Source organism: Toxotes jaculatrix, chromosome 2 (assembly GCF_017976425.1).
Source record: "Toxotes jaculatrix isolate fToxJac2 chromosome 2, fToxJac2.pri, whole genome shotgun sequence".
NCBI classification, from domain to species: Eukaryota; Metazoa; Chordata; class Actinopteri; family Toxotidae; genus Toxotes; species Toxotes jaculatrix.
In genome coordinates, this window is record NC_054395.1 from 3,210,730 (window position 1) to 3,282,818 (window position 72,089).

Genomic DNA, 72,089 nt, shown 5'->3' on the forward strand with positions numbered 1-72,089 from the left:
CTGTCTACAGGAAGGCCATGAGTAGACTTTACTTCCTGAGGAGACTCAGGTCCTTCAGTGTTTGCAGCAGGATGCTCCACATGTTCTACCAGTCTGTTATGGCGAGCACCATCTTCTTTGCTGTGGTGTGCTGGGGTGCTGGCATTAAAGCAAAGGATGCCTGGATACCTGGAGGAGGCGGTGAGGGACAGAATGCTGTCAAAGCTGAGGACAATCATGGACAGTCCCTCCCACCCGCTCCATAAAACTGTTAACAATCTGTATTAGAATTGTAGTAGGTGAATGCTTTTAGATGGAAAAGGTGCATTTTATGGTTCTCAGCTGATCACTAACATAAAGGCTGCTCCTGTGTGAGGACTGTCAGTCAGTTTGGAATCAAAAGCAGGTTTTAAACTTGTTCTGAATGGTGATAGTGGGACAGACCTTGAGTTTACATTTGAATCACAGTTTGTGATTTTGAATGTAAACAGAAAAAAAAGGACAAGAGGAGGAAGAAGTCAAGAAACTGATCTTCAAGATCAAAGCCAACATTTCATCAGTGACATCATCAGTGGCACCATCAGTGACATCATCGTCCTGCACTATAAATCAGACTGCAGCTCTTCAGACATACATTTCAGAAACTGATCTTCAAGATCAAAGCCAACATTTCATCAGTGACATCATCATGTAGACACTGGTGTGGGGAGAATCACCTGCAGCTGAATGTGGCCAAGATAAAGGAGATGGTGGTGGACGTCAGTAGGAGTCAGTCCCCGCCCTCACCTGTCTGTATTAGTGGGAAAGAGGTAGAAATAGTGACTACTTATAAGTTTGTGGGTGTTCATTTGGACAACAAACTGGAGTGGTCCACAAACACTGATGCTGTCTACAGGAAGGCCATGAGTAGACTTTACTACCTGAGGAGACTCAGGTCCTTCAGTGTTTGCAACAGGATGCTCCACATGTTCTACCAGTCTGTTATGGCGAGCACCATCTTCTTTGCTGTGGTGTGCTGGGGTGCTGGCATTAAAGCAAAGGATGCCTGGATACCTGGAGGAGGCGGTGAGGGACAGAATGCTGTCAAAGCTGAGGACAATCATGGACAGTCCCTCCCACCCGCTCCATAAAACTGTTAACAATCTGTATTAGAATTGTAATAGGTGAATGCTTTTAGATGGAAAAGGTGCATTTTGTGGTTCTCAGCTGATCACTAACATAAAGGCTGCTCCTGTGTGAGGACTGTCAGTCAGTTTGGAATCAAAAGCAGGTTTTAAACTTGTTTTCAATGGTGATAGTGGGGCAGACCTTGAGTTTACATTTGAATCACAGTTTGTGATTCTGAATGTAAACAGAAAAAAAAGGACAAGAGGAGGAAGAAGTCAAGAAACTGATCTTCAAGATCAAAGCCAACATTTCATCAGTGTCACTGATGATTTCATCAGTGACATCATCAGTGGCATCATCGTCCTGCAGTATAAATCAGACTGCAGCTCTTCAGACAGATATTTCAGAAACTGATCTTCAAGATCAAAGCCAACATTTCATCAGTGACATCATCAGTGGCATCGTCAGTGACATCATCAGTGACATCATCAGTGACATCATCGTCCTGCACTATAAATCAGACTGCAGCTCTTCAGACAGATATTTCAGAAACTGATCTTCAAGATCAAAGCCAACATTTCATCAGTGACATCATCAGTGGCATCATCAGTGACATCATCAGTGACATCATCAGTGACATCATCGTCCTGCACTATAAATCAGACTGCAGCTCTTCAGACAGATATTTCAGAAACTGATCTTCAAGATCAAAGCCAACATTTCATCAGTGACATCATCAGTGACATCATCAGTGACATCATCGTCCTGCACTATAAATCAGACTGCAGCTCTTCAGACAGATATTTCAGAAACTGATCTTTAAGATCAAAGCCAACATTTCATCAGTGACATCATCAGTGACATCATCGTCCTGCACTATAAATCAGACTGCAGCTCTTCAGACAGACATTTCAAACCTTTGAGCAAGCGACTGAGACAAAAGAGAAAGCTTCAACATGGAAAAGAACTCGCCACCTTTAAGGTTTGAGAAAACCAAAGAAGTACAAGAAGTGGAAGGAGCCAGTATCCACCAGCAGCAGCTAAGTCGCCTTCCACCCCCGCCCCCTCACCCACTGAAATTAAATAGATATTTTTCACAGCAGACATTTGAAAATTTGGCATGGCAAGAAAAGCGCACGTGTTCACTAGATGTTCATATGTGCTTTTTTTCTGCTGTGAAAAATGTTTGTTTAATGACATGATAGATAACCCAGCCGGTCGAGGCAGATGGCCGCCTACCCAGAGCCCGGTTCTGCTCAAGGTTTCTTCCTGTTACAGGGAGTTTTTCCTTGCCACTGTCGCCAAGTGCTTGCTCTGGGGGGGAATGTTGGGTCTGACTTGGTTTATAAAAAAAAAAAGGAGAATCAAGTCAGGTCATGTCATGGGTGAGGGGGGGATTTAAAATATAGATAAGATATATAAAAAAACTTAAATTAATTAAAAAAACCTTGTTTCTCTTAAAGAAAAGTACAGTTTTTCTTCCTTTATATCATCAGTTGAAATTTATACGATTTCCTGTGACGTTTTAACATCTTGGTTAATATCAAAGAAAACCAAACAAATTCGAAAAAAGCAGTAAAAAAAAATTATTTTGGGAAAGAGGTAGAAATAGTGACTACTTATAAGTTTGTGGGTGTTCATTTGGACAACAAACTGGAGTGGTCCACAAACACTGATGCTGTCTACAGGAAGGCCATGAGTAGACTTTACTTCCTGAGGAGACTCAGGTCCTTCAGTGTTTGCAGCAGGATGCTCCACATGTTCTACCAGTCTGTTATGGCGAGCACCATCTTCTTTGCTGTGGTGTGCTGGGGTGCTGGCATTAAAGCAAAGGATGCCTGGATACCTGGAGGAGGCGGTGAGGGACAGAATGCTGTCAAAGCTGAGGACAATCATGGACAGTCCCTCCCACCCGCTCCATAAAACTGTTAACAATCTGTATTAGAATTGTAGTAGGTGAATGCTTTTAGATGGAAAAGGTGCATTTTATGGTTCTCAGCTGATCACTAACATAAAGGCTGCTCCTGTGTGAGGACTGTCAGTCAGTTTGGAATCAAAAGCAGGTTTTAAACTTGTTCTGAATGGTGATAGTGGGACAGACCTTGAGTTTACATTTGAATCACAGTTTGTGATTTTGAATGTAAACAGAAAAAAAAGGACAAGAGGAGGAAGAAGTCAAGAAACTGATCTTCAAGATCAAAGCCAACATTTCATCAGTGACATCATCAGTGGCACCATCAGTGACATCATCGTCCTGCACTATAAATCAGACTGCAGCTCTTCAGACATACATTTCAGAAACTGATCTTCAAGATCAAAGCCAACATTTCATCAGTGACATCATCATGTAGACACTGGTGTGGGGAGAATCACCTGCAGCTGAATGTGGCCAAGATAAAGGAGATGGTGGTGGACGTCAGTAGGAGTCAGTCCCCGCCCTCACCTGTCTGTATTAGTGGGAAAGAGGTAGAAATAGTGACTACTTATAAGTTTGTGGGTGTTCATTTGGACAACAAACTGGAGTGGTCCACAAACACTGATGCTGTCTACAGGAAGGCCATGAGTAGACTTTACTTCCTGAGGAGACTCAGGTCCTTCAGTGTTTGCAACAGGATGCTCCACATGTTCTACCAGTCTGTTATGGCGAGCACCATCTTCTTTGCTGTGGTGTGCTGGGGTGCTGGCATTAAAGCAAAGGATGCCTGGATACCTGGAGGAGGCGGTGAGGGACAGAATGCTGTCAAAGCTGAGGACAATCATGGACAGTCCCTCCCACCCGCTCCATAAAACTGTTAACAATCTGTATTAGAATTGTAGTAGGTGAATGCTTTTAGATGGAAAAGGTGCATTTTATGGTTCTCAGCTGATCACTAACATAAAGGCTGCTCCTGTGTGAGGACTGTCAGTCAGTTTGGAATCAAAAGCAGGTTTTAAACTTGTTCTGAATGGTGATAGTGGGACAGACCTTGAGTTTACATTTGAATCACAGTTTGTGATTTTGAATGTAAACACAGAAAAAAAGGACAAGAGGAGGAAGAAGTCAAGAAACTGATCTTCAAGATCAAAGCCAACATTTCATCAGTGACATCATCAGTGGCACCATCAGTGACATCATCGTCCTGCACTATAAATCAGACTGCAGCTCTTCAGACATACATTTCAGAAACTGATCTTCAAGATCAAAGCCAACATTTCATCAGTGACATCATCAGTGGCACCATCAGTGACATCATCGTCCTGCACTATAAATCAGACTGCAGCTCTTCAGACATACATTTCAGAAACTGATCTTCAAGATCAAAGCCAACATTTCATCAGTGACATCATCATGTAGACGCTGGTGTGGGGAGAATCACCTGCAGCTGAATGTGGCCAAGATAAAGGAGATGGTGGTGGACGTCAGTAGGAGTCAGTCCCCGCCCTCACCTGTCTGTATTAGTGGGAAAGAGGTAGAAATAGTGACTACTTATAAGTTTGTGGGTGTTCATTTGGACAACAAACTGGAGTGGTCCACAAACACTGATGCTGTCTACAGGAAGGCCATGAGTAGACTTTACTTCCTGAGGAGACTCAGGTCCTTCAGTGTTTGCAACAGGATGCTCCACATGTTCTACCAGTCTGTTATGGCGAGCACCATCTTCTTTGCTGTGGTGTGCTGGGGTGCTGGCATTAAAGCAAAGGATGCCTGGATACCTGGAGGAGGCGGTGAGGGACAGAATGCTGTCAAAGCTGAGGACAATCATGGACAGTCCCTCCCACCCGCTCCATAAAACTGTTAACAATCTGTATTAGAATTGTAATAGGTGAATGCTTTTAGATGGAAAAGGTGCATTTTGTGGTTCTCAGCTGATCACTAACATAAAGGCTGCTCCTGTGTGAGGACTGTCAGTCAGTTTGGAATCAAAAGCAGGTTTTAAACTTGTTTTCAATGGTGATAGTGGGGCAGACCTTGAGTTTACATTTGAATCACAGTTTGTGATTCTGAATGTAAACAGAAAAAAAAGGACAAGAGGAGGAAGAAGTCAAGAAACTGATCTTCAAGATCAAAGCCAACATTTCATCAGTGTCGCTGATGATTTCATCAGTGACATCATCAGTGGAATCATCGTCCTGCAGTATAAATCAGACTGCAGCTCTTCAGACAGATATTTCAGAAACTGATCTTCAAGATCAAAGCCAACATTTCATCAGTGACATCATCAGTGGCATCATCAGTGACATCATCAGTGACATCATCGTCCTGCACTATAAATCAGACTGCAGCTCTTCAGACAGATATTTCAGAAACTGATCTTCAAGATCAAAGCCAACATTTCATCAGTGACATCATCAGTGGCATCATCAGTGACATCATCAGTGACATCATCAGTGACATCATCGTCCTGCACTATAAATCAGACTGCAGCTCTTCAGACAGATATTTCAGAAACTGATCTTCAAGATCAAAGCCAACATTTCATCAGTGACATCATCAGTGGCATCATCATCCTGCACTATAAATCAGACTGCAGCTCTTCAGACAGACATTTCAAACCTTTGAGCAAGCGACTGAGACAAAAGAGAAAGCTTCAACATGGAAAAGAACTCGCCACCTTTAAGGTTTGAGAAAACCAAAGAAGTACAAGAAGTGGAAGGAGCCAGTATCCACCAGCAGCAGCTAAGTCGCCTTCCACCCCCACCCCCTCACCCACTGAAATTAAATAGATATTTTTCACAGCAGACATTTGAAAATTTGGCATGGCAAGAAAAGCGCACGTGTTCACTAGATGTTCATATGTGCTTTTTTTCTGCTGTGAAAAATGTTTGTTTAATGACATGATAAATAACACAGCCGGTCGAGGCAGATGGCCGCCTACCCAGAGCGCGGTTCTGCTCAAGGTTTCTTCCTGTTACAGAGAGTTTTTCCTTGCCACTGTCGCCAAGTGCTTGCTCTGGGGGGGAATGTTGGGTCTGACTTGGTTTATATAAAAAAAAAAGGAGAATCAAGTCAGGTCATGTCATGGGTGAGGGGGGGATTTAAAATATAGATAAGATATATAAAAAAACTTAAATTAATTAAAAAAACCTTGTTTCTCTTAAAAAAAAAGTACAGTTTTTCTTCCTTTATATCATCAGTTGAAATTTATACGATTTCCTGTGACATTTTAACATCTTGGTTAATATCAAAGAAAACCAAACAAATTCGAAAAAAGCAGTAGAAAAAAATTATTTTGGGAAAGAGGTAGAAATAGTGACTACTTATAAGTTTGTGGGTGTTCATTTGGACAACAAACTGGAGTGGTCCACAAACACTGATGCTGTCTACAGGAAGGCCATGAGTAGACTTTACTTCCTGAGGAGACTCAGGTCCTTCAGTGTTTGCAGCAGGATGCTCCACATGTTCTACCAGTCTGTTATGGCGAGCACCATCTTCTTTGCTGTGGTGTGCTGGGGTGCTGGCATTAAAGCAAAGGATGCCTGGATACCTGGAGGAGGCGGTGAGGGACAGAATGCTGTCAAAGCTGAGGACAATCATGGACAGTCCCTCCCACCCGCTCCATAAAACTGTTAACAATCTGTATTAGAATTGTAGTAGGTGAATGCTTTTAGATGGAAAAGGTGCATTTTATGGTTCTCAGCTGATCACTAACATAAAGGCTGCTCCTGTGTGAGGACTGTCAGTCAGTTTGGAATCAAAAGCAGGTTTTAAACTTGTTCTGAATGGTGATAGTGGGACAGACCTTGAGTTTACATTTGAATCACAGTTTGTGATTTTGAATGTAAACACAGAAAAAAAAGGACAGGAGGAGGAAGAAGTCAAGAAACTGATCTTCAAGATCAAAGCCAACATTTCATCAGTGACATCATCAGTGGCACCATCAGTGACATCATCGTCCTGCACTATAAATCAGACTGCAGCTCTTCAGACATACATTTCAGAAACTGATCTTCAAGATCAAAGCCAACATTTCATCAGTGACATCATCATGTAGACGCTGGTGTGGGGAGAATCACCTGCAGCTGAATGTGGCCAAGATAAAGGAGATGGTGGTGGACGTCAGTAGGAGTCAGTCCCCGCCCTCACCTGTCTGTATTAGTGGGAAAGAGGTAGAAATAGTGACTACTTATAAGTTTGTGGGTGTTCATTTGGACAACAAACTGGAGTGGTCCACAAACACTGATGCTGTCTACAGGAAGGCCATGAGTAGACTTTATTTCCTGAGGAGACTCAGGTCCTTCAGTGTTTGCAACAGGATGCTCCACATGTTCTACCAGTCTGTTATGGCGAGCACCATCTTCTTTGCTGTGGTGTGCTGGCATTAAAGCAAAGGATGCCTGGATACCTGGAGGAGGCGGTGAGGGACAGAATGCTGTCAAAGCTGAGGACAACCATGGACAGTCCCTCCCACCCGCTCCATAAAACTGTTAACAATCTGTATTAGAATTGTAATAGGTGAATGCTTTTAGATGGAAAAGGTGCATTTTGTGGTTCTCAGCTGATCACTAACATAAAGGCTGCTCCTGTGTGAGGACTGTCAGTCAGTTTGGAATCAAAAGCAGGTTTTAAACTTGTTTTGAATGGTGATAGTGGGGCAGACCTTGAGTTTACATTTGAATCACAGTTTGTGATTCTGAATGTAAACAGAAAAAAAGGACAAGAGGAGGAAGAAGTCAAGAAACTGATCTTCAAGATCAAAGCCAACATTTCATCAGTGTCACTGATGATTTCATCAGTGACATCATCAGTGGCATCATCGTCCTGCAGTATAAATCAGACTGCAGCTCTTCAGACAGATATTTCAGAAACTGATCTTCAAGATCAAAGCCAACATTTCATCAGTGACATCATCAGTGGCATCATCAGTGACATCATCAGTGACATCATCAGTGACATCATCGTCCTGCACTATAAATCAGACTGCAGTTCTTCAGACAGATATTTCAGAAACTGATCTTCAAGATCAAAGCCAACATTTCATCAGTGACATCATCAGTGGCATCATCAGTGACATCATCAGTGACATCATCAGTGACATCATCGTCCTGCACTATAAATCAGACTGCAGCTCTTCAGACAGATATTTCAGAAACTGATCTTCAAGATCAAAGCCAACATTTCATCAGTGACATCATCAGTGACATCATCGTCCTGCACTATAAATCAGACTGCAGCTCTTCAGACAGATATTTCAGAAACTGATCTTCAAGATCAAAGTCAACATTTCATCAGTGACATCATCAGTGGCATCATCAGTGACATCATCAGTGACATCATCAGTGACATCATCGTCCTGCACTATAAATCAGACTGCAGCTCTTCAGACAGATATTTCAGAAACTGATCTTCAAGATCAAAGCCAACATTTCATCAGTGACATCATCAGTGACATCATCAGTGACATCATCGTCCTGCACTATAAATCAGACTGCAGCTCTTCAGACAGACATTTCAAACCTTTGTGCAAGTGACTGAGACAAAAGAGAAAGCTTCAACATGGAAAAGAACTCGCCACCTTTAAGGTTTGAGAAAACCAAAGAAGTACAAGAAGTGGAAGGAGCCAGTATCCACCAGCAGCAGCTAAGTCGCCTTCCACCCCCGCCCCCTCACCCACTGAAATTAAATAGATATTTTTCACAGCAGACATTTGAAAATTTGGCATGGCAAGAAAAGCGCACGTGTTCACTAGATGTTCATATGTGCTTTTTTTCTGCTGTGAAAAATGTTTGTTTAATGACATGATAGATAACCCAGCCGGTCGAGGCAGATGGCCGCCTACCCAGAGCCCGGTTCTGCTCAAGGTTTCTTCCTGTTACAGGGAGTTTTTCCTTGCCACTGTCGCCAAGTGCTTGCTCTGGGGGGGAATGTTGGGTCTGACTTGGTTTATAAAAAAAAAAAGGAGAATCAAGTCAGGTCATGTCATGGGTGAGGGGGGGATTAAAATATAGATAAGATATATAAAAAAAATTAAATTAATTAAAAAAACCTTGTTTCTCTTAAAGAAAAGTACAGTTTTTCTTCCTTTATATCATCAGTTGAAATTTATACGATTTCCTGTGACGTTTTAACATCTTGGTTAATATCAAAGAAAACCAAACAAATTCTAAACAAACAGTAGAAAAAAATTATTTTGGGAAAGAGGTAGAAATAGTGACTACTTATAAGTTTGTGGGTGTTCATTTGGACAACAAACTGGAGTGGTCCACAAACACTGATGCTGTCTACAGCATCAGTGTTTGTGGACCACAAACACTGATGCTGTCTACAGGAAGGCCATGAGTAGACTTTACTTCCTGAGGAGACTCAGGTCCTTCAGTGTTTGCAGCAGGATGCTCCACATGTTCTACCAGTCTGTTATGGCGAGCACCATCTTCTTTGCTGTGGTGTGCTGGGGTGCTGGCATTAAAGCAAAGGATGCCTGGATACCTGGAGGAGGCGGTGAGGGACAGAATGCTGTCAAAGCTGAGGACAATCATGGACAGTCCCTCCCACCCGCTCCATAAAACTGTTAACAATCTGTATTAGAATTGTAGTAGGTGAATGCTTTTAGATGGAAAAGGTGCATTTTATGGTTCTCAGCTGATCACTAACATAAAGGCTGCTCCTGTGTGAGGACTGTCAGTCAGTTTGGAATCAAAAGCAGGTTTTAAACTTGTTCTGAATGGTGATAGTGGGACAGACCTTGAGTTTACATTTGAATCACAGTTTGTGATTTTGAATGTAAACACAGAAAAAAAGGACAAGAGGAGGAAGAAGTCAAGAAACTGATCTTCAAGATCAAAGCCAACATTTCATCAGTGACATCATCAGTGGCACCATCAGTGACATCATCGTCCTGCACTATAAATCAGACTGCAGCTCTTCAGACATACATTTCAGAAACTGATCTTCAAGATCAAAGCCAACATTTCATCAGTGACATCATCATGTAGACGCTGGTGTGGGGAGAATCACCTGCAGCTGAATGTGGCCAAGATAAAGGAGATGGTGGTGGACGTCAGTAGGAGTCAGTCCCCGCCCTCACCTGTCTGTATTAGTGGGAAAGAGGTAGAAATAGTGACTACTTTTAAGTTTGTGGGTGTTCATTTGGACAACAAACTGGAGTGGTCCACAAACACTGATGCTGTCTACAGGAAGGCCATGAGTAGACTTTACTTCCTGAGGAGACTCAGGTCCTTCAGTGTTTGCAACAGGATGCTCCACATGTTCTACCAGTCTGTTATGGCGAGCACCATCTTCTTTGCTGTGGTGTGCTGGGGTGCTGGCATTAAAGCAAAGGATGCCTGGATACCTGGAGGAGGCGGTGAGGGACAGAATGCTGTCAAAGCTGAGGACAATCATGGACAGTCCCTCCCACCCGCTCCATAAAACTGTTAACAATCTGTATTAGAATTGTAATAGGTGAATGCTTTTAGATGGAAAAGGTGCATTTTGTGGTTCTCAGCTGATCACTAACATAAAGGCTGCTCCTGTGTGAGGACTGTCAGTCAGTTTGGAATCAAAAGCAGGTTTTAAACTTGTTCTGAATGGTGATAGAGGGACAGACCTTGAGTTTACATTTGAATCACAGTTTGTGATTTTGAATGTAAACACAGAAAAAAAAGGACAAGAGGAGGAAGAAGTCAAGAAACTGATCTTCAAGATCAAAGCCAACATTTCATCAGTGACATCATCAGTGGCACCATCAGTGACATCATCGTCCTGCACTATAAATCAGACTGCAGCTCTTCAGACATACATTTCAGAAAGGTGAATGCTTTTAGATGGAAAAGGTGCATTTTGTGGTTCTCAGCTGATCACTAACATAAAGGCTGCTCCTGTGTGAGGACTGTCAGTCAGTTTGGAATCAAAAGCAGGTTTTAAACTTGTTCTGAATGGTGATAGAGGGACAGACCTTGAGTTTACATTTGAATCACAGTTTGTGATTTTGAATGTAAACACAGAAAAAAAAGGACAAGAGGAGGAAGAAGTCAAGAAACTGATCTTCAAGATCAAAGCCAACATTTCATCAGTGACATCATCAGTGGCACCATCAGTGACATCATCGTCCTGCACTATAAATCAGACTGCAGCTCTTCAGACATACATTTCAGAAACTGATCTTCAAGATCAAAGCCAACATTTCATCAGTGACATCATCATGTAGACGCTGGTGTGGGGAGAATCACCTGCAGCTGAATGTGGCCAAGATAAAGGAGATGGTGGTGGACGTCAGTAGGAGTCAGTCCCCGCCCTCACCTGTCTGTATTAGTGGGAAAGAGGTAGAAATAGTGACTACTTATAAGTTTGTGGGTGTTCATTTGGACAACAAACTGGAGTGGTCCACAAACACTGATGCTGTCTACAGGAAGGCCATGAGTAGACTTTACTTCCTGAGGAGACTCAGGTCCTTCAGTGTTTGCAACAGGATGCTCCACATGTTCTACCAGTCTGTTATGGCGAGCACCATCTTCTTTGCTGTGGTGTGCTGGGGTGCTGGCATTAAAGCAAAGGATGCCTGGATACCTGGAGGAGGCGGTGAGGGACAGAATGCTGTCAAAGCTGAGGACAATCATGGACAGTCCCTCCCACCCGCTCCATAAAACTGTTAACAATCTGTATTAGAATTGTAATAGGTGAATGCTTTTAGATGGAAAAGGTGCATTTTGTGGTTCTCAGCTGATCACTAACATAAAGGCTGCTCCTGTGTGAGGACTGTCAGTCAGTTTGGAATCAAAAGCAGGTTTTAAACTTGTTTTCAATGGTGATAGTGGGGCAGACCTTGAGTTTACATTTGAATCACAGTTTGTGATTCTGAATGTAAACAGAAAAAAAAGGACAAGAGGAGGAAGAAGTCAAGAAACTGATCTTCAAGATCAAAGCCAACATTTCATCAGTGTCACTGATGATTTCATCAGTGACATCATCAGTGGCATCATCATCCTGCAGTATAAATCAGACTGCAGCTCTTCAGACAGATATTTCAGAAACTGATCTTCAAGATCAAAGCCAGCATTTCATCAGTGACATCATCAGTGGCATCATCAGTGACATCATCAGTGACATCATCAGTGACATCATCGTCCTGCACTATAAATCAGACTGCAGCTCCTCAGACAGATATTTCAGAAACTGATCTTCAAGATCAAAGCCAACATTTCATCAGTGACATCATCAGTGGCATCATCGTCCTGCACTATAAATCAGACTGCAGCTCTTCAGACAGACATTTCAAACCTTTGAGCAAGCGACTGAGACAAAAGAGAAAGCTTCAACATGGAAAAGAACTCGCCACCTTTAAGGTTTGAGAAAACCAAAGAAGTACAAGAAGTGGAAGGAGCCAGTATCCACCAGCAGCAGCTAAGTCGCCTTCCACCCCCGCCCCCTCACCCACTGAAATTAAATAGATATTTTTCACAGCAGACATTTGAAAATTTGGCATGGCAAGAAAAGCGCACGTGTTCACTAGATGTTCATATGTGCTTTTTTTCTGCTGTGAAAAATGTTTGTTTAATGACATGATAGATAACCCAGCCGGTCGAGGCAGATGGCCGCCTACCCAGAGCCCGGTTCTGCTCAAGGTTTCTTCCTGTTACAGGGAGTTTTTCCTTGCCACTGTCGCCAAGTGCTTGCTCTGGGGGGGAATGTTGGGTCTGACTTGGTTTATAAAAAAAAAAAGGAGAATCAAGTCAGGTCATGTCATGGGTGAGGGGGGGATTTAAAATATAGATAAGATATATTAAAAAAATTAAATTAATTAAAAAAACCTTGTTTCTCTTAAAGAAAAGTACAGTTTTTCTTCCTTTATATCATCAGTTGAAATTTATACGATTTCCTGTGACGTTTTAACATCTTGGTTAATATCAAAGAAAACCAAACAAATTCGAAAAAAGCAGTAAAAAAAAATTATTTTGGGAAAGAGGTAGAAATAGTGACTACTTATAAGTTTGTGGGTGTTCATTTGGACAACAAACTGGAGTAGTCCACAAACACTGATGCTGTCTACAGGAAGGCCATGAGTAGACTTTACTTCCTGAGGAGACTCAGGTCCTTCAGTGTTTGCAGCAGGATGCTCCACATGTTCTACCAGTCTGTTATGGCGAGCACCATCTTCTTTGCTGTGGTGTGCTGGGGTGCTGGCATTAAAGCAAAGGATGCCTGGATACCTGGAGGAGGCGGTGAGGGACAGAATGCTGTCAAAGCTGAGGACAATCATGGACAGTCCCTCCCACCCGCTCCATAAAACTGTTAACAATCTGTATTAGAATTGTAGTAGGTGAATGCTTTTAGATGGAAAAGGTGCATTTTATGGTTCTCAGTTGATCACTAACATAAAGGCTGCTCCTGTGTGAGGACTGTCAGTCTGTTTGGAATCAAAAGCAGGTTTTAAACTTGTTCTGAATGGTGATAGTGGGACAGACCTTGAGTTTACATTTGAATCACAGTTTGTGATTTTGAATGTAAACACAGAAAAAAAGGACAAGAGGAGGAAGAAGTCAAGAAACTGATCTTCAAGATCAAAGCCAACATTTCATCAGTGACATCATCAGTGACATCATCATCCTGCAGTATAAATCAGACTGCAGCACTTCAGACAGATATTTCAGAAACTGATCTTCAAGATCAAAGCCAACATTTCATCAGTGGCATCATCAGTGACATCATCAGTGACATCATCAGTGACATCATCGTCCTGCACTATAAATCAGACTGCAGCTCTTCAGACAGATATTTCAGAAACTGATCTTCAAGATCAAAGCCAACATTTCATCAGTGACATCATCAGTGACATCATCAGTGACATCATCAGTGACATCATCAGTGACATCATCGTCCTGCACTATAAATCAGACTGCAGCTCTTCAGACAGATATTTCAGAAACTGATCTTCAAGATCAAAGCCAACATTTCATCAGTGACATCATCAGTGGCATCATCAGTGACATCATCAGTGACATCATCGTCCTGCACTATAAATCAGACTGCAGCTCTTCAGACAGATATTTCAGAAACTGATCTTCAAGATCAAAGCCAACATTTCATCAGTGACATCATCAGTGGCATCATCAGTGACATCATCAGTGACATCATCAGTGACATCATCGTCCTGCACTATAAATCAGACTGCAGCTCTTCAGACAGATATTTCAGAAACTGATCTTCAAGATCAAAGCCAACATTTCATCAGTGACATCATCAGTGGCATCATCAGTGACATCATCAGTGACATCATCGTCCTGCACTATAAATCAGACTGCAGCTCTTCAGACAGATATTTCAGAAACTGATCTTCAAGATCAAAGCCAACATTTCATCAGTGACATCATCAGTGGCATCATCATCCTGCACTATAAATCAGACTGCAGCTCTTCAGACAGACATTTCAAACCTTTGAGCAAGCGACTGAGACAAAAGAGAAAGCTTCAACATGGAAAAGAACTCGCCACCTTTAAGGTTTGAGAAAACCAAAGAAGTACAAGAAGTGGAAGGAGCCAGTATCCACCAGCAGCAGCTAAGTCGCCTTCCACCCCCACCCCCTCACCCACTGAAATTAAATAGATATTTTTCACAGCAGACATTTGAAAATTTGGCATGGCAAGAAAAGCGCACGTGTTCACTAGATGTTCATATGTGCTTTTTTTCTGCTGTGAAAAATGTTTGTTTAATGACATGATAAATAACACAGCCGGTCGAGGCAGATGGCCGCCTACCCAGAGCGCGGTTCTGCTCAAGGTTTCTTCCTGTTACAGAGAGTTTTTCCTTGCCACTGTCGCCAAGTGCTTGCTCTGGGGGGGAATGTTGGGTCTGACTTGGTTTATATAAAAAAAAAAGGAGAATCAAGTCAGGTCATGTCATGGGTGAGGGGGGGATTTAAAATATAGATAAGATATATAAAAAAACTTAAATTAATTAAAAAAACCTTGTTTCTCTTAAAAAAAAAGTACAGTTTTTCTTCCTTTATATCATCAGTTGAAATTTATACGATTTCCTGTGACATTTTAACATCTTGGTTAATATCAAAGAAAACCAAACAAATTCGAAAAAAGCAGTAGAAAAAAATTATTTTGGGAAAGAGGTAGAAATAGTGACTACTTATAAGTTTGTGGGTGTTCATTTGGACAACAAACTGGAGTGGTCCACAAACACTGATGCTGTCTACAGGAAGGCCATGAGTAGACTTTACTTCCTGAGGAGACTCAGGTCCTTCAGTGTTTGCAGCAGGATGCTCCACATGTTCTACCAGTCTGTTATGGCGAGCACCATCTTCTTTGCTGTGGTGTGCTGGGGTGCTGGCATTAAAGCAAAGGATGCCTGGATACCTGGAGGAGGCGGTGAGGGACAGAATGCTGTCAAAGCTGAGGACAATCATGGACAGTCCCTCCCACCCGCTCCATAAAACTGTTAACAATCTGTATTAGAATTGTAGTAGGTGAATGCTTTTAGATGGAAAAGGTGCATTTTATGGTTCTCAGCTGATCACTAACATAAAGGCTGCTCCTGTGTGAGGACTGTCAGTCAGTTTGGAATCAAAAGCAGGTTTTAAACTTGTTCTGAATGGTGATAGTGGGACAGACCTTGAGTTTACATTTGAATCACAGTTTGTGATTTTGAATGTAAACACAGAAAAAAAAGGACAGGAGGAGGAAGAAGTCAAGAAACTGATCTTCAAGATCAAAGCCAACATTTCATCAGTGACATCATCAGTGGCACCATCAGTGACATCATCGTCCTGCACTATAAATCAGACTGCAGCTCTTCAGACATACATTTCAGAAACTGATCTTCAAGATCAAAGCCAACATTTCATCAGTGACATCATCATGTAGACGCTGGTGTGGGGAGAATCACCTGCAGCTGAATGTGGCCAAGATAAAGGAGATGGTGGTGGACGTCAGTAGGAGTCAGTCCCCGCCCTCACCTGTCTGTATTAGTGGGAAAGAGGTAGAAATAGTGACTACTTATAAGTTTGTGGGTGTTCATTTGGACAACAAACTGGAGTGGTCCACAAACACTGATGCTGTCTACAGGAAGGCCATGAGTAGACTTTATTTCCTGAGGAGACTCAGGTCCTTCAGTGTTTGCAACAGGATGCTCCACATGTTCTACCAGTCTGTTATGGCGAGCACCATCTTCTTTGCTGTGGTGTGCTGGCATTAAAGCAAAGGATGCCTGGATACCTGGAGGAGGCGGTGAGGGACAGAATGCTGTCAAAGCTGAGGACAACCATGGACAGTCCCTCCCACCCGCTCCATAAAACTGTTAACAATCTGTATTAGAATTGTAATAGGTGAATGCTTTTAGATGGAAAAGGTGCATTTTGTGGTTCTCAGCTGATCACTAACATAAAGGCTGCTCCTGTGTGAGGACTGTCAGTCAGTTTGGAATCAAAAGCAGGTTTTAAACTTGTTTTGAATGGTGATAGTGGGGCAGACCTTGAGTTTACATTTGAATCACAGTTTGTGATTCTGAATGTAAACAGAAAAAAAGGACAAGAGGAGGAAGAAGTCAAGAAACTGATCTTCAAGATCAAAGCCAACATTTCATCAGTGTCACTGATGATTTCATCAGTGACATCATCAGTGGCATCATCGTCCTGCAGTATAAATCAGACTGCAGCTCTTCAGACAGATATTTCAGAAACTGATCTTCAAGATCAAAGCCAACATTTCATCAGTGACATCATCAGTGGCATCATCAGTGACATCATCAGTGACATCATCAGTGACATCATCGTCCTGCACTATAAATCAGACTGCAGTTCTTCAGACAGATATTTCAGAAACTGATCTTCAAGATCAAAGCCAACATTTCATCAGTGACATCATCAGTGGCATCATCAGTGACATCATCAGTGACATCATCAGTGACATCATCGTCCTGCACTATAAATCAGACTGCAGCTCTTCAGACAGATATTTCAGAAACTGATCTTCAAGATCAAAGCCAACATTTCATCAGTGACATCATCAGTGACATCATCGTCCTGCACTATAAATCAGACTGCAGCTCTTCAGACAGATATTTCAGAAACTGATCTTCAAGATCAAAGTCAACATTTCATCAGTGACATCATCAGTGGCATCATCAGTGACATCATCAGTGACATCATCAGTGACATCATCGTCCTGCACTATAAATCAGACTGCAGCTCTTCAGACAGATATTTCAGAAACTGATCTTCAAGATCAAAGCCAACATTTCATCAGTGACATCATCAGTGACATCATCAGTGACATCATCGTCCTGCACTATAAATCAGACTGCAGCTCTTCAGACAGACATTTCAAACCTTTGTGCAAGTGACTGAGACAAAAGAGAAAGCTTCAACATGGAAAAGAACTCGCCACCTTTAAGGTTTGAGAAAACCAAAGAAGTACAAGAAGTGGAAGGAGCCAGTATCCACCAGCAGCAGCTAAGTCGCCTTCCACCCCCGCCCCCTCACCCACTGAAATTAAATAGATATTTTTCACAGCAGACATTTGAAAATTTGGCATGGCAAGAAAAGCGCACGTGTTCACTAGATGTTCATATGTGCTTTTTTTCTGCTGTGAAAAATGTTTGTTTAATGACATGATAGATAACCCAGCCGGTCGAGGCAGATGGCCGCCTACCCAGAGCCCGGTTCTGCTCAAGGTTTCTTCCTGTTACAGGGAGTTTTTCCTTGCCACTGTCGCCAAGTGCTTGCTCTGGGGGGGAATGTTGGGTCTGACTTGGTTTATAAAAAAAAAAAGGAGAATCAAGTCAGGTCATGTCATGGGTGAGGGGGGGATTAAAATATAGATAAGATATATAAAAAAAATTAAATTAATTAAAAAAACCTTGTTTCTCTTAAAGAAAAGTACAGTTTTTCTTCCTTTATATCATCAGTTGAAATTTATACGATTTCCTGTGACGTTTTAACATCTTGGTTAATATCAAAGAAAACCAAACAAATTCTAAACAAACAGTAGAAAAAAATTATTTTGGGAAAGAGGTAGAAATAGTGACTACTTATAAGTTTGTGGGTGTTCATTTGGACAACAAACTGGAGTGGTCCACAAACACTGATGCTGTCTACAGCATCAGTGTTTGTGGACCACAAACACTGATGCTGTCTACAGGAAGGCCATGAGTAGACTTTACTTCCTGAGGAGACTCAGGTCCTTCAGTGTTTGCAGCAGGATGCTCCACATGTTCTACCAGTCTGTTATGGCGAGCACCATCTTCTTTGCTGTGGTGTGCTGGGGTGCTGGCATTAAAGCAAAGGATGCCTGGATACCTGGAGGAGGCGGTGAGGGACAGAATGCTGTCAAAGCTGAGGACAATCATGGACAGTCCCTCCCACCCGCTCCATAAAACTGTTAACAATCTGTATTAGAATTGTAGTAGGTGAATGCTTTTAGATGGAAAAGGTGCATTTTATGGTTCTCAGCTGATCACTAACATAAAGGCTGCTCCTGTGTGAGGACTGTCAGTCAGTTTGGAATCAAAAGCAGGTTTTAAACTTGTTCTGAATGGTGATAGTGGGACAGACCTTGAGTTTACATTTGAATCACAGTTTGTGATTTTGAATGTAAACACAGAAAAAAAGGACAAGAGGAGGAAGAAGTCAAGAAACTGATCTTCAAGATCAAAGCCAACATTTCATCAGTGACATCATCAGTGGCACCATCAGTGACATCATCGTCCTGCACTATAAATCAGACTGCAGCTCTTCAGACATACATTTCAGAAACTGATCTTCAAGATCAAAGCCAACATTTCATCAGTGACATCATCATGTAGACGCTGGTGTGGGGAGAATCACCTGCAGCTGAATGTGGCCAAGATAAAGGAGATGGTGGTGGACGTCAGTAGGAGTCAGTCCCCGCCCTCACCTGTCTGTATTAGTGGGAAAGAGGTAGAAATAGTGACTACTTTTAAGTTTGTGGGTGTTCATTTGGACAACAAACTGGAGTGGTCCACAAACACTGATGCTGTCTACAGGAAGGCCATGAGTAGACTTTACTTCCTGAGGAGACTCAGGTCCTTCAGTGTTTGCAACAGGATGCTCCACATGTTCTACCAGTCTGTTATGGCGAGCACCATCTTCTTTGCTGTGGTGTGCTGGGGTGCTGGCATTAAAGCAAAGGATGCCTGGATACCTGGAGGAGGCGGTGAGGGACAGAATGCTGTCAAAGCTGAGGACAATCATGGACAGTCCCTCCCACCCGCTCCATAAAACTGTTAACAATCTGTATTAGAATTGTAATAGGTGAATGCTTTTAGATGGAAAAGGTGCATTTTGTGGTTCTCAGCTGATCACTAACATAAAGGCTGCTCCTGTGTGAGGACTGTCAGTCAGTTTGGAATCAAAAGCAGGTTTTAAACTTGTTCTGAATGGTGATAGAGGGACAGACCTTGAGTTTACATTTGAATCACAGTTTGTGATTTTGAATGTAAACACAGAAAAAAAAGGACAAGAGGAGGAAGAAGTCAAGAAACTGATCTTCAAGATCAAAGCCAACATTTCATCAGTGACATCATCAGTGGCACCATCAGTGACATCATCGTCCTGCACTATAAATCAGACTGCAGCTCTTCAGACATACATTTCAGAAAGGTGAATGCTTTTAGATGGAAAAGGTGCATTTTGTGGTTCTCAGCTGATCACTAACATAAAGGCTGCTCCTGTGTGAGGACTGTCAGTCAGTTTGGAATCAAAAGCAGGTTTTAAACTTGTTCTGAATGGTGATAGAGGGACAGACCTTGAGTTTACATTTGAATCACAGTTTGTGATTTTGAATGTAAACACAGAAAAAAAAGGACAAGAGGAGGAAGAAGTCAAGAAACTGATCTTCAAGATCAAAGCCAACATTTCATCAGTGACATCATCAGTGGCACCATCAGTGACATCATCGTCCTGCACTATAAATCAGACTGCAGCTCTTCAGACATACATTTCAGAAACTGATCTTCAAGATCAAAGCCAACATTTCATCAGTGACATCATCATGTAGACGCTGGTGTGGGGAGAATCACCTGCAGCTGAATGTGGCCAAGATAAAGGAGATGGTGGTGGACGTCAGTAGGAGTCAGTCCCCGCCCTCACCTGTCTGTATTAGTGGGAAAGAGGTAGAAATAGTGACTACTTATAAGTTTGTGGGTGTTCATTTGGACAACAAACTGGAGTGGTCCACAAACACTGATGCTGTCTACAGGAAGGCCATGAGTAGACTTTACTTCCTGAGGAGACTCAGGTCCTTCAGTGTTTGCAACAGGATGCTCCACATGTTCTACCAGTCTGTTATGGCGAGCACCATCTTCTTTGCTGTGGTGTGCTGGGGTGCTGGCATTAAAGCAAAGGATGCCTGGATACCTGGAGGAGGCGGTGAGGGACAGAATGCTGTCAAAGCTGAGGACAATCATGGACAGTCCCTCCCACCCGCTCCATAAAACTGTTAACAATCTGTATTAGAATTGTAATAGGTGAATGCTTTTAGATGGAAAAGGTGCATTTTGTGGTTCTCAGCTGATCACTAACATAAAGGCTGCTCCTGTGTGAGGACTGTCAGTCAGTTTGGAATCAAAAGCAGGTTTTAAACTTGTTTTGAATGGTGATAGTGGGGCAGACCTTGAGTTTACATTTGAATCACAGTTTGTGATTCTGAATGTAAACAGAAAAAAAAGGACAAGAGGAGGAAGAAGTCAAGAAACTGATCTTCAAGATCAAAGCCAACATTTCATCAGTGTCACTGATGATTTCATCAGTGACATCATCAGTGGCATCATCGTCCTGCAGTATAAATCAGACTGCAGCTCTTCAGACAGATATTTCAGAAACTGATCTTCAAGATCAAAGCCAACATTTCATCAGTGACATCATCAGTGGCATCATCAGTGACATCATCAGTGACATCATCGTCCTGCACTATAAATCAGACTGCAGCTCTTCAGACAGATATTTCAGAAACTGATCTTTAAGATCAAAGCCAACATTTCATCAGTGACATCATCAGTGGCATCATCAGTGACATCATCAGTGACATCATCGTCCTGCACTATAAATCAGACTGCAGCTCTTCAGACAGATATTTCAGAAACTGATCTTCAAGATCAAAGCCAACATTTCATCAGTGACATCATCAGTGGCATCATCAGTGACATCATCAGTGACATCATCGTCCTGCACTATAAATCAGACTGCAGCTCTTCAGACAGATATTTCAGAAACTGATCTTCAAGATCAAAGCCAACATTTCATCAGTGACATCATCAGTGGCATCATCAGTGACATCATCAGTGACATCATCGTCCTGCACTATAAATCAGACTGCAGCTCTTCAGACAGATATTTCAGAAACTGATCTTCAAGATCAAAGCCAACATTTCATCAGTGACATCATCAGTGACATCATCAGTGGCATCATCGTCCTGCACTATAAATCAGACTGCAGCTCTTCAGACAGACATTTCAAACCTTTGAGCAAGCGACTGAGACAAAAGAGAAAGCTTCAACATGGAAAAGAACTCGCCACCTTTAAGGTTTGAGAAAACCAAAGAAGTACAAGAAGTGGAAGGAGCCGGTATCCACCAGCAGCAGCTAAGTCGCCTTCCACCCCCACCCCCTCACCCACTGAAATTAAATAGATATTTTTCACAGCAGACATTTGAAAATTTGGCATGGCAAGAAAAGCGCACGTGTTCACTAGATGTTCATATGTGCTTTTTTTCTGCTGTGAAAAATGTTTGTTTAATGACATGATAGATAACCCAGCCGGTCGAGGCAGATGGCCGCCTACCCAGAGCGCGGTTCTGCTCAAGGTTTCTTCCTGTTACAGAGAGTTTTTCCTTGCCACTGTCGCCAAGTGCTTGCTCTGGGGGGGAATGTTGGGTCTGACTTGGTTTATATAAAAAAAAAAGGAGAATCAAGTCAGGTCATGTCATGGGTGAGGGGGGGATTTAAAATATAGATAAGATATATAAAAAAACTTAAATTAATTAAAAAAACCTTGTTTCTCTTAAAAAAAAAAGTACAGTTTTTCTTCCTTTATATCATCAGTTGAAATTTATACGATTTCCTGTGACATTTTAACATCTTGGTTAATATCAAAGAAAACCAAACAAATTCGAAAAAAGCAGTAGAAAAAAATTATTTTGGGAAAGAGGTAGAAATAGTGACTACTTATAAGTTTGTGGGTGTTCATTTGGAATACAAACTGGAGTGGTCCACAAACACTGATGCTGTCTACAGGAAGGCCATGAGTAGACTTTACTTCCTGAGGAGACTCAGGTCCTTCAGTGTTTGCAGCAGGATGCTCCACATGTTCTACCAGTCTGTTATGGCGAGCACCATCTTCTTTGCTGTGGTGTGCTGGGGTGCTGGCATTAAAGCAAAGGATGCCTGGATACCTGGAGGAGGCGGTGAGGGACAGAATGCTGTCAAAGCTGAGGACAATCATGGACAGTCCCTCCCACCCGCTCCATAAAACTGTTAACAATCTGTATTAGAATTGTAGTAGGTGAATGCTTTTAGATGGAAAAGGTGCATTTTATGGTTCTCAGCTGATCACTAACATAAAGGCTGCTCCTGTGTGAGGACTGTCAGTCTGTTTGGAATCAAAAGCAGGTTTTAAACTTGTTCTGAATGGTGATAGTGGGACAGACCTTGAGTTTACATTTGAATCACAGTTTGTGATTTTGAATGTAAACAGAAAAAAAAGGACAGGAGGAGGAAGAAGTCAAGAAACTGATCTTCAAGATCAAAGCCAACATTTCATCAGTGACATCATCAGTGGCACCATCAGTGACATCATCGTCCTGCACTATAAATCAGACTGCAGCTCTTCAGACATACATTTCAGAAACTGATCTTCAAGATCAAAGCCAACATTTCATCAGTGACATCATCATGTAGACACTGGTGTGGGGAGAATCACCTGCAGCTGAATGTGGCCAAGATAAAGGAGATGGTGGTGGACGTCAGTAGGAGTCAGTCCCCGCCCTCACCTGTCTGTATTAGTGGGAAAGAGGTAGAAATAGTGACTACTTATAAGTTTGTGGGTGTTCATTTGGACAACAAACTGGAGTGGTCCACAAACACTGATGCTGTCTACAGGAAGGCCATGAGTAGACTTTACTTCCTGAGGAGACTCAGGTCCTTCAGTGTTTGCAACAGGATGCTCCACATGTTCTACCAGTCTGTTATGGCGAGCACCATCTTCTTTGCTGTGGTGTGCTGGCATTAAAGCAAAGGATGCCTGGATACCTGGAGGAGGCGGTGAGGGACAGAATGCTGTCAAAGCTGAGGACAATCATGGACAGTCCCTCCCACCCGCTCCATAAAACTGTTAACAATCTGTATTAGAATTGTAGTAGGTGAATGCTTTTAGATGGAAAAGGTGCATTTTGTGGTTCTCAGCTGATCACTAACATAAAGGCTGCTCCTGTGTGAGGACTGTCAGTCAGTTTGGAATCAAAAGCAGGTTTTAAACTTGTTCTGAATGGTGATAGTGGGACAGACCTTGAGTTTACATTTGAATCACAGTTTGTGATTTTGAATGTAAACAGAAAAAAAGGACAAGAGGAGGAAGAAGTCAAGAAACTGATCTTCAAGATCAAAGCCAACATTTCATCAGTGTCACTGATGATTTCATCAGTGACATCATCAGTGGCATCATCGTCCTGCAGTATAAATCAGACTGCAGCTCTTCAGACAGATATTTCAGAAACTGATCTTCAAGATCAAAGCCAACATTTCATCAGTGACATCATCAGTGGCATCATCAGTGACATCATCAGTGACATCATCGTCCTGCACTATAAATCAGACTGCAGCTCTTCAGACAGATATTTCAGAAACTGATCTTTAAGATCAAAGCCAACATTTCATCAGTGACATCATCAGTGGCATCATCAGTGACATCATCAGTGACATCATCGTCCTGCACTATAAATCAGACTGCAGCTCTTCAGACAGATATTTCAGAACCTGATCTTCAAGATCAAAGCCAACATTTCATCAGTGACATCATCAGTGACATCATCAGTGACATCATCAGTGACATCATCAGTGACATCATCGTCCTGCACTATAAATCAGACTGCAGCTCTTCAGACAGATATTTCAGAAACTGATCTTCAAGATCAAAGCCAACATTTCATCAGTGTCATCATCAGTGGCATCATCAGTGACATCATCAGTGACATCATCAGTGACATCATCGTCCTGCACTATAAATCAGACTGCAGCTCTTCAGACAGATATTTCAGAAACTGATCTTCAAGATCAAAGCCAACATTTCATCAGTGACATCATCAGTGACATCATCAGTGGCATCATCGTCCTGCACTATAAATCAGACTGCAGCTCTTCAGACAGACATTTCAAACCTTTGAGCAAGCGACTGAGACAAAAGAGAAAGCTTCAACATGGAAAAGAACTCGCCACCTTTAAGGTTTGAGAAAACCAAAGAAGTACAAGAAGTGGAAGGAGCCAGTATCCACCAGCAGCAGCTAAGTCGCCTTCCACCCCCACCCCCTCACCCACTGAAATTAAATAGATATTTTTCACAGCAGACATTTGAAAATTTGGCATGGCAAGAAAAGCGCACGTGTTCACTAGATGTTCATATGTGCTTTTTTTCTGCTGTGAAAAATGTTTGTTTAATGACATGATAAATAACACAGCCGGTCGAGGCAGATGGCCGCCTACCCAGAGCGCGGTTCTGCTCAAGGTTTCTTCCTGTTACAGAGAGTTTTTCCTTGCCACTGTCGCCAAGTGCTTGCTCTGGGGGGGAATGTTGGGTCTGACTTGGTTTATAAAAAAAAAAAGGAGAATCAAGTCAGGTCATGTCATGGGTGAGGGGGGGATTTAAAATATATTTAAGATATATAAAAAAACTTAAATTAATTAAAAAAAACCTTGTTTCTCTTAAAAAAAAGTACAGTTTTTTTTCCTTTATATCATCAGTTGAAATTTATACGATTTCCTGTGACATTTTAACATCTTGGTTAATATCAAAGAAAACCAAACAAATTCGAAAAAAGCAGTAGAAAAAAATTATTTTGGGAAAGAGGTAGAAATAGTGACTACTTATAAGTTTGTGGGTGTTCATTTGGAATACAAACTGGAGTGGTCCACAAACACTGATGCTGTCTACAGGAAGGCCATGAGTAGACTTTACTTCCTGAGGAGACTCAGGTCCTTCAGTGTTTGCAACAGGATGCTCCACATGTTCTACCAGTCTGTTATGGCGAGCACCATCTTCTTTGCTGTGGTGTGCTGGCATTAAAGCAAAGGATGCCTGGATACCTGGAGGAGGCGGTGAGGGACAGAATGCTGTCAAAGCTGAGGACAATCATGGACAGTCCCTCCCACCCGCTCCATAAAACTGTTAACAATCTGTATTAGAATTGTAGTAGGTGAATGCTTTTAGATGGAAAAGGTGCATTTTGTGGTTCTCAGCTGATCACTAACATAAAGGCTGCTCCTGTGTGAGGACTGTCAGTCAGTTTGGAATCAAAAGCAGGTTTTAAACTTGTTCTGAATGGTGATAGTGGGACAGACCTTGAGTTTACATTTGAATCACAGTTTGTGATTTTGAATGTAAACACAGAAAAAAAGGACAAGAGGAGGAAGAAGTCAAGAAACTGATCTTCAAGATCAAAGCCAACATTTCATCAGTGTCACTGATGATTTCATCAGTGACATCATCAGTGGCATCATCGTCCTGCAGTATAAATCAGACTGCAGCTCTTCAGACAGATATTTCAGAAACTGATCTTCAAGATCAAAGCCAACATTTCATCAGTGACATCATCAGTGGCATCATCAGTGACATCATCAGTGACATCATCGTCCTGCACTATAAATCAGACTGCAGCTCTTCAGACAGATATTTCAGAAACTGATCTTTAAGATCAAAGCCAACATTTCATCAGTGACATCATCAGTGGCATCATCAGTGACATCATCAGTGACATCATCGTCCTGCACTATAAATCAGACTGCAGCTCTTCAGACAGATATTTCAGAAACTGATCTTCAAGATCAAAGCCAACATTTCATCAGTGACATCATCAGTGACATCATCAGTGACATCATCAGTGGCATCATCAGTGACATCATCAGTGACATCATCGTCCTGCACTATAAATCAGACTGCAGCTCTTCAGACAGATATTTCAGAAACTGATCTTCAAGATCAAAGCCAACATTTCATCAGTGACATCATCAGTGGCATCATCAGTGACATCATCAGTGACATCATCAGTGACATCATCGTCCTGCACTATAAATCAGACTGCAGCTCTTCAGACAGATATTTCAGAAACTGATCTTCAAGATCAAAGCCAACATTTCATCAGTGACATCATCAGTGACATCATCAGTGGCATCATCGTCCTGCACTATAAATCAGACTGCAGCTCTTCAGACAGACATTTCAAACCTTTGAGCAAGCGACTGAGACAAAAGAGAAAGCTTCAACATGGAAAAGAACTCGCCACCTTTAAGGTTTGAGAAAACCAAAGAAGTACAAGAAGTGGAAGGAGCCAGTATCCACCAGCAGCAGCTAAGTCGCCTTCCACCCCCACCCCCTCACCCACTGAAATTAAATAGATATTTTTCACAGCAGACATTTGAAAATTTGGCATGGCAAGAAAAGCGCACGTGTTCACTAGATGTTCATATGTGCTTTTTTTCTGCTGTGAAAAATGTTTGTTTAATGACATGATAAATAACCCAGCCGGTCGAGGCAGATGGCCGCCTACCCAGAGCGCGGTTCTGCTCAAGGTTTCTTCCTGTTACAGAGAGTTTTTCCTTGCCACTGTCGCCAAGTGCTTGCTCTGGGGGGGAATGTTGGGTCTGACTTGGTTTATAAAAAAAAAAAGGAGAATCAAGTCAGGTCATGTCATGGGTGAGGGGGGGATTTAAAATATAGATAAGATATATAAAAAAACTTAAATTAATTAAAAAAAACCTTGTTTCTCTTAAAAAAAAGTACAGTTTTTTTTCCTTTATATCATCAGTTGAAATTTATACGATTTCCTGTGACATTTTAACATCTTGGTTAATATCAAAGAAAACCAAACAAATTCGAAAAAAGCAGTAGAAAAAAATTATTTTGGGAAAGAGGTAGAAATAGTGACTACTTATAAGTTTGTGGGTGTTCATTTGGAATACAAACTGGAGTGGTCCACAAACACTGATGCTGTCTACAGGAAGGCCATGAGTAGACTTTACTTCCTGAGGAGACTCAGGTCCTTCAGTGTTTGCAGCAGGATGCTCCACATGTTCTACCAGTCTGTTATGGCGAGCACCATCTTCTTTGCTGTGGTGTGCTGGGGTGCTGGCATTAAAGCAAAGGATGCCTGGATACCTGGAGGAGGCGGTGAGGGACAGAATGCTGTCAAAGCTGAGGACAATCATGGACAGTCCCTCCCACCCGCTCCATAAAACTGTTAACAATCTGTATTAGAATTGTAGTAGGTGAATGCTTTTAGATGGAAAAGGTGCATTTTATGGTTCTCAGCTGATCACTAACATAAAGGCTGCTCCTGTGTGAGGACTGTCAGTCAGTTTGGAATCAAAAGCAGGTTTTAAACTTGTTCTGAATGGTGATAGTGGGACAGACCTTGAGTTTACATTTGAATCACAGTTTGTGATTTTGAATGTAAACACAGAAAAAAAAGGACAGGAGGAGGAAGAAATCAAGAAACTGATCTTCAAGATCAAAGCCAACATTTCATCAGTGACATCATCAGTGGCACCATCAGTGACATCATCGTCCTGCACTATAAATCAGACTGCAGCTCTTCAGACATACATTTCAGAAACTGATCTTCAAGATCAAAGCCAACATTTCATCAGTGACATCATCATGTAGACGCTGGTGTGGGGAGAATCACCTGCAGCTGAATGTGGCCAAGATAAAGGAGATGGTGGTGGACGTCAGTAGGAGTCAGTCCCCGCCCTCACCTGTCTGTATTAGTGGGAAAGAGGTAGAAATAGTGACTACTTTTAAGTTTGTGGGTGTTCATTTGGACAACAAACTGGAGTGGTCCACAAACACTGATGCTGTCTACAGGAAGGCCATGAGTAGACTTTACTTCCTGAGGAGACTCAGGTCCTTCAGTGTTTGCAACAGGATGCTCCACATGTTCTACCAGTCTGTTATGGCGAGCACCATCTTCTTTGCTGTGGTGTGCTGGGGTGCTGGCATTAAAGCAAAGGATGCCTGGATACCTGGAGGAGGCGGTGAGGGACAGAATGCTGTCAAAGCTGAGGACAATCATGGACAGTCCCTCCCACCCGCTCCATAAAACTGTTAACAATCTGTATTAGAATTGTAATAGGTGAATGCTTTTAGATGGAAAAGGTGCATTTTGTGGTTCTCAGCTGATCACTAACATAAAGGCTGCTCCTGTGTGAGGACTGTCAGTCAGTTTGGAATCAAAAGCAGGTTTTAAACTTGTTCTGAATGGTGATAGAGGGACAGACCTTGAGTTTACATTTGAATCACAGTTTGTGATTTTGAATGTAAACACAGAAAAAAAAGGACAAGAGGAGGAAGAAGTCAAGAAACTGATCTTCAAGATCAAAGCCAACATTTCATCAGTGACATCATCAGTGGCACCATCAGTGACATCATCGTCCTGCACTATAAATCAGACTGCAGCTCTTCAGACATACATTTCAGAAAGGTGAATGCTTTTAGATGGAAAAGGTGCATTTTGTGGTTCTCAGCTGATCACTAACATAAAGGCTGCTCCTGTGTGAGGACTGTCAGTCAGTTTGGAATCAAAAGCAGGTTTTAAACTTGTTCTGAATGGTGATAGAGGGACAGACCTTGAGTTTACATTTGAATCACAGTTTGTGATTTTGAATGTAAACACAGAAAAAAAAGGACAAGAGGAGGAAGAAGTCAAGAAACTGATCTTCAAGATCAAAGCCAACATTTCATCAGTGACATCATCAGTGGCACCATCAGTGACATCATCGTCCTGCACTATAAATCAGACTGCAGCTCTTCAGACATACATTTCAGAAACTGATCTTCAAGATCAAAGCCAACATTTCATCAGTGACATCATCATGTAGACGCTGGTGTGGGGAGAATCACCTGCAGCTGAATGTGGCCAAGATAAAGGAGATGGTGGTGGACGTCAGTAGGAGTCAGTCCCCGCCCTCACCTGTCTGTATTAGTGGGAAAGAGGTAGAAATAGTGACTACTTATAAGTTTGTGGGTGTTCATTTGGACAACAAACTGGAGTGGTCCACAAACACTGATGCTGTCTACAGGAAGGCCATGAGTAGACTTTACTTCCTGAGGAGACTCAGGTCCTTCAGTGTTTGCAACAGGATGCTCCACATGTTCTACCAGTCTGTTATGGCGAGCACCATCTTCTTTGCTGTGGTGTGCTGGGGTGCTGGCATTAAAGCAAAGGATGCCTGGATACCTGGAGGAGGCGGTGAGGGACAGAATGCTGTCAAAGCTGAGGACAATCATGGACAGTCCCTCCCACCCGCTCCATAAAACTGTTAACAATCTGTATTAGAATTGTAATAGGTGAATGCTTTTAGATGGAAAAGGTGCATTTTGTGGTTCTCAGCTGATCACTAACATAAAGGCTGCTCCTGTGTGAGGACTGTCAGTCAGTTTGGAATCAAAAGCAGGTTTTAAACTTGTTTTGAATGGTGATAGTGGGGCAGACCTTGAGTTTACATTTGAATCACAGTTTGTGATTCTGAATGTAAACAGAAAAAAAAGGACAAGAGGAGGAAGAAGTCAAGAAACTGATCTTCAAGATCAAAGCCAACATTTCATCAGTGTCACTGATGATTTCATCAGTGACATCATCAGTGGCATCATCGTCCTGCAGTATAAATCAGACTGCAGCTCTTCAGACAGATATTTCAGAAACTGATCTTCAAGATCAAAGCCAACATTTCATCAGTGACATCATCAGTGGCATCATCAGTGACATCATCAGTGACATCATCGTCCTGCACTATAAATCAGACTGCAGCTCTTCAGACAGATATTTCAGAAACTGATCTTTAAGATCAAAGCCAACATTTCATCAGTGACATCATCAGTGGCATCATCAGTGACATCATCAGTGACATCATCGTCCTGCACTATAAATCAGACTGCAGCTCTTCAGACAGATATTTCAGAAACTGATCTTCAAGATCAAAGCCAACATTTCATCAGTGACATCATCAGTGACATCATCAGTGACATCATCAGTGACATCATCAGTGACATCATCGTCCTGCACTATAAATCAGACTGCAGCTCTTCAGACAGATATTTCAGAAACTGATCTTCAAGATCAAAGCCAACATTTCATCAGTGTCATCATCAGTGGCATCATCAGTGACATCATCAGTGACATCATCAGTGACATCATCGTCCTGCACTATAAATCAGACTGCAGCTCTTCAGACATACATTTCAGAAACTGATCTTCAAGATCAAAGCCAACATTTCATCAGTGACATCATCAGTGACATCATCAGTGGCATCATCGTCCTGCACTATAAATCAGACTGCAGCTCTTCAGACAGACATTTCAAACCTTTGAGCAAGCGACTGAGACAAAAGAGAAAGCTTCAACATGGAAAAGAACTCGCCACCTTTAAGGTTTGAGAAAACCAAAGAAGTACAAGAAGTGGAAGGAGCCAGTATCCACCAGCAGCAGCTAAGTCGCCTTCCACCCCCGCCCCCTCACCCACTGAAATTAAATAGATATTTTTCACAGCAGACATTTGAAAATTTGGCATGGCAAGAAAAGCGCACGTGTTCACTAGATGTTCATATGTTCATATATCAGGCCCCTCTCCTATGGAACCAACTGCCAGTTTGGGTTCGGGAAGCAGACACCCTCTCTAATTTTAAAACGAAGCTTAAAACCTTCTTGTTTGATAAAGCTTATAATTAGTTGTAGTTACAGTCCTAGTTATTTATTAAACTTATAGTTAGTCACAATTATCTCTATAGACACTGTTACAGTTAAGGATATAGCCCTTAGTAGGGCTGGCTCAGGTAACTGAATCATCCCCTAGTTATGCTGCTATAGGCCTAGGCTGCTGGGGGACATCCCATGATTTACTGCGCACTTCTTCTTCTTTCTCTTTCTCTCCTCAGACCCACTCTCAAATTTATTAGCCTTTATTACATGTCATTAACTCTGTGTCCTCTCTGTCCCGTAGTCCTGTGCTTGTTTCTCTCTGGTCTCTCTTTCTCTGTACCTTTCTGCAGGTACCTCTGGCTCCGGAGCTGCTTGTCCTATGGTCCTGGCTCCACCCACCTGCTGCTGTTTATTGTTTACAATGATCTATTTCTAACATGTTTAATGTTCCGTTCTGCTACAGATAAATATTTGATTAATATTCTTTGCAAACTGTAATGTAAATAATTACCAGTCATGACAGCTTTTTGCCTCCGTGCTCTGTTTCATAATTCTAATCTGCTGAGCACACATTATCCAATAACTGTTCACTAACTGTAATGTAAATACTGACCCACATTGTCTGTATTATGCTGCATGTCTTTCTCCCCCTCTCCTCCATTCCTAGCTGTCCTATCTTCCTCCTTTTCCTCCTTTCACCCAGCCCGGCCATCGGCAGGAGGGTCCCCCATCTGAGCCAGGTTCTGCTCAAGGTTTCTTCCTGTTAAAAGGGAGTTTTTCCTTGCCACTGTCGCCTTAAGTGCTTGCTCTGGGGTCAGGCTCTGGGTCTCTGTAAAGCGCTTTGAGACAATTTTGATTGTGGAAGGCGCTATATAAATAAAATTGAATTGAATTGAAAATTGAAATATGTGCTTTTTTTCTGCTGTGAAAAATGTTTGTTTAATGACATGATAGATAACCCAGCCGGTCGAGGCAGATGGCCGCCTACCCAGAGCCCGGTTCTGCTCAAGGTTTCTTCCTGTTACAGGGAGTTTTTCCTTGCCACTGTCGCCAAGTGCTTGCTCTGGGGGGGAATGTTGGGTCTGACTTGGTTTATAAAAAAAAAAAGGAGAATCAAGTCAGGTCATGTCATGGGTGAGGGGGGGATTTAAAATATAGATAAGATATATAAAAAAACTTAAATTAATTAAAAAAACCTTGTTTCTCTTTAAAAAAAAGTACAGTTTTTCTTCCTTTATATCATCAGTTGAAATTTATACGATTTCCTGTGACATTTTAACATCTTGGTTAATATCAAAGAAAACCAAACAAATTCGAAAAAAGCAGTAGAAAAAAATTATTTTGGGAAAGAGGTAGAAATAGTGACTACTTATAAGTTTGTGGGTGTTCATTTGGAATACAAACTGGAGTGGTCCACAAACACTGATGCTGTCTACAGGAAGGCCATGAGTAGACTTTACTTCCTGAGGAGACTCAGGTCCTTCAGTGTTTGCAGCAGGATGCTCCACATGTTCTACCAGTCTGTTATGGCGAACACCATCTTCTTTGCTGTGGTGTGCTGGGGTGCTGGCATTAAAGCAAAGGATGCCTGGATACCTGGAGGAGGCGGTGAGGGACAGAATGCTGTCAAAGCTGAGGACAATCATGGACAGTCCCTCCCACCCGCTCCATAAAACTGTTAACAATCTGTATTAGAACTGTAGTAGGTGAATGCTTTTAGATGGAAAAGGTGCATTTTATGGTTCTCAGCTGATCACTAACATAAAGGCTGCTCCTGTGTGAGGACTGTCAGTCAGTTTGGAATCAAAAGCAGGTTTTAAACTTGTTCTGAATGGTGATAGTGGGACAGACCTTGAGTTTACATTTGAATCACAGTTTGTGATTTTGAATGTAAACACAGAAAAAAAAGGACAAGAGGAGGAAGAAGTCAAGAAACTGATCTTCAAGATCAAAGCCAACATTTCATCAGTGACATCATCAGTGGCACCATCAGTGACATCATCGTCCTGCACTATAAATCAGACTGCAGCTCTTGAGACATACATTTCAGAAACTGATCTTCAAGATCAAAGCCAACATTTCATCAGTGACATCATCAGTGGCACCATCAGTGACATCATCGTCCTGCACTATAAATCAGACTGCAGCTCTTCAGACATACATTTCAGAAACTGATCTTCAAGATCAAAGCCAACATTTCATCAGTGACATCATCATGTAGACGCTGGTGTGGGGAGAATCACCTGTGGCTGAATGTGGCCAAGATAAAGGAGATGGTGGTGGACGTCAGTAGGAGTCAGTCCCCGCCCTCACCTGTCTGTATTAGTGGGAAAGAGGTAGAAATAGTGACTACTTATAAGTTTGTGGGTGTTCATTTGGACAACAAACTGGAGTGGTCCACAAACACTGATGCTGTCTACAGGAAGGCCATGAGTAGACTTTACTTCCTGAGGAGACTCAGGTCCTTCAGTGTTTGCAGCAGGATGCTCCACATGTTCTACCAGTCTGTTATGGCGAGCACCATCTTCTTTGCTGTGGTGTGCTGGGGTGCTGGCATTAAAGCAAAGGATGCCTGGATACCTGGAGGAGGCGGTGAGGGACAGAATGCTGTCAAAGCTGAGGACAATCATGGACAGTCCCTCCCACCCGCTCCATAAAACTGTAAACAATCTGTATTAGAATTGTAGTAGGTGAATGCTTTTAGATGGAAAAGGTGCATTTTATGGTTCTCAGCTGATCACTAACATAAAGGCTGCTCCTGTGTGAGGACTGTCAGTCAGTTTGGAATCAAAAGCAGGTTTTAAACTTGTTTTCAATGGTGATAGTGGGGCAGACCTTGAGTTTACATTTGAATCACAGTTTGTGATTCTGAATGTAAACAGAAAAAAAAGGACAAGAGGAGGAAGAAGTCAAGAAACTGATCTTCAAGATCAAAGCCAACATTTCATCAGTGTCACTGATGATTTCATCAGTGACATCATCAGTGGCATCATCGTCCTGCAGTATAAATCAGACTGCAGCTCTTCAGACAGATATTTCAGAAACTGATCTTCAAGATCAAAGCCAACATTTCATCAGTGACATCATCAGTGGCATCATCAGTGACATCATCAGTGACATCATCAGTGACATCATCGTCCTGCACTATAAATCAGACTGCAGCTCTTCAGACAGATATTTCAGAAACTGATCTTCAAGATCAAAGCCAACATTTCATCAGTGACATCATCAGTGGCATCATCAGTGACATCATCAGTGACATCATCGTCCTGCACTATAAATCAGACTGCAGCTCTTCAGACAGATATTTCAGAAACTGATCTTCAAGATCAAAGCCAACATTTCATCAGTGACATCATCAGTGACATCATCAGTGGCATCATCGTCCTGCACTATAAATCAGACTGCAGCTCTTCAGACAGACATTTCAAACCTTTGAGCAAGCGACTGAGACAAAAGAGAAAGCTTCAACATGGAAAAGAACTCGCCACCTTTAAGGTTTGAGAAAACCAAAGAAGTACAAGAAGTGGAAGGAGCCAGTATCCACCAGCAGCAGCTAAGTCGCCTTCCACCCCCACCCCCTCACCCACTGAAATTAAATAGATATTTTTCACAGCAGACATTTGAAAATTTGGCATGGCAAGAAAAGCGCACGTGTTCACTAGATGTTCATATGTGCTTTTTTTCTGCTGTGAAAAATGTTTGTTTAATGACATGATAAATAACACAGCCGGTCGAGGCAGATGGCCGCCTACCCAGAGCGCGGTTCTGCTCAAGGTTTCTTCCTGTTACAGAGAGTTTTTCCTTGCCACTGTCGCCAAGTGCTTGCTCTGGGGGGGAATGTTGGGTCTGACTTGGTTTATAAAAAAAAAAAGGAGAATCAAGTCAGGTCATGTCATGGGTGAGGGGGGGATTTAAAATATAGATAAGATATATAAAAAAACTTAAATTAATTAAAAAAACCTTGTTTCTCTTAAAAAAAAAGTACAGTTTTTCTTCCTTTATATCATCAGTTGAAATTTATACGATTTCCTGTGACATTTTAACATCTTGGTTAATATCAAAGAAAACCAAACAAATTTGAAAAAAGCAGTAGAAAAAAATTATTTTGGGAAAGAGGTAGAAATAGTGACTACTTATAAGTTTGTGGGTGTTCATTTGGAATACAAACTGGAGTGGTCCACAAACACTGATGCTGTCTACAGGAAGGCCATGAGTAGACTTTACTTCCTGAGGAGACTCAGGTCCTTCAGTGTTTGCAGCAGGATGCTCCACATGTTCTACCAGTCTGTTATGGCGAGCACCATCTTCTTTGCTGTGGTGTGCTGGGGTGCTGGCATTAAAGCAAAGGATGCCTGGATACCTGGAGGAGGCGGTGAGGGACAGAATGCTGTCAAAGCTGAGGACAATCATGGACAGTCCCTCCCACCCGCTCCATAAAACTGTTAACAATCTGTATTAGAATTGTAGTAGGTGAATGCTTTTAGATGGAAAAGGTGCATTTTATGGTTCTCAGCTGATCACTAACATAAAGGCTGCTCCTGTGTGAGGACTGTCAGTCAGTTTGGAATCAAAAGCAGGTTTTAAACTTGTTCTGAATGGTGATAGTGGGACAGACCTTGAGTTTACATTTGAATCACAGTTTGTGATTTTGAATGTAAACACAGAAAAAAAGGACAAGAGGAGGAAGAAGTCAAGAAACTGATCTTCAAGATCAAAGCCAACATTTCATCAGTGACATCATCAGTGGCACCATCAGTGACATCATCGTCCTGCACTATAAATCAGACTGCAGCTCTTCAGACATACATTTCAGAAACTGATCTTCAAGATCAAAGCCAACATTTCATCAGTGACATCATCAGTGACATCATCAGTGGCATCATCGTCCTGCACTATAAATCAGACTGCAGCTCTTCAGACAGACATTTCAAACCTTTGAGCAAGCGACTGAGATAAAAGAGAAAGCTTCAACATGGAAAAGAACTCGCCACCTTTAAGGTTTGAGAAAACCAAAGAAGTACAAGAAGTGGAAGGAGCCAGTATCCACCAGCAGCAGCTAAGTCGCCTTCCACCCCCGCCCCCTCACCCACTGAAATTAAATAGATATTTTTCACAGCAGACATTTGAAAATTTGGCATGGCAAGAAAAGCGCACGTGTTCACTAGATGTTCATATGTTCATATATCAGGCCCCTCTCCTATGGAACCAACTGCCAGTTTGGGTTCGGGAAGCAGACACCCTCTCTAATTTTAAAACGAAGCTTAAAACCTTCTTGTTTGATAAAGCTTATAATTAGTTGTAGTTACAGTCCTAGTTATTTATTAAACTTATAGTTAGTCACAATTATCTCTATAGACACTGTTACAGTTAAGGATATAGCCCTTAGTAGGGCTGGCTCAGGCAACTGAATCATCCCCTAGTTATGCTGCTATAGGCCTAGGCTGCTGGGGGACATCCCATGATTTACTGCGCACTTCTTCTTCTTTCTCTTTCTCTCCTCAGACCCACTCTCAAATTTATTAGCCTTTATTACATGTCATTAACTCTGTGTCCTCTCTGTCCCGTAGTCCTGTGCTTGTTTCTCTCTGGTCTCTCTTTCTCTGTACCTTTCTGCAGGTACCTCTGGCTCCGGAGCTGCTTGTCCTATGGTCCTGGCTCCACCCACCTGCTGCTGTTTATTGTTTACAATGATCTATTTCTAACATGTTTAATGTTCCGTTCTGCTACAGATAAATATTTGATTAATATTCTTTGCAAACTGTAATGTAAATAATTACCAGTCATGACAGCTTTTTGCCTCCGTGCTCTGTTTCATAATTCTAATCTGCTGAGCACACATTATCCAATAACTGTTCACTAACTGTAATGTAAATACTGACCCACATTGTCTGTATTATGCTGCATGTCTTTCTCCCCCTCTCCTCCATTCCTAGCTGTCCTATCTTCCTCCTTTTCCTCCTTTCACCCAGCCCGGCCATCGGCAGGAGGGTCCCCCATCTGAGCCAGGTTCTGCTCAAGGTTTCTTCCTGTTAAAAGGGAGTTTTTCCTTGCCACTGTCGCCTTAAGTGCTTGCTCTGGGGTCAGGCTCTGGGTCTCTGTAAAGCGCTTTGAGACAATTTTGATTGTGGAAGGCGCTATATAAATAAAATTGAATTGAATTGAAAATTGAAATATGTGCTTTTTTTCTGCTGTGAAAAATGTTTGTTTAATGACATGATAGATAACCCAGCCGGTCGAGGCAGATGGCCGCCTACCCAGAGCCCGGTTCTGCTCAAGGTTTCTTCCTGTTACAGGGAGTTTTTCCTTGCCACTGTCGCCAAGTGCTTGCTCTGGGGGGGAATGTTGGGTCTGACTTGGTTTATAAAAAAAAAAAGGAGAATCAAGTCAGGTCATGTCATGGGTGAGGGGGGGATTAAAATATAGATAAGATATATAAAAAAAATTAAATTAATTAAAAAAACCTTGTTTCTCTTAAAAAAAAAGTACAGTTTTTCTTCCTTTATATCATCAGTTGAAATTTATACGATTTCCTGTGACATTTTAACATCTTGGTTAATATCAAAGAAAACCAAACAAATTCTAAACAAACAGTAGAAAAAAATTATTTTGGGAAAGAGGTAGAAATAGTGACTACTTATAAGTTTGTGGGTGTTCATTTGGACAACAAACTGGAGTGGTCCACAAACACTGATGCTGTCTACAGGAAGGCCATGAGTAGACTTTACTTCCTGAGGAGACTCAGGTCCTTCAGTGTTTGCAGCAGGATGCTCCACATGTTCTACCAGTCTGTTATGGCGAGCACCATCTTCTTTGCTGTGGTGTGCTGGGGTGCTGGCATTAAAGCAAAGGATGCCTGGATACCTGGAGGAGGCGGTGAGGGACAGAATGCTGTCAAAGCTGAGGACAATCATGGACAGTCCCTCCCACCCGCTCCATAAAACTGTTAACAATCTGTATTAGAATTGTAGTAGGTGAATGCTTTTAGATGGAAAAGGTGCATTTTATGGTTCTCAGCTGATCACTAACATAAAGGCTGCTCCTGTGTGAGGACTGTCAGTCTGTTTGGAATCAAAAGCAGGTTTTAAACTTGTTCTGAATGGTGATAGTGGGACAGACCTTGAGTTTACATTTGAATCACAGTTTGTGATTTTGAATGTAAACACAGAAAAAAAGGACAAGAGGAGGAAGAAGTCAAGAAACTGATCTTCAAGATCAAAGCCAACATTTCATCAGTGACATCATCAGTGGCACCATCAGTGACATCATCGTCCTGCACTATAAATCAGACTGCAGCTCTTCAGACATACATTTCAGAAACTGATCTTCAAGATCAAAGCCAACATTTCATCAGTGACATCATCATGTAGACGCTGGTGTGGGGAGAATCACCTGCAGCTGAATGTGGCCAAGATAAAGGAGGTGGTGGTGGACGTCAGTAGGAGTCAGTCCCCGCCCTCACCTGTCTGTATTAGTGGGAAAGAGGTAGGAATAGTGACTACTTATAAGTTTGTGGGTGTTCATTTGGACAACAAACTGGAGTGGTCCACAAACACTGATGCTGTCTACAGGAAGGCCATGAGTAGACTTTACTTCCTGAGGAGACTCAGGTCCTTCAGTGTTTGCAACAGGATGCTCCACATGTTCTACCAGTCTGTTATGGCGAGCACCATCTTCTTTGCTGTGGTGTGCTGGGGTGCTGGCATTAAAGCAAAGGATGCCTGGATACCTGGAGGAGGCGGTGAGGGACAGAATGCTGTCAAAGCTGAGGACAATCATGGACAGTCCCTCCCACCCGCTCCATAAAACTGTTAACAATCTGTATTAGAATTGTAATAGGTGAATGCTTTTAGATGGAAAAGGTGCATTTTGTGGTTCTCAGCTGATCACTAACATAAAGGCTGCTCCTGTGTGAGGACTGTCAGTCAGTTTGGAATCAAAAGCAGGTTTTAAACGTGTTCTGAATGGTGATAGAGGGACAGACCTTGAGTTTACATTTGAATCACAGTTTGTGATTTTGAATGTAAACACAGAAAAAAAAGGACAAGAGGAGGAAGAAGTCAAGAAACTGATCTTCAAGATCAAAGCCAACATTTCATCAGTGACATCATCAGTGGCACCATCAGTGACATCATCGTCCTGCACTATAAATCAGACTGCAGCTCTTCAGACATACATTTCAGAAACTGATCTTCAAGATCAAAGCCAACATTTCATCAGTGACATCATCATGTAGACGCTGGTGTGGGGAGAATCACCTGCAGCTGAATGTGGCCAAGATAAAGGAGATGGTGGTGGACGTCAGTAGGAGTCAGTCCCCGCCCTCACCTGTCTGTATTAGTGGGAAAGAGGTAGAAATAGTGACTACTTATAAGTTTGTGGGTGTTCATTTGGACAACAAACTGGAGTGGTCCACAAACACTGATGCTGTCTACAGGAAGGCCATGAGTAGACTTTACTTCCTGAGGAGACTCAGGTCCTTCAGTGTTTGCAACAGGATGCTCCACATGTTCTACCAGTCTGTTATGGCGAGCACCATCTTCTTTGCTGTGGTGTGCTGGGGTGCTGGCATTAAAGCAAAGGATGCCTGGATACCTGGAGGAGGCGGTGAGGGACAGAATGCTGTCAAAGCTGAGGACAATCATGGACAGTCCCTCCCACCCGCTCCATAAAACTGTTAACAATCTGTATTAGAATTGTAATAGGTGAATGCTTTTAGATGGAAAAGGTGCATTTTGTGGTTCTCAGCTGATCACTAACATAAAGGCTGCTCCTGTGTGAGGACTGTCAGTCAGTTTGGAATCAAAAGCAGGTTTTAAACTTGTTTTGAATGGTGATAGTGGGGCAGACCTTGAGTTTACATTTGAATCACAGTTTGTGATTCTGAATGTAAACAGAAAAAAAAGGACAAGAGGAGGAAGAAGTCAAGAAACTGATCTTCAAGATCAAAGCCAACATTTCATCAGTGTCACTGATGATTTCATCAGTGACATCATCAGTGGCATCATCGTCCTGCAGTATAAATCAGACTGCAGCTCTTCAGACAGATATTTCAGAAACTGATCTTCAAGATCAAAGCCAACATTTCATCAGTGACATCATCAGTGGCATCATCAGTGACATCATCAGTGACATCATCGTCCTGCACTATAAATCAGACTGCAGCTCTTCAGACAGATATTTCAGAAACTGATCTTTAAGATCAAAGCCAACATTTCATCAGTGACATCATCAGTGGCATCATCAGTGACATCATCAGTGACATCATCGTCCTGCACTATAAATCAGACTGCAGCTCTTCAGACAGATATTTCAGAAACTGATCTTCAAGATCAAAGCCAACATTTCATCAGTGACATCATCAGTGACATCATCAGTGACATCATCAGTGACATCATCAGTGACATCATCGTCCTGCACTATAAATCAGACTGCAGCTCTTCAGACAGATATTTCAGAAACTGATCTTCAAGATCAAAGCCAACATTTCATCAGTGTCATCATCAGTGGCATCATCAGTGACATCATCAGTGACATCATCAGTGACATCATCGTCCTGCACTATAAATCAGACTGCAGCTCTTCAGACAGATATTTCAGAAACTGATCTTCAAGATCAAAGCCAACATTTCATCAGTGACATCATCAGTGACATCATCAGTGGCATCATCGTCCTGCACTATAAATCAGACTGCAGCTCTTCAGACAGACATTTCAAACCTTTGAGCAAGCGACTGAGACAAAAGAGAAAGCTTCAACATGGAAAAGAACTCGCCACCTTTAAGGTTTGAGAAAACCAAAGAAGTACAAGAAGTGGAAGGAGCCAGTATCCACCAGCAGCAGCTAAGTCGCCTTCCACCCCCGCCCCCTCACCCACTGAAATTAAATAGATATTTTTCACAGCAGACATTTGAAAATTTGGCATGGCAAGAAAAGCGCACGTGTTCACTAGATGTTCATATGTGCTTTTTTTCTGCTGTGAAAAATGTTTGTTTAATGGCATGATAGATAACCCAGCCGGTCGAGGCAGATGGCCGCCTACCCAGAGCCCGGTTCTGCTCAAGGTTTCTTCCTGTTACAGGGAGTTTTTCCTTGCCACTGTCGCCAAGTGCTTGCTCTGGGGGGGAATGTTGGGTCTGACTTGGTTTATAAAAAAAAAAAGGAGAATCAAGTCAGGTCATGTCATGGGTGAGGGGGGGATTTAAAATATAGATAAGATATATAAAAAAACTTAAATTAATTAAAAAAACCTTGTTTCTCTTTAAAAAAAAGTACAGTTTTTCTTCCTTTATATCATCAGTTGAAATTTATACGATTTCCTGTGACATTTTAACATCTTGGTTAATATCAAAGAAAACCAAACAAATTCGAAAAAAGCAGTAGAAAAAAATTATTTTGGGAAAGAGGTAGAAATAGTGACTACTTATAAGTTTGTGGGTGTTCATTTGGAATACAAACTGGAGTGGTCCACAAACACTGATGCTGTCTACAGGAAGGCCATGAGTAGACTTTACTTCCTGAGGAGACTCAGGTCCTTCAGTGTTTGCAGCAGGATGCTCCACATGTTCTACCAGTCTGTTATGGCGAGCACCATCTTCTTTGCTGTGGTGTGCTGGGGTGCTGGCATTAAAGCAAAGGATGCCTGGATACCTGGAGGAGGCGGTGAGGGACAGAATGCTGTCAAAGCTGAGGACAATCATGGACAGTCCCTCCCACCCGCTCCATAAAACTGTTAACAATCTGTATTAGAATTGTAGTAGGTGAATGCTTTTAGATGGAAAAGGTGCATTTTATGGTTCTCAGCTGATCACTAACATAAAGGCTGCTCCTGTGTGAGGACTGTCAGTCAGTTTGGAATCAAAAGCAGGTTTTAAACTTGTTCTGAATGGTGATAGTGGGACAGACCTTGAGTTTACATTTGAATCACAGTTTGTGATTTTGAATGTAAACACAGAAAAAAAAGGACAAGAGGAGGAAGAAGTCAAGAAACTGATCTTCAAGATCAAAGCCAACATTTCATCAGTGACATCATCAGTGGCACCATCAGTGACATCATCGTCCTGCACTATAAATCAGACTGCAGCTCTTCAGACATACATTTCAGAAACTGATCTTCAAGATCAAAGCCAACATTTCATCAGTGACATCATCATGTAGACACTGGTGTGGGGAGAATCACCTGCAGCTGAATGTGGCCAAGATAAAGGAGATGGTGGTGGACGTCAGTAGGAGTCAGTCCCCGCCCTCACCTGTCTGTATTAGTGGGAAAGAGGTAGAAATAGTGACTACTTATAAGTTTGTGGGTGTTCATTTGGACAACAAACTGGAGTGGTCCACAAACACTGATGCTGTCTACAGGAAGGCCATGAGTAGACTTTACTTCCTGAGGAGACTCAGGTCCTTCAGTGTTTGCAACAGGATGCTCCACATGTTCTACCAGTCTGTTATGGCGAGCACCATCTTCTTTGCTGTGGTGTGCTGGGGTGCTGGCATTAAAGCAAAGGATGCCTGGATACCTGGAGGAGGCGGTGAGGGACAGAATGCTGTCAAAGCTGAGGACAATCATGGACAGTCCCTCCCACCCGCTCCATAAAACTGTTAACAATCTGTATTAGAATTGTAATAGGTGAATGCTTTTAGATGGAAAAGGTGCATTTTGTGGTTCTCAGCTGATCACTAACATAAAGGCTGCTCCTGTGTGAGGACTGTCAGTCAGTTTGGAATCAAAAGCAGGTTTTAAACTTGTTTTCAATGGTGATAGTGGGGCAGACCTTGAGTTTACATTTGAATCACAGTTTGTGATTCTGAATGTAAACAGAAAAAAAAGGACAAGAGGAGGAAGAAGTCAAGAAACTGATCTTCAAGATCAAAGCCAACATTTCATCAGTGACATCATCAGTGGCATCATCAGTGACATCATCAGTGACATCATCAGTGACATCATCGTCCTGCACTATAAATCAGACTGCAGTTCTTCAGACAGATATTTCAGAAACTGATCTTCAAGATCAAAGCCAACATTTCATCAGTGACATCATCAGTGGCATCATCAGTGACATCATCAGTGACATCATCAGTGACATCATCGTCCTGCACTATAAATCAGACTGCAGCTCTTCAGACAGATATTTCAGAAACTGATCTTCAAGATCAAAGCCAACATTTCATCAGTGACATCATCAGTGACATCATCGTCCTGCACTATAAATCAGACTGCAGCTCTTCAGACAGATATTTCAGAAACTGATCTTCAAGATCAAAGCCAACATTTCATCAGTGACATCATCAGTGACATCATCGTCCTGCACTATAAATCAGACTGCAGCTCTTCCGACAGACATTTCAAACCTTTGAGCAAGCGACTGAGACAAAAGAGAAAGCTTCAACATGGAAAAGAACTCGCCACCTTTAAGGTTTGAGAAAACCAAAGAAGTACAAGAAGTGGAAGGAGCCAGTATCCACCAGCAGCAGCTAAGTCGCCTTCCACCCCCGCCCCCTCACCCACTGAAATTAAATAGATATTTTTCACAGCAGACATTTGAAAATTTGGCATGGCAAGAAAAGCGCACGTGTTCACTAGATGTTCATATGTGCTTTTTTTCTGCTGTGAAAAATGTTTGTTTAATGACATGATAGATAACCCAGCCGGTCGAGGCAGATGGCCGCCTACCCAGAGCCCGGTTCTGCTCAAGGTTTCTTCCTGTTACAGGGAGTTTTTCCTTGCCACTGTCGCCAAGTGCTTGCTCTGGGGGGGAATGTTGGGTCTGACTTGGTTTATAAAAAAAAAAAGGAGAATCAAGTCAGGTCATGTCATGGGTGAGGGGGGGATTAAAATATAGATAAGATATATAAAAAAAATTAAATTAATTAAAAAAACCTTGTTTCTCTTAAAGAAAAGTACAGTTTTTCTTCCTTTATATCATCAGTTGAAATTTATACGATTTCCTGTGACGTTTTAACATCTTGGTTAATATCAAAGAAAACCAAACAAATTCTAAACAAACAGTAGAAAAAAATTATTTTGGGAAAGAGGTAGAAATAGTGACTACTTATAAGTTTGTGGGTGTTCATTTGGACAACAAACTGGAGTGGTCCACAAACACTGATGCTGTCTACAGGAAGGCCATGAGTAGACTTTACTTCCTGAGGAGACTCAGGTCCTTCAGTGTTTGCAACAGGATGCTCCACATGTTCTACCAGTCTGTTATGGCGAGCACCATCTTCTTTGCTGTGGTGTGCTGGGGTGCTGGCATTAAAGCAAAGGATGCCTGGATACCTGGAGGAGGCGGTGAGGGACAGAATGCTGTCAAAGCTGAGGACAATCATGGACAGTCCCTCCCACCCGCTCCATAAAACTGTTAACAATCTGTATTAGAATTGTAATAGGTGAATGCTTTTAGATGGAAAAGGTGCATTTTGTGGTTCTCAGCTGATCACTAACATAAAGGCTGCTCCTGTGTGAGGACTGTCAGTCAGTTTGGAATCAAAAGCAGGTTTTAAACTTGTTTTGAATGGTGATAGTGGGGCAGACCTTGAGTTTACATTTGAATCACAGTTTGTGATTCTGAATGTAAACAGAAAAAAAAGGACAAGAGGAGGAAGAAGTCAAGAAACTGATCTTCAAGATCAAAGCCAACATTTCATCAGTGTCACTGATGATTTCATCAGTGACATCATCAGTGGCATCATCGTCCTGCAGTATAAATCAGACTGCAGCTCTTCAGACAGATATTTCAGAAACTGATCTTCAAGATCAAAGCCAACATTTCATCAGTGACATCATCAGTGGCATCATCAGTGACATCATCAGTGACATCATCGTCCTGCACTATAAATCAGACTGCAGCTCTTCAGACAGATATTTCAGAAACTGATCTTTAAGATCAAAGCCAACATTTCATCAGTGACATCATCAGTGGCATCATCAGTGACATCATCAGTGACATCATCGTCCTGCACTATAAATCAGACTGCAGCTCTTCAGACAGATATTTCAGAAACTGATCTTCAAGATCAAAGCCAACATTTCATCAGTGACATCATCAGTGACATCATCAGTGACATCATCAGTGACATCATCAGTGACATCATCGTCCTGCACTATAAATCAGACTGCAGCTCTTCAGACAGATATTTCAGAAACTGATCTTCAAGATCAAAGCCAACATTTCATCAGTGTCATCATCAGTGGCATCATCAGTGACATCATCAGTGACATCATCAGTGACATCATCGTCCTGCACTATAAATCAGACTGCAGCTCTTCAGACAGATATTTCAGAAACTGATCTTCAAGATCAAAGCCAACATTTCATCAGTGACATCATCAGTGACATCATCAGTGGCATCATCGTCCTGCACTATAAATCAGACTGCAGCTCTTCAGACAGACATTTCAAACCTTTGAGCAAGCGACTGAGACAAAAGAGAAAGCTTCAACATGGAAAAGAACTCGCCACCTTTAAGGTTTGAGAAAACCAAAGAAGTACAAGAAGTGGAAGGAGCCAGTATCCACCAGCAGCAGCTAAGTCGCCTTCCACCCCCGCCCCCTCACCCACTGAAATTAAATAGATATTTTTCACAGCAGACATTTGAAAATTTGGCATGGCAAGAAAAGCGCACGTGTTCACTAGATGTTCATATGTGCTTTTTTTCTGCTGTGAAAAATGTTTGTTTAATGACATGATAGATAACCCAGCCGGTCGAGGCAGATGGCCGCCTACCCAGAGCCCGGTTCTGCTCAAGGTTTCTTCCTGTTACAGGGAGTTTTTCCTTGCCACTGTCGCCAAGTGCTTGCTCTGGGGGGGAATGTTGGGTCTGACTTGGTTTATAAAAAAAAAAAGGAGAATCAAGTCAGGTCATGTCATGGGTGAGGGGGGGATTTAAAATATAGATAAGATATATAAAAAAACTTAAATTAATTAAAAAAAACCTTGTTTCTCTTTAAAAAAAAGTACAGTTTTTCTTCCTTTATATCATCAGTTGAAATTTATACGATTTCCTGTGACATTTTAACATCTTGGTTAATATCAAAGAAAACCAAACAAATTCGAAAAAAGCAGTAGAAAAAAATTATTTTGGGAAAGAGGTAGAAATAGTGACTACTTATAAGTTTGTGGGTGTTCATTTGGAATACAAACTGGAGTGGTCCACAAACACTGATGCTGTCTACAGGAAGGCCATGAGTAGACTTTACTTCCTGAGGAGACTCAGGTCCTTCAGTGTTTGCAGCAGGATGCTCCACATGTTCTACCAGTCTGTTATGGCGAACACCATCTTCTTTGCTGTGGTGTGCTGGGGTGCTGGCATTAAAGCAAAGGATGCCTGGATACCTGGAGGAGGCGGTGAGGGACAGAATGCTGTCAAAGCTGAGGACAATCATGGACAGTCCCTCCCACCCGCTCCATAAAACTGTTAACAATCTGTATTAGAACTGTAGTAGGTGAATGCTTTTAGATGGAAAAGGTGCATTTTATGGTTCTCAGCTGATCACTAACATAAAGGCTGCTCCTGTGTGAGGACTGTCAGTCAGTTTGGAATCAAAAGCAGGTTTTAAACTTGTTCTGAATGGTGATAGTGGGACAGACCTTGAGTTTACATTTGAATCACAGTTTGTGATTTTGAATGTAAACACAGGAAAAAAAGGACAAGAGGAGGAAGAAGTCAAGAAACTGATCTTCAAGATCAAAGCCAACATTTCATCAGTGACATCATCAGTGGCACCATCAGTGACATCATCGTCCTGCACTATAAATCAGACTGCAGCTCTTGAGACATACATTTCAGAAACTGATCTTCAAGATCAAAGCCAACATTTCATCAGTGACATCATCAGTGGCACCATCAGTGACATCATCGTCCTGCACTATAAATCAGACTGCAGCTCTTCAGACATACATTTCAGAAACTGATCTTCAAGATCAAAGCCAACATTTCATCAGTGACATCATCATGTAGACGCTGGTGTGGGGAGAATCACCTGTGGCTGAATGTGGCCAAGATAAAGGAGATGGTGGTGGACGTCAGTAGGAGTCAGTCCCCGCCCTCACCTGTCTGTATTAGTGGGAAAGAGGTAGAAATAGTGACTACTTATAAGTTTGTGGGTGTTCATTTGGACAACAAACTGGAGTGGTCCACAAACACTGATGCTGTCTACAGGAAGGCCATGAGTAGACTTTACTTCCTGAGGAGACTCAGGTCCTTCAGTGTTTGCAGCAGGATGCTCCACATGTTCTACCAGTCTGTTATGGCGAGCACCATCTTCTTTGCTGTGGTGTGCTGGGGTGCTGGCATTAAAGCAAAGGATGCCTGGATACCTGGAGGAGGCGGTGAGGGACAGAATGCTGTCAAAGCTGAGGACAATCATGGACAGTCCCTCCCACCCGCTCCATAAAACTGTTAACAATCTGTATTAGAATTGTAGTAGGTGAATGCTTTTAGATGGAAAAGGTGCATTTTATGGTTCTCAGCTGATCACTAACATAAAGGCTGCTCCTGTGTGAGGACTGTCAGTCAGTTTGGAATCAAAAGCAGGTTTTAAACTTGTTCTGAATGGTGATAGTGGGACAGACCTTGAGTTTACATTTGAATCACAGTTTGTGATTTTGAATGTAAACACAGAAAAAAAAGGACAAGAGGAGGAAGAAGTCAAGAAACTGATCTTCAAGATCAAAGCCAACATTTCATCAGTGACATCATCAGTGGCACCATCAGTGACATCATCGTCCTGCACTATAAATCAGACTGCAGCTCTTCAGACATACATTTCAGAAACTGATCTTCAAGATCAAAGCCAACATTTCATCAGTGACATCATCATGTAGACACTGGTGTGGGGAGAATCACCTGCAGCTGAATGTGGCCAAGATAAAGGAGATGGTGGTGGACGTCAGTAGGAGTCAGTCCCCGCCCTCACCTGTCTGTATTAGTGGGAAAGAGGTAGAAATAGTGACTACTTATAAGTTTGTGGGTGTTCATTTGGACAACAAACTGGAGTGGTCCACAAACACTGATGCTGTCTACAGGAAGGCCATGAGTAGACTTTACTTCCTGAGGAGACTCAGGTCCTTCAGTGTTTGCAACAGGATGCTCCACATGTTCTACCAGTCTGTTATGGCGAGCACCATCTTCTTTGCTGTGGTGTGCTGGGGTGCTGGCATTAAAGCAAAGGATGCCTGGATACCTGGAGGAGGCGGTGAGGGACAGAATGCTGTCAAAGCTGAGGACAATCATGGACAGTCCCTCCCACCCGCTCCATAAAACTGTTAACAATCTGTATTAGAATTGTAATAGGTGAATGCTTTTAGATGGAAAAGGTGCATTTTGTGGTTCTCAGCTGATCACTAACATAAAGGCTGCTCCTGTGTGAGGACTGTCAGTCAGTTTGGAATCAAAAGCAGGTTTTAAACTTGTTTTCAATGGTGATAGTGGGGCAGACCTTGAGTTTACATTTGAATCACAGTTTGTGATTCTGAATGTAAATAGAAAAAAAAGGACAAGAGGAGGAAGAAGTCAAGAAACTGATCTTCAAGATCAAAGCCAACATTTCATCAGTGTCACTGATGATTTCATCAGTGACATCATCAGTGGCATCATCGTCCTGCAGTATAAATCAGACTGCAGCTCTTCAGACAGATATTTCAGAAACTGATCTTCAAGATCAAAGCCAACATTTCATCAGTGACATCATCAGTGGCATCATCAGTGACATCATCAGTGACATCATCAGTGACATCATCGTCCTGCACTATAAATCAGACTGCAGCTCTTCAGACAGATATTTCAGAAACTGATCTTCAAGATCAAAGCCAACATTTCATCAGTGACATCATCAGTGGCATCATCAGTGACATCATCAGTGACATCATCGTCCTGCACTATAAATCAGACTGCAGCTCTTCAGACAGATATTTCAGAAACTGATCTTCAAGATCAAAGCCAACATTTCATCAGTGACATCATCAGTGACATCATCAGTGGCATCATCGTCCTGCACTATAAATCAGACTGCAGCTCTTCAGACAGACATTTCAAACCTTTGAGCAAGCGACTGAGACAAAAGAGAAAGCTTCAACATGGAAAAGAACTCGCCACCTTTAAGGTTTGAGAAAACCAAAGAAGTACAAGAAGTGGAAGGAGCCAGTATCCACCAGCAGCAGCTAAGTCGCCTTCCACCCCCACCCCCTCACCCACTGAAATTAAATAGATATTTTTCACAGCAGACATTTGAAAATTTGGCATGGCAAGAAAAGCGCACGTGTTCACTAGATGTTCATATGTGCTTTTTTTCTGCTGTGAAAAATGTTTGTTTAATGACATGATAAATAACACAGCCGGTCGAGGCAGATGGCCGCCTACCCAGAGCGCGGTTCTGCTCAAGGTTTCTTCCTGTTACAGAGAGTTTTTCCTTGCCACTGTCGCCAAGTGCTTGCTCTGGGGGGGAATGTTGGGTCTGACTTGGTTTATAAAAAAAAAAAGGAGAATCAAGTCAGGTCATGTCATGGGTGAGGGGGGGATTTAAAATATAGATAAGATATATAAAAAAACTTAAATTAATTAAAAAAACCTTGTTTCTCTTTAAAAAAAAGTACAGTTTTTCTTCCTTTATATCATCAGTTGAAATTTATACGATTTCCTGTGACATTTTAACATCTTGGTTAATATCAAAGAAAACCAAACAAATTCGAAAAAAGCAGTAGAAAAAAATTATTTTGGGAAAGAGGTAGAAATAGTGACTACTTATAAGTTTGTGGGTGTTCATTTGGAATACAAACTGGAGTGGTCCACAAACACTGATGCTGTCTACAGGAAGGCCATGAGTAGACTTTACTTCCTTAGGAGACTCAGGTCCTTCAGTGTTTGCAGCAGGATGCTCCACATGTTCTACCAGTCTGTTATGGCGAGCACCATCTTCTTTGCTGTGGTGTGCTGGGGTGCTGGCATTAAAGCAAAGGATGCCTGGATACCTGGAGGAGGCGGTGAGGGACAGAATGCTGTCAAAGCTGAGGACAATCATGGACAGTCCCTCCCACCCGCTCCATAAAACTGTTAACAATCTGTATTAGAATTGTAGTAGGTGAATGCTTTTAGATGGAAAAGGTGCATTTTATGGTTCTCAGCTGATCACTAACATAAAGGCTGCTCCTGTGTGAGGACTGTCAGTCAGTTTGGAATCAAAAGCAGGTTTTAAACTTGTTCTGAATGGTGATAGTGGGACAGACCTTGAGTTTACATTTGAATCACAGTTTGTGATTTTGAATGTAAACAGAAAAAAAAGGACAGGAGGAGGAAGAAGTCAAGAAACTGATCTTCAAGATCAAAGCCAACATTTCATCAGTGACATCATCAGTGGCACCATCAGTGACATCATCGTCCTGCACTATAAATCAGACTGCAGCTCTTCAGACATACATTTCAGAAACTGATCTTCAAGATCAAAGCCAACATTTCATCAGTGACATCATCATGTAGACGCTGGTGTGGGGAGAATCACCTGCAGCTGAATGTGGCCAAGATAAAGGAGATGGTGGTGGACGTCAGTAGGAGTCAGTCCCCGCCCTCACCTGTCTGTATTAGTGGGAAAGAGGTAGAAATAGTGACTACTTATAAGTTTGTGGGTGTTCATTTGGACAACAAACTGGAGTGGTCCACAAACACTGATGCTGTCTACAGGAAGGCCATGAGTAGACTTTACTTCCTGAGGAGACTCAGGTCCTTCAGTGTTTGCAACAGGATGCTCCACATGTTCTACCAGTCTGTTATGGCGAGCACCATCTTCTTTGCTGTGGTGTGCTGGCATTAAAGCAAAGGATGCCTGGATACCTGGAGGAGGCGGTGAGGGACAGAATGCTGTCAAAGCTGAGGACAACCATGGACAGTCCCTCCCACCCGCTCCATAAAACTGTTAACAATCTGTATTAGAATTGTAATAGGTGAATGCTTTTAGATGGAAAAGGTGCATTTTGTGGTTCTCAGCTGATCACTAACATAAAGGCTGCTCCTGTGTGAGGACTGTCAGTCAGTTTGGAATCAAAAGCAGGTTTTAAACTTGTTTTGAATGGTGATAGTGGGGCAGACCTTGAGTTTACATTTGAATCACAGTTTGTGATTCTGAATGTAAACAGAAAAAAAAGGACAAGAGGAGGAAGAAGTCAAGAAACTGATCTTCAAGATCAAAGCCAACATTTCATCAGTGACATCATCAGTGGCATCATCAGTGACATCATCAGTGACATCATCAGTGACATCATCGTCCTGCACTATAAATCAGACTGCAGTTCTTCAGACAGATATTTCAGAAACTGATCTTCAAGATCAAAGCCAACATTTCATCAGTGACATCATCAGTGGCATCATCAGTGACATCATCAGTGACATCATCAGTGACATCATCGTCCTGCACTATAAATCAGACTGCAGCTCTTCAGACAGATATTTCAGAAACTGATCTTCAAGATCAAAGCCAACATTTCATCAGTGACATCATCAGTGACATCATCGTCCTGCACTATAAATCAGACTGCAGCTCTTCAGACAGATATTTCAGAAACTGATCTTCAAGATCAAAGCCAACATTTCATCAGTGACATCATCAGTGACATCATCGTCCTGCACTATAAATCAGACTGCAGCTCTTCAGACAGACATTTCAAACCTTTGAGCAAGCAACTGAGACAAAAGAGAAAGCTTCAACATGGAAAAGAACTCGCCACCTTTAAGGTTTGAGAAAACCAAAGAAGTACAAGAAGTGGAAGGAGCCAGTATCCACCAGCAGCAGCTAAGTCGCCTTCCACCCCCGCCCCCTCACCCACTGAAATTAAATAGATATTTTTCACAGCAGACATTTGAAAATTTGGCATGGCAAGAAAAGCGCACGTGTTCACTAGATGTTCATATGTGCTTTTTTTCTGCTGTGAAAAATGTTTGTTTAATGACATGATAGATAACCCAGCCGGTCGAGGCAGATGGCCGCCTACCCAGAGCCCGGTTCTGCTCAAGGTTTCTTCCTGTTACAGGGAGTTTTTCCTTGCCACTGTCGCCAAGTGCTTGCTCTGGGGGGGAATGTTGGGTCTGACTTGGTTTATAAAAAAAAAAAGGAGAATCAAGTCAGGTCATGTCATGGGTGAGGGGGGGATTAAAATATAGATAAGATATATAAAAAAAATTAAATTAATTAAAAAAACCTTGTTTCTCTTAAAGAAAAGTACAGTTTTTCTTCCTTTATATCATCAGTTGAAATTTATACGATTTCCTGTGACGTTTTAACATCTTGGTTAATATCAAAGAAAACCAAACAAATTCTAAACAAACAGTAGAAAAAAATTATTTTGGGAAAGAGGTAGAAATAGTGACTACTTATAAGTTTGTGGGTGTTCATTTGGACAACAAACTGGAGTGGTCCACAAACACTGATGCTGTCTACAGGAAGGCCATGAGTAGACTTTACTTCCTGAGGAGACTCAGGTCCTTCAGTGTTTGCAGCAGGATGCTCCACATGTTCTACCAGTCTGTTATGGCGAGCACCATCTTCTTTGCTGTGGTGTGCTGGGGTGCTGGCATTAAAGCAAAGGATGCCTGGATACCTGGAGGAGGCGGTGAGGGACAGAATGCTGTCAAAGCTGAGGACAATCATGGACAGTCCCTCCCACCCGCTCCATAAAACTGTTAACAATCTGTATTAGAATTGTAGTAGGTGAATGCTTTTAGATGGAAAAGGTGCATTTTATGGTTCTCAGCTGATCACTAACATAAAGGCTGCTCCTGTGTGAGGACTGTCAGTCTGTTTGGAATCAAAAGCAGGTTTTAAACTTGTTCTGAATGGTGATAGTGGGACAGACCTTGAGTTTACATTTGAATCACAGTTTGTGATTTTGAATGTAAACACAGAAAAAAAGGACAAGAGGAGGAAGAAGTCAAGAAACTGATCTTCAAGATCAAAGCCAACATTTCATCAGTGACATCATCAGTGGCACCATCAGTGACATCATCGTCCTGCACTATAAATCAGACTGCAGCTCTTCAGACATACATTTCAGAAACTGATCTTCAAGATCAAAGCCAACATTTCATCAGTGACATCATCATGTAGACGCTGGTGTGGGGAGAATCACCTGCAGCTGAATGTGGCCAAGATAAAGGAGGTGGTGGTGGACGTCAGTAGGAGTCAGTCCCCGCCCTCACCTGTCTGTATTAGTGGGAAAGAGGTAGGAATAGTGACTACTTATAAGTTTGTGGGTGTTCATTTGGACAACAAACTGGAGTGGTCCACAAACACTGATGCTGTCTACAGGAAGGCCATGAGTAGACTTTACTTCCTGAGGAGACTCAGGTCCTTCAGTGTTTGCAACAGGATGCTCCACATGTTCTACCAGTCTGTTATGGCGAGCACCATCTTCTTTGCTGTGGTGTGCTGGGGTGCTGGCATTAAAGCAAAGGATGCCTGGATACCTGGAGGAGGCGGTGAGGGACAGAATGCTGTCAAAGCTGAGGACAATCATGGACAGTCCCTCCCACCCGCTCCATAAAACTGTTAACAATCTGTATTAGAATTGTAATAGGTGAATGCTTTTAGATGGAAAAGGTGCATTTTGTGGTTCTCAGCTGATCACTAACATAAAGGCTGCTCCTGTGTGAGGACTGTCAGTCAGTTTGGAATCAAAAGCAGGTTTTAAACTTGTTCTGAATGGTGATAGAGGGACAGACCTTGAGTTTACATTTGAATCACAGTTTGTGATTTTGAATGTAAACAGAAAAAAAAGGACAAGAGGAGGAAGAAGTCAAGAAACTGATCTTCAAGATCAAAGCCAACATTTCATCAGTGACATCATCAGTGGCACCATCAGTGACATCATCATCCTGCACTATAAATCAGACTGCAGCTCTTCAGACATACATTTCAGAAAGGTGAATGCTTTTAGATGGAAAAGGTGCATTTTGTGGTTCTCAGCTGATCACTAACATAAAGGCTGCTCCTGTGTGAGGACTGTCAGTCAGTTTGGAATCAAAAGCAGGTTTTAAACTTGTTCTGAATGGTGATAGAGGGACAGACCTTGAGTTTACATTTGAATCACAGTTTGTGATTTTGAATGTAAACACAGAAAAAAAAGGACAAGAGGAGGAAGAAGTCAAGAAACTGATCTTCAAGATCAAAGCCAACATTTCATCAGTGACATCATCAGTGGCACCATCAGTGACATCATCGTCCTGCACTATAAATCAGACTGCAGCTCTTCAGACATACATTTCAGAAACTGATCTTCAAGATCAAAGCCAACATTTCATCAGTGACATCATCATGTAGACGCTGGTGTGGGGAGAATCACCTGCAGCTGAATGTGGCCAAGATAAAGGAGATGGTGGTGGACGTCAGTAGGAGTCAGTCCCCGCCCTCACCTGTCTGTATTAGTGGGAAAGAGGTAGAAATAGTGACTACTTATAAGTTTGTGGGTGTTCATTTGGACAACAAACTGGAGTGGTCCACAAACACTGATGCTGTCTACAGGAAGGCCATGAGTAGACTTTACTTCCTGAGGAGACTCAGGTCCTTCAGTGTTTGCAACAGGATGCTCCACATGTTCTACCAGTCTGTTATGGCGAGCACCATCTTCTTTGCTGTGGTGTGCTGGGGTGCTGGCATTAAAGCAAAGGATGCCTGGATACCTGGAGGAGGCGGTGAGGGACAGAATGCTGTCAAAGCTGAGGACAATCATGGACAGTCCCTCCCACCCGCTCCATAAAACTGTTAACAATCTGTATTAGAATTGTAATAGGTGAATGCTTTTAGATGGAAAAGGTGCATTTTGTGGTTCTCAGCTGATCACTAACATAAAGGCTGCTCCTGTGTGAGGACTGTCAGTCAGTTTGGAATCAAAAGCAGGTTTTAAACTTGTTTTGAATGGTGATAGTGGGGCAGACCTTGAGTGTACATTTGAATCACAGATTGTGATTCTGAATGTAAACAGTAAAAAAAGGACAAGAGGAGGAAGAAGTCAAGAAACTGATCTTCAAGATCAAAGCCAACATTCCATCAGTGTCGCTGATGATTTCATCAGTGACATCATCAGTGGCATCATCGTCCTGCACTATAAATCAGACTGCAGCTCTTCAGACAGATATTTCAGAAACTGATCTTCAAGATCAAAGCCAACATTTCATCAGTGACATCATCAGTGGCATCATCAGTGACATCATCAGTGACATCATCAGTGACATCATCGTCCTGCACTATAAATCAGACTGCAGCTCTTCAGACAGATATTTCAGAAACTGATCTTCAAGATCAAAGCCAACATTTCATCAGTGACATCATCAGTGGCATCATCAGTGACATCATCAGTGACATCATCAGTGACATCATCGTCCTGCACTATAAATCAGACTGCAGCTCTTGAGACATACATTTCAGAAACTGATCTTCAAGATCAAAGCCAACATTTCATCAGTGACATCATCAGTGGCATCATCGTCCTGCACTATAAATCAGACTGCAGCTCTTCAGACAGATATTTCAGAAACTGATCTTCAAGATCAAAGCCAACATTTCATCAGTGACATCATCAGTGACATCATCAGTGACATCATCGTCCTGCACTATAAATCAGACTGCAGCTCTTCAGACAGACATTTCAAACCTTTGAGCAAGCGACTGAGACAAAAGAGAAAGCTTCAACCTGGAAAAGAACTCGCCACCTTTAAGGTTTGAGAAAACCAAAGAAGTACAAGAAGTGGAAGGAGCCAGTATCCACCAGCAGCAGCTAAGTCGCCTTCCACCCCCGCCCCCTCACCCACTGAAATTAAATAGATATTTTTCACAGCAGACATTTGAAAATTTGGCATGGCAAGAAAAGCGCACGTGTTCACTAGATGTTCATATGTGCTTTTTTTCTGCTGTGAAAAATGTTTGTTTAATGACATGATAGATAACCCAGCCGGTCGAGGCAGATGGCCGCCTACCCAGAGCCCGGTTCTGCTCAAGGTTTCTTCCTGTTACAGGGAGTTTTTCCTTGCCACTGTCGCCAAGTGCTTGCTCTGGGGGGGAATGTTGGGTCTGACTTGGTTTATAAAAAAAAAAGGAGAATCAAGTCAGGTCATGTCATGGGTGAGGGGGGGATTTAAAATATAGATAAGATATATAAAAAAACTTAAATTAATTAAAAAAAACCTTGTATCTCTTTAAAAAAAAAGTACAGTTTTTCTTCCTTTATATCATCAGTTGAAATTTATACGATTTCCTGTGACATTTTAACATCTTGGTTAATATCAAAGAAAACCAAACAAATTCGAAAAAAGCAGTAGAAAAAAATTATTTTGGGAAAGAGGTAGAAATAGTGACTACTTATAAGTTTGTGGGTGTTCATTTGGAATACAAACTGGAGTGGTCCACAAACACTGATGCTGTCTACAGGAAGGCCATGAGTAGACTTTACTTCCTGAGGAGACTCAGGTCCTTCAGTGTTTGCAGCAGGATGCTCCACATGTTCTACCAGTCTGTTATGGCGAGCACCATCTTCTTTGCTGTGGTGTGCTGGGGTGCTGGCATTAAAGCAAAGGATGCCTGGATACCTGGAGGAGGCGGTGAGGGACAGAATGCTGTCAAAGCTGAGGACAATCATGGACAGTCCCTCCCACCCGCTCCATAAAACTGTTAACAATCTGTATTAGAATTGTAGTAGGTGAATGCTTTTAGATGGAAAAGGTGCATTTTATGGTTCTCAGCTGATCACTAACATAAAGGCTGCTCCTGTGTGAGGACTGTCAGTCTGTTTGGAATCAAAAGCAGGTTTTAAACTTGTTCTGAATGGTGATAGTGGGACAGACCTTGAGTTTACATTTGAATCACAGTTTGTGATTTTGAATGTAAACACAGAAAAAAAGGACAAGAGGAGGAAGAAGTCAAGAAACTGATCTTCAAGATCAAAGCCAACATTTCATCAGTGACATCATCAGTGGCACCATCAGTGACATCATCATCCTGCACTATAAATCAGACTGCAGCTCTTCAGACATACATTTCAGAAACTGATCTTCAAGATCAAAGCCAACATTTCATCAGTGACATCATCATGTAGACGCTGGTGTGGGGAGAATCACCTGCAGCTGAATGTGGCCAAGATAAAGGAGGTGGTGGTGGACGTCAGTAGGAGTCAGTCCCCGCCCTCACCTGTCTGTATTAGTGGGAAAGAGGTAGAAATAGTGACTACTTATAAGTTTGTGGGTGTTCATTTGGACAACAAACTGGAGTGGTCCACAAACACTGATGCTGTCTACAGGAAGGCCATGAGTAGACTTTACTTCCTGAGGAGACTCAGGTCCTTCAGTGTTTGCAACAGGATGCTCCACATGTTCTACCAGTCTGTTATGGCGAGCACCATCTTCTTTGCTGTGGTGTGCTGGGGTGCTGGCATTAAAGCAAAGGATGCCTGGATACCTGGAGGAGGCGGTGAGGGACAGAATGCTGTCAAAGCTGAGGACAATCATGGACAGTCCCTCCCACCCGCTCCATAAAACTGTTAACAATCTGTATTAGAATTGTAATAGGTGAATGCTTTTAGATGGAAAAGGTGCATTTTGTGGTTCTCAGCTGATCACTAACATAAAGGCTGCTCCTGTGTGAGGACTGTCAGTCAGTTTGGAATCAAAAGCAGGTTTTAAACTTGTTTTGAATGGTGATAGTGGGGCAGACCTTGAGTTTACATTTGAATCACAGTTTGTGATTCTGAATGTAAACAGAAAAAAAAGGACAAGAGGAGGAAGAAGTCAAGAAACTGATCTTCAAGATCAAAGCCAACATTTCATCAGTGTCACTGATGATTTCATCAGTGACATCATCAGTGGCATCATCGTCCTGCAGTATAAATCAGACTGCAGCTCTTCAGACAGATATTTCAGAAACTGATCTTCAAGATCAAAGCCAACATTTCATCAGTGACATCATCAGTGGCATCATCAGTGACATCATCAGTGACATCATCGTCCTGCACTATAAATCAGACTGCAGCTCTTCAGACAGATATTTCAGAAACTGATCTTTAAGATCAAAGCCAACATTTCATCAGTGACATCATCAGTGGCATCATCAGTGACATCATCAGTGACATCATCGTCCTGCACTATAAATCAGACTGCAGCTCTTCAGACAGATATTTCAGAAACTGATCTTCAAGATCAAAGCCAACATTTCATCAGTGACATCATCAGTGACATCATCAGTGACATCATCAGTGACATCATCAGTGACATCATCGTCCTGCACTATAAATCAGACTGCAGCTCTTCAGACAGATATTTCAGAAACTGATCTTCAAGATCAAAGCCAACATTTCATCAGTGTCATCATCAGTGGCATCATCAGTGACATCATCAGTGACATCATCAGTGACATCATCGTCCTGCACTATAAATCAGACTGCAGCTCTTCAGACAGATATTTCAGAAACTGATCTTCAAGATCAAAGCCAACATTTCATCAGTGACATCATCAGTGACATCATCAGTGGCATCATCGTCCTGCACTATAAATCAGACTGCAGCTCTTCAGACAGACATTTCAAACCTTTGAGCAAGCGACTGAGACAAAAGAGAAAGCTTCAACATGGAAAAGAACTCGCCACCTTTAAGGTTTGAGAAAACCAAAGAAGTACAAGAAGTGGAAGGAGCCAGTATCCACCAGCAGCAGCTAAGTCGCCTTCCACCCCCGCCCCCTCACCCACTGAAATTAAATAGATATTTTTCACAGCAGACATTTGAAAATTTGGCATGGCAAGAAAAGCGCACGTGTTCACTAGATGTTCATATGTGCTTTTTTTCTGCTGTGAAAAATGTTTGTTTAATGACATGATAGATAACCCAGCCGGTCGAGGCAGATGGCCGCCTACCCAGAGCCCGGTTCTGCTCAAGGTTTCTTCCTGTTACAGGGAGTTTTTCCTTGCCACTGTCGCCAAGTGCTTGCTCTGGGGGGGAATGTTGGGTCTGACTTGGTTTATAAAAAAAAAAAGGAGAATCAAGTCAGGTCATGTCATGGGTGAGGGGGGGATTTAAAATATAGATAAGATATATAAAAAAACTTAAATTAATTAAAAAAAACCTTGTTTCTCTTTAAAAAAAAGTACAGTTTTTCTTCCTTTATATCATCAGTTGAAATTTATACGATTTCCTGTGACATTTTAACATCTTGGTTAATATCAAAGAAAACCAAACAAATTCGAAAAAAGCAGTAGAAAAAAATTATTTTGGGAAAGAGGTAGAAATAGTGACTACTTATAAGTTTGTGGGTGTTCATTTGGAATACAAACTGGAGTGGTCCACAAACACTGATGCTGTCTACAGGAAGGCCATGAGTAGACTTTACTTCCTGAGGAGACTCAGGTCCTTCAGTGTTTGCAGCAGGATGCTCCACATGTTCTACCAGTCTGTTATGGCGAACACCATCTTCTTTGCTGTGGTGTGCTGGGGTGCTGGCATTAAAGCAAAGGATGCCTGGATACCTGGAGGAGGCGGTGAGGGACAGAATGCTGTCAAAGCTGAGGACAATCATGGACAGTCCCTCCCACCCGCTCCATAAAACTGTTAACAATCTGTATTAGAACTGTAGTAGGTGAATGCTTTTAGATGGAAAAGGTGCATTTTATGGTTCTCAGCTGATCACTAACATAAAGGCTGCTCCTGTGTGAGGACTGTCAGTCAGTTTGGAATCAAAAGCAGGTTTTAAACTTGTTCTGAATGGTGATAGTGGGACAGACCTTGAGTTTACATTTGAATCACAGTTTGTGATTTTGAATGTAAACACAGGAAAAAAAGGACAAGAGGAGGAAGAAGTCAAGAAACTGATCTTCAAGATCAAAGCCAACATTTCATCAGTGACATCATCAGTGGCACCATCAGTGACATCATCGTCCTGCACTATAAATCAGACTGCAGCTCTTGAGACATACATTTCAGAAACTGATCTTCAAGATCAAAGCCAACATTTCATCAGTGACATCATCAGTGGCACCATCAGTGACATCATCGTCCTGCACTATAAATCAGACTGCAGCTCTTCAGACATACATTTCAGAAACTGATCTTCAAGATCAAAGCCAACATTTCATCAGTGACATCATCATGTAGACGCTGGTGTGGGGAGAATCACCTGTGGCTGAATGTGGCCAAGATAAAGGAGATGGTGGTGGACGTCAGTAGGAGTCAGTCCCCGCCCTCACCTGTCTGTATTAGTGGGAAAGAGGTAGAAATAGTGACTACTTATAAGTTTGTGGGTGTTCATTTGGACAACAAACTGGAGTGGTCCACAAACACTGATGCTGTCTACAGGAAGGCCATGAGTAGACTTTACTTCCTGAGGAGACTCAGGTCCTTCAGTGTTTGCAGCAGGATGCTCCACATGTTCTACCAGTCTGTTATGGCGAGCACCATCTTCTTTGCTGTGGTGTGCTGGGGTGCTGGCATTAAAGCAAAGGATGCCTGGATACCTGGAGGAGGCGGTGAGGGACAGAATGCTGTCAAAGCTGAGGACAATCATGGACAGTCCCTCCCACCCGCTCCATAAAACTGTTAACAATCTGTATTAGAATTGTAGTAGGTGAATGCTTTTAGATGGAAAAGGTGCATTTTATGGTTCTCAGCTGATCACTAACATAAAGGCTGCTCCTGTGTGAGGACTGTCAGTCAGTTTGGAATCAAAAGCAGGTTTTAAACTTGTTCTGAATGGTGATAGTGGGACAGACCTTGAGTTTACATTTGAATCACAGTTTGTGATTTTGAATGTAAACACAGAAAAAAAAGGACAAGAGGAGGAAGAAGTCAAGAAACTGATCTTCAAGATCAAAGCCAACATTTCATCAGTGACATCATCAGTGGCACCATCAGTGACATCATCGTCCTGCACTATAAATCAGACTGCAGCTCTTCAGACATACATTTCAGAAACTGATCTTCAAGATCAAAGCCAACATTTCATCAGTGACATCATCATGTAGACACTGGTGTGGGGAGAATCACCTGCAGCTGAATGTGGCCAAGATAAAGGAGATGGTGGTGGACGTCAGTAGGAGTCAGTCCCCGCCCTCACCTGTCTGTATTAGTGGGAAAGAGGTAGAAATAGTGACTACTTATAAGTTTGTGGGTGTTCATTTGGACAACAAACTGGAGTGGTCCACAAACACTGATGCTGTCTACAGGAAGGCCATGAGTAGACTTTACTTCCTGAGGAGACTCAGGTCCTTCAGTGTTTGCAACAGGATGCTCCACATGTTCTACCAGTCTGTTATGGCGAGCACCATCTTCTTTGCTGTGGTGTGCTGGGGTGCTGGCATTAAAGCAAAGGATGCCTGGATACCTGGAGGAGGCGGTGAGGGACAGAATGCTGTCAAAGCTGAGGACAATCATGGACAGTCCCTCCCACCCGCTCCATAAAACTGTTAACAATCTGTATTAGAATTGTAATAGGTGAATGCTTTTAGATGGAAAAGGTGCATTTTGTGGTTCTCAGCTGATCACTAACATAAAGGCTGCTCCTGTGTGAGGACTGTCAGTCAGTTTGGAATCAAAAGCAGGTTTTAAACTTGTTTTCAATGGTGATAGTGGGGCAGACCTTGAGTTTACATTTGAATCACAGTTTGTGATTCTGAATGTAAATAGAAAAAAAAGGACAAGAGGAGGAAGAAGTCAAGAAACTGATCTTCAAGATCAAAGCCAACATTTCATCAGTGTCACTGATGATTTCATCAGTGACATCATCAGTGGCATCATCGTCCTGCAGTATAAATCAGACTGCAGCTCTTCAGACAGATATTTCAGAAACTGATCTTCAAGATCAAAGCCAACATTTCATCAGTGACATCATCAGTGGCATCATCAGTGACATCATCAGTGACATCATCAGTGACATCATCGTCCTGCACTATAAATCAGACTGCAGCTCTTCAGACAGATATTTCAGAAACTGATCTTCAAGATCAAAGCCAACATTTCATCAGTGACATCATCAGTGGCATCATCAGTGACATCATCAGTGACATCATCGTCCTGCACTATAAATCAGACTGCAGCTCTTCAGACAGATATTTCAGAAACTGATCTTCAAGATCAAAGCCAACATTTCATCAGTGACATCATCAGTGACATCATCAGTGGCATCATCGTCCTGCACTATAAATCAGACTGCAGCTCTTCAGACAGACATTTCAAACCTTTGAGCAAGCGACTGAGACAAAAGAGAAAGCTTCAACATGGAAAAGAACTCGCCACCTTTAAGGTTTGAGAAAACCAAAGAAGTACAAGAAGTGGAAGGAGCCAGTATCCACCAGCAGCAGCTAAGTCGCCTTCCACCCCCACCCCCTCACCCACTGAAATTAAATAGATATTTTTCACAGCAGACATTTGAAAATTTGGCATGGCAAGAAAAGCGCACGTGTTCACTAGATGTTCATATGTGCTTTTTTTCTGCTGTGAAAAATGTTTGTTTAATGACATGATAAATAACACAGCCGGTCGAGGCAGATGGCCGCCTACCCAGAGCGCGGTTCTGCTCAAGGTTTCTTCCTGTTACAGAGAGTTTTTCCTTGCCACTGTCGCCAAGTGCTTGCTCTGGGGGGGAATGTTGGGTCTGACTTGGTTTATAAAAAAAAAAAGGAGAATCAAGTCAGGTCATGTCATGGGTGAGGGGGGGATTTAAAATATAGATAAGATATATAAAAAAACTTAAATTAATTAAAAAAACCTTGTTTCTCTTTAAAAAAAAGTACAGTTTTTCTTCCTTTATATCATCAGTTGAAATTTATACGATTTCCTGTGACATTTTAACATCTTGGTTAATATCAAAGAAAACCAAACAAATTCGAAAAAAGCAGTAGAAAAAAATTATTTTGGGAAAGAGGTAGAAATAGTGACTACTTATAAGTTTGTGGGTGTTCATTTGGAATACAAACTGGAGTGGTCCACAAACACTGATGCTGTCTACAGGAAGGCCATGAGTAGACTTTACTTCCTTAGGAGACTCAGGTCCTTCAGTGTTTGCAGCAGGATGCTCCACATGTTCTACCAGTCTGTTATGGCGAGCACCATCTTCTTTGCTGTGGTGTGCTGGGGTGCTGGCATTAAAGCAAAGGATGCCTGGATACCTGGAGGAGGCGGTGAGGGACAGAATGCTGTCAAAGCTGAGGACAATCATGGACAGTCCCTCCCACCCGCTCCATAAAACTGTTAACAATCTGTATTAGAATTGTAGTAGGTGAATGCTTTTAGATGGAAAAGGTGCATTTTATGGTTCTCAGCTGATCACTAACATAAAGGCTGCTCCTGTGTGAGGACTGTCAGTCAGTTTGGAATCAAAAGCAGGTTTTAAACTTGTTCTGAATGGTGATAGTGGGACAGACCTTGAGTTTACATTTGAATCACAGTTTGTGATTTTGAATGTAAACAGAAAAAAAAGGACAGGAGGAGGAAGAAGTCAAGAAACTGATCTTCAAGATCAAAGCCAACATTTCATCAGTGACATCATCAGTGGCACCATCAGTGACATCATCGTCCTGCACTATAAATCAGACTGCAGCTCTTCAGACATACATTTCAGAAACTGATCTTCAAGATCAAAGCCAACATTTCATCAGTGACATCATCATGTAGACGCTGGTGTGGGGAGAATCACCTGCAGCTGAATGTGGCCAAGATAAAGGAGATGGTGGTGGACGTCAGTAGGAGTCAGTCCCCGCCCTCACCTGTCTGTATTAGTGGGAAAGAGGTAGAAATAGTGACTACTTATAAGTTTGTGGGTGTTCATTTGGACAACAAACTGGAGTGGTCCACAAACACTGATGCTGTCTACAGGAAGGCCATGAGTAGACTTTACTTCCTGAGGAGACTCAGGTCCTTCAGTGTTTGCAACAGGATGCTCCACATGTTCTACCAGTCTGTTATGGCGAGCACCATCTTCTTTGCTGTGGTGTGCTGGCATTAAAGCAAAGGATGCCTGGATACCTGGAGGAGGCGGTGAGGGACAGAATGCTGTCAAAGCTGAGGACAACCATGGACAGTCCCTCCCACCCGCTCCATAAAACTGTTAACAATCTGTATTAGAATTGTAATAGGTGAATGCTTTTAGATGGAAAAGGTGCATTTTGTGGTTCTCAGCTGATCACTAACATAAAGGCTGCTCCTGTGTGAGGACTGTCAGTCAGTTTGGAATCAAAAGCAGGTTTTAAACTTGTTTTGAATGGTGATAGTGGGGCAGACCTTGAGTTTACATTTGAATCACAGTTTGTGATTCTGAATGTAAACAGAAAAAAAAGGACAAGAGGAGGAAGAAGTCAAGAAACTGATCTTCAAGATCAAAGCCAACATTTCATCAGTGACATCATCAGTGGCATCATCAGTGACATCATCAGTGACATCATCAGTGACATCATCGTCCTGCACTATAAATCAGACTGCAGTTCTTCAGACAGATATTTCAGAAACTGATCTTCAAGATCAAAGCCAACATTTCATCAGTGACATCATCAGTGGCATCATCAGTGACATCATCAGTGACATCATCAGTGACATCATCGTCCTGCACTATAAATCAGACTGCAGCTCTTCAGACAGATATTTCAGAAACTGATCTTCAAGATCAAAGCCAACATTTCATCAGTGACATCATCAGTGACATCATCGTCCTGCACTATAAATCAGACTGCAGCTCTTCAGACAGATATTTCAGAAACTGATCTTCAAGATCAAAGCCAACATTTCATCAGTGACATCATCAGTGACATCATCAGTGACATCATCAGTGACATCATCAGTGACATCATCGTCCTGCACTATAAATCAGACTGCAGCTCTTCAGACAGATATTTCAGAAACTGATCTTCAAGATCAAAGCCAACATTTCATCAGTGACATCATCAGTGGCATCATCAGTGACATCATCAGTGACATCATCAGTGACATCATCGTCCTGCACTATAAATCAGACTGCAGCTCTTCAGACAGATATTTCAGAAACTGATCTTCAAGATCAAAGCCAACATTTCATCAGTGACATCATCAGTGACATCATCAGTGGCATCATCGTCCTGCACTATAAATCAGACTGCAGCTCTTCAGACAGACATTTCAAACCTTTGAGCAAGCGACTGAGACAAAAGAGAAAGCTTCAACATGGAAAAGAACTCGCCACCTTTAAGGTTTGAGAAAACCAAAGAAGTACAAGAAGTGGAAGGAGCCAGTATCCACCAGCAGCAGCTAAGTCGCCTTCCACCCCCGCCCCCTCACCCACTGAAATTAAATAGATATTTTTCACAGCAGACATTTGAAAATTTGGCATGGCAAGAAAAGCGCACGTGTTCACTAGATGTTCATATGTGCTTTTTTTCTGCTGCGAAAAATGTTTGTTTAATGACATGATAGATAACCCAGCCGGTCGAGGCAGATGGCCGCCTACCCAGAGCCCGGTTCTGCTCAAGGTTTCTTCCTGTTACAGGGAGTTTTTCCTTGCCACTGTCGCCAAGTGCTTGCTCTGGGGGGGAATGTTGGGTCTGACTTGGTTTATAAAAAAAAAAAGGAGAATCAAGTCAGGTCATGTCATGGGTGAGGGGGGGATTTAAAATATAGATAAGATATATAAAAAAAATTAAATTAATTAAAAAAACCTTGTTTCTCTTAAAGAAAAGTACAGTTTTTCTTCCTTTATATCATCAGTTGAAATTTATACGATTTCCTGTGACGTTTTAACATCTTGGTTAATATCAAAGAAAACCAAACAAATTCTAAACAAACAGTAGAAAAAAATTATTTTGGGAAAGAGGTAGAAATAGTGACTACTTATAAGTTTGTGGGTGTTCATTTGGACAGAGGAGGAAGAAGTCAAGAAACTGATCTTCAAGATCAAAGCCAACATTTCATCAGTGACATCATCATGTAGACGCTGGTGTGGGGAGAATCACCTGCAGCTGAATGTGGCCAAGATAAAGGAGGTGGTGGTGGACGTCAGTAGGAGTCAGTCCCCGCCCTCACCTGTCTGTATTAGTGGGAAAGAGGTAGAAATAGTGACTACTTATAAGTTTGTGGGTGTTCATTTGGACAACAAACTGGAGTGGTCCACAAACACTGATGCTGTCTACAGGAAGGCCATGAGTAGACTTTACTTCCTGAGGAGACTCAGGTCCTTCAGTGTTTGCAACAGGATGCTCCACATGTTCTACCAGTCTTTTTATGGCGAGCACCATCTTCTTTGCTGTGGTGTGCTGGGGTGCTGGCATTAAAGCAAAGGATGCCTGGATACCTGGAGGAGGCGGTGAGGGACAGAATGCTGTCAAAGCTGAGGACAATCATGGACAGTCCCTCCCACCCGCTCCATAAAACTGTTAACAATCTGTATTAGAATTGTAATAGGTGAATGCTTTTAGATGGAAAAGGTGCATTTTGTGGTTCTCAGCTGATCACTAACATAAAGGCTGCTCCTGTGTGAGGACTGTCAGTCTGTTTGGAATCAAAAGCAGGTTTTAAACTTGTTTTGAATGGTGATAGTGGGGCAGACCTTGAGTTTACATTTGAATCACAGTTTGTGATTCTGAATGTAAACAGAAAAAAAAGGACAAGAGGAGGAAGAAGTCAAGAAACTGATCTTCAAGATCAAAGCCAACATTTCATCAGTGTCACTGATGATTTCATCAGTGACATCATCAGTGGCATCATCGCCCTGCAGTATAAATCAGACTGCAGCTCTTCAGACAGATATTTCAGAAACTGATCTTCAAGATCAAAGCCAACATTTCATCAGTGACATCATCAGTGGCATCATCAGTGACATCATCAGTGACATCATCAGTGACATCATCGTCCTGCACTATAAATCAGACTGCAGCTCTTCAGACAGATATTTCAGAAACTGATCTTCAAGATCAAAGCCAACATTTCATCAGTGACATCATCAGTGGCATCATCAGTGACATCATCAGTGACATCATCAGTGACATCATCAGTGACATCATCGTCCTGCACTATAAATCAGACTGCAGCTCTTCAGACAGATATTTCAGAAACTGATCTTCAAGATCAAAGCCAACATTTCATCAGTGACATCATCAGTGGCATCATCAGTGACATCATCAGTGACATCATCAGTGACATCATCGTCCTGCACTATAAATCAGACTGCAGCTCTTCAGACAGATATTTCAGAAACTGATCTTCAAGATCAAAGCCAACATTTCATCAGTGACATCATCAGTGACATCATCAGTGGCATCATCGTCCTGCACTATAAATCAGACTGCAGCTCTTCAGACAGACATTTCAAACCTTTGAGCAAGCGACTGAGACAAAAGAGAAAGCTTCAACATGGAAAAGAACTCGCCACCTTTAAGGTTTGAGAAAACCAAAGAAGTACAAGAAGTGGAAGGAGCCAGTATCCACCAGCAGCAGCTAAGTCGCCTTCCACCCCCGCCCCCTCACCCACTGAAATTAAATAGATATTTTTCACAGCAGACATTTGAAAATTTGGCATGGCAAGAAAAGCGCACGTGTTCACTAGATGTTCATATGTGCTTTTTTTCTGCTGTGAAAAATGTTTGTTTAATGACATGATAGATAACCCAGCCGGTCGAGGCAGATGGCCGCCTACCCAGAGCCCGGTTCTGCTCAAGGTTTCTTCCTGTTACAGGGAGTTTTTCCTTGCCACTGTCGCCAAGTGCTTGCTCTGGGGGGGAATGTTGGGTCTGACTTGGTTTATAAAAAAAAAAAGGAGAATCAAGCCAGGTCATGTCATGGGTGAGGGGGGAATTTAAAATATAGATAAGATATATAAAAAAAATTAAATTAATTAAAAAAACCTTGTTTCTCTTAAAGAAAAGTACAGTTTTTCTTCCTTTATATCATCAGTTGAAATTTATACGATTTCCTGTGACGTTTTAACATCTTGGTTAATATCAAAGAAAACCAAACAAATTCTAAACAAACAGTAGAAAAAAATTATTTTGGGAAAGAGGTAGAAATAGTGACTACTTATAAGTTTGTGGGTGTTCATTTGGACAACAAACTGGAGTGGTCCACAAACACTGATGCTGTCTACAGGAAGGCCATGAGTAGACTTTACTTCCTGAGGAGACTCAGGTCCTTCAGTGTTTGCAGCAGGATGCTCCACATGTTCTACCAGTCTGTTATGGCGAGCACCATCTTCTTTGCTGTGGTGTGCTGGGGTGCTGGCATTAAAGCAAAGGATGCCTGGATACCTGGAGGAGGCGGTGAGGGACAGAATGCTGTCAAAGCTGAGGACAATCATGGACAGTCCCTCCCACCCGCTCCATAAAACTGTTAACAATCTGTATTAGAATTGTAGTAGGTGAATGCTTTTAGATGGAAAAGGTGCATTTTATGGTTCTCAGCTGATCACTAACATAAAGGCTGCTCCTGTGTGAGGACTGTCAGTCTGTTTGGAATCAAAAGCAGGTTTTAAACTTGTTCTGAATGGTGATAGTGGGACAGACCTTGAGTTTACATTTGAATCACAGTTTGTGATTTTGAATGTAAACACAGAAAAAAAGGACAAGAGGAGGAAGAAGTCAAGAAACTGATCTTCAAGATCAAAGCCAACATTTCATCAGTGACATCATCATGTAGACGCTGGTGTGGGGAGAATCACCTGCAGCTGAATGTGGCCAAGATAAAGGAGGTGGTGGTGGACGTCAGTAGGAGTCAGTCCCCGCCCTCACCTGTCTGTATTAGTGGGAAAGAGGTAGAAATAGTGACTACTTATAAGTTTGTGGGTGTTCATTTGGACAACAAACTGGAGTGGTCCACAAACACTGATGCTGTCTACAGGAAGGCCATGAGTAGACTTTACTTCCTGAGGAGACTCAGGTCCTTCAGTGTTTGCAGCAGGATGCTCCACATGTTCTACCAGTCTGTTATGGCGAGCACCATCTTCTTTGCTGTGGTGTGCTGGGGTGCTGGCATTAAAGCAAAGGATGCCTGGATACCTGGAGGAGGCGGTGAGGGACAGAATGCTGTCAAAGCTGAGGACAATCATGGACAGTCCCTCCCACCCGCTCCATAAAACTGTTAACAATCTGTATTAGAATTGTAGTAGGTGAATGCTTTTAGATGGAAAAGGTGCATTTTATGGTTCTCAGCTGATCACTAACATAAAGGCTGCTCCTGTGTGAGGACTGTCAGTCTGTTTGGAATCAAAAGCAGGTTTTAAACTTGTTCTGAATGGTGATAGTGGGACAGACCTTGAGTTTACATTTGAATCACAGTTTGTGATTTTGAATGTAAACACAGAAAAAAAGGACAAGAGGAGGAAGAAGTCAAGAAACTGATCTTCAAGATCAAAGCCAACATTTCATCAGTGACATCATCAGTGGCACCATCAGTGACATCATCGTCCTGCACTATAAATCAGACTGCAGCTCTTCAGACATACATTTCAGAAACTGATCTTCAAGATCAAAGCCAACATTTCATCAGTGACATCATCATGTAGACGCTGGTGTGGGGAGAATCACCTGCAGCTGAATGTGGCCAAGATAAAGGAGGTGGTGGTGGACGTCAGTAGGAGTCAGTCCCCGCCCTCACCTGTCTGTATTAGTGGGAAAGAGGTAGAAATAGTGACTACTTATAAGTTTGTGGGTGTTCATTTGGACAACAAACTGGAGTGGTCCACAAACACTGATGCTGTCTACAGGAAGGCCATGAGTAGACTTTACTTCCTGAGGAGACTCAGGTCCTTCAGTGTTTGCAACAGGATGCTCCACATGTTCTACCAGTCTTTTTATGGCGAGCACCATCTTCTTTGCTGTGGTGTGCTGGGGTGCTGGCATTAAAGCAAAGGATGCCTGGATACCTGGAGGAGGCGGTGAGGGACAGAATGCTGTCAAAGCTGAGGACAATCATGGACAGTCCCTCCCACCCGCTCCATAAAACTGTTAACAATCTGTATTAGAATTGTAATAGGTGAATGCTTTTAGATGGAAAAGGTGCATTTTGTGGTTCTCAGCTGATCACTAACATAAAGGCTGCTCCTGTGTGAGGACTGTCAGTCTGTTTGGAATCAAAAGCAGGTTTTAAACTTGTTTTGAATGGTGATAGTGGGACAGACCTTGAGTTTACATTTGAATCACAGTTTGTGATTCTGAATGTAAACAGAAAAAAAAGGACAAGAGGAGGAAGAAGTCAAGAAACTGATCTTCAAGATCAAAGCCAACATTTCATCAGTATCACTGATGATTTCATCAGTGACATCATCAGTGGCATCATCGCCCTGCAGTATAAATCAGACTGCAGCTCTTCAGACAGATATTTCAGAAACTGATCTTCAAGATCAAAGCCAACATTTCATCAGTGACATCATCAGTGGCATCATCAGTGACATCATCAGTGACATCATCAGTGACATCATCAGTGACATCATCGTCCTGCACTATAAATCAGACTGCAGCTCTTCAGACAGATATTTCAGAAACTGATCTTCAAGATCAAAGCCAACATTTCATCAGTGACATCATCAGTGGCATCATCAGTGACATCATCAGTGACATCATCAGTGACATCATCGTCCTGCACTATAAATCAGACTGCAGCTCTTCAGACAGATATTTCAGAAACTGATCTTCAAGATCAAAGCCAACATTTCATCAGTGACATCATCAGTGGCATCATCAGTGACATCATCAGTGACATCATCAGTGACATCATCGTCCTGCACTATAAATCAGACTGCAGCTCTTCAGACAGATATTTCAGAAACTGATCTTCAAGATCAAAGCCAACATTTCATCAGTGACATCATCAGTGGCATCATCAGTGACATCATCAGTGACATCATCAGTGACATCATCGTCCTTCACTATAAATCAGACTGCAGCTCTTCAGACAGATATTTCAGAAACTGATCTTCAAGATCAAAGCCAACATTTCATCAGTGACATCATCAGTGGCATCATCGTCCTGCACTATAAATCAGACTGCAGCTCTTCAGACAGATATTTCAGAAACTGATCTTCAAGATCAAAGCCAACATTTCATCAGTGACATCATCAGTGGCATCATCAGTGACATCATCAGTGACATCATCGTCCTGCACTATAAATCAGACTGCAGCTCTTCAGACAGATATTTCAGAAACTGATCTTCAAGATCAAAGCCAACATTTCATCAGTGACATCATCAGTGGCATCATCAGTGACATCATCAGTGACATCATCAGTGACATCATCGTCCTGCACTATAAATCAGACTGCAGCTCTTCAGACAGATATTTCAGAAACTGATCTTCAAGATCAAAGCCAACATTTCATCAGTGACATCATCAGTGGCATCATCAGTGACATCATCAGTGACATCATCGTCCTGCACTATAAATCAGACTGCAGCTCTTCAGACAGATATTTCAGAAACTGATCTTCAAGATCAAAGCCAACATTTCATCAGTGACATCATCAGTGACATCATCAGTGGCATCATCGTCCTGCACTATAAATCAGACTGCAGCTCTTCAGACAGACATTTCAAACCTTTGAGCAAGCGACTGAGACAAAAGAGAAAACTTCAACATGGAAAAGAACTCGCCACCTTTAAGGTTTGAGAAAACCAAAGAAGTACAAGAAGTGGAAGGAGCCAGTATCCACCAGCAGCAGCTAAGTCGCCTTCCACCCCCACGCCCTCACCCACTGAAATTAAATAGATATTTTTCACAGCAGACATTTGAAAATTTGGCATGGCAAGAAAAGCGCACGTGTTCACTAGATGTTCATATGTGCTTTTTTTCTGCTGTGAAAAATGTTTGTTTAATGACATGATAGATAACCCAGCCGGTCGAGGCAGATGGCCGCCTACCCAGAGCCCGGTTCTGCTCAAGGTTTCTTCCTGTTACAGGGAGTTTTTCCTTGCCACTGTCGCCAAGTGCTTGCTCTGGGGGGGAATGTTGGGTCTGACTTGGTTTATAAAAAAAAATAGGAGAATCAAGTCAGGTCATGTCATGGGTGAGGGGGGGATTTAAAATATAGATAAGATATATAAAAAAACTTAAATTAATTAAAAAAACCTTGTTTCTCTTTAAAAAAAAAGTACAGTTTTTCTTCCTTTATATCATCAGTTGAAATTTATACGATTTCCTGTGACATTTTAACATCTTGGTTAATATCAAAGAAAACCAAACAAATTCGAAAAAAGCAGTAGAAAAAAATTATTT